General features: G+C 37.2%; 1 protein-coding gene across 1 annotated transcript in view; it reads left to right on the plus strand.

Annotated features, from left to right (window-relative positions):
• Positions 1-71,760: 71,760 nt before the first annotated feature.
• Positions 71,761-72,089, plus strand: part of LOC131076706 (putative anthocyanidin reductase) — a 2,007-nt gene continuing 1,678 nt past the window's right edge. Inside the window, exon 1 of the mRNA XM_058014009.2 lies at positions 71,761-72,068. Within this exon, the coding sequence (XP_057869992.2) occupies positions 71,936-72,068 (133 nt within the window). The 5' untranslated portion in view covers positions 71,761-71,935. The remainder of the gene's footprint in view (positions 72,069-72,089) is intronic.

Consider the following 72,089-nt stretch of genomic DNA (forward strand, 5'->3'; position numbering starts at 1 on the left):
GTATCGTCACCTATTTTTCTTTTTGTTGTCTGTGGATTGTCTCTTAGTAATGCTATGACTTGTCCAAGGATATGAGGACACTGTGAGTCTAGTATGAACTGGGGCATTCCTTGTTTGAGACTGTCTTATCTCCATGCAAACATGTACAATGACTTTTTGGGTCGAACATATGCCTCGATTGTCATAACCTATTTTGCCATAATAAAGCTCAATGATGATAATGCACAAGAAGCTCTTTTCACTTTCTTATCTTCTATCTTCCATCCCTCTTTCTTGATTGACTTCCATCATCCTTCTTGAGTCCGTGTAGCCTGCTATCACATGACTGAGTATAATGAAATACCAAAAAAATTTGCATCTTATGTAGTTGCACCTGCATTACCACACATAAGCATTTCATACATACATATAGATATCACAATTGCATTACATCCTACACACAACACATATTAGCACATTTTATATTTGTATTATCATATTCATCTGCATCATGCATACACATATAAAACATAAAAGAACAAAAATATTGCATTGCATCATATACATATCTGCATCCATATCATAACCATCACATAGAAACCTACATCATGAAACATCTCATCACATAGGTTCACATACATATAGTTTCCATAAAGATGAATCATGAATCATCTCATATATATATAATCATAAGTGTCATGATACAATGATGTCAAAATCATATGGCTACAATCACCCGAAGGTGTCCACATCATCATACAAAATGGTACAAAACTGATACATAGGGAGCCCTCTAAGGCTATGATGAACTCACTCCCTCAGAGCCACCTGGCCTTGATAGAGTCTGAGCCCTGGAAGGACCTACCCCAGGATCATCTCTCATGTCCCCTCTATCTAGTGGTGGTGGAGGACCCATAACCCCACCGCTGGATGCCTGTCTCCTATACCTCCCTCCAGTGGTCATCGTTGTCCACGATGGTCTCCGAAAGCTCCTAGCCCACTGCTCTGGTGGCACGGCTCCATAGTATAGGTCTCTCTAGTAGCCTATCTCCTCCCCGGCTTGCAATACATAAGCATAACCAACTCCTGTGTCCTCTATTGCCTACCTCCCTACCCTCAATGTCATCTCAGCCTCTGTATAGTGCTAAATGGTCTGATCCCACTCCCGCTCTATATCCCTTAGCTGTCTCCTAAGCCTAGCTATCTCTCACTCCAGATCCTGGATCTCATCTGCCCGTCCCTGGTAGATCTCCCTCAACTCCAATAGCTCATCCTGCTCCTCCTCCTCCCCCCCTGAGCCTATGGCTGCCCCTGTACTAGTGGCTATACCTGTGGCTACTCCTATGGCTGCCCCTATGCTGGTGGTTGTACCTATGGCTGCTCCTATGGCTGCCTCTGTCCCTGTCCCTACCCTTGTACCTGTCTGGGACCCTGTGCTGCTGGCACCTGTAATGGCAATCCACCTCGGCCTATCACCACCCAAGCCTGTCTCTCCTCTCCACCCTCTCTCCACAGAGCCACTCTCCTCTCTCTTATCATCACCCACCTCCTTCATTGGCCTCTACCTCTGCCATCTCCGTCATCATCCTCATCCCCTCCACCATCTCCATCTATTAGCTCTCCTGGAACTATCAACCGTGAAAATGGATGCTCTGCCCAATATGCAGTATACTCTGCATCCATCCCTGCATCCTCGATCTCTGGCTACATATCCCAAGGCATGGGCACCATCTCTACCAGCTGCATCATGGCCTGATCATATGATAACAAAGGCCTGAAGTGTGCCTGATCCCTCACTGTCTGAGCATACATCCCAGAACCCCATGGCATCCGCTAGATCCTACCAAACTGCCTGCATACTCTATCTACCAACTGCCTCTCCAATACATAGGGTGTTTTCCCAATCAGATATTTGCTCCTGAAGGTGTATGGTAGCTCTATTATGTCATCCTCCCACTCCTCTCACTCTCGGTATGACCTCCATACCATAGTGTCAATCTCATCAATGATCCTCTGCTAGTGCTCCAACCTGCCAATCTGTGGTTGTGATGTAATCATATCATACAAGTGAACAAAACTGCGTCCATGACCCCTACCCCTGAAATGTATCGGTCATGTCACTGGAAGATGCTCATATGCCCATACCTATAACAATGTCACTCCATAGCCCAATCCTATAGGTCCATGGTAGACGAACTGATGGAGCTCATAGTACAAATGCGCTAGCACGCACGGTCCCTAGGCATATCTGGTTTGTTGTGTCACCAACATCTCCAAGGTGCTCCCCTAACCCACAGCTAACCTTCGTGCCACTCTATCTAGACACAGGAACCCACTAATCACTCCTCCTAGCACCAGTGATAGCGCCAATCCTGTCGCTGTCATGGCGTCCCAGGCGACATGTCCTGCCCTCATCTCCAATCCTAGATCCTAGAACACTCATCTCAGGGCATCCCTATCTCCATCTCAATCATAGGGTATCATCTCTCCACTAATTGGTATCCTCAGAATCCTGTAAACATCCTCCAAGGTGACTATCATCTCACCCATCGACAAATGGAACGTGCATGTCTCAGAGTGCCATCTCTCAGCAAGTGCAGTCAGCAATCCCATGTTCGCCCGAAACTCAGGCACATACAAAATGAATCTTAAACCCATAACCTCAATTGTGGCTCTGTCCTCAAATGTCAGCTCTGGTCGTAACCTCTGAGTCGATGGGAATCTCTCCCATGACTCCAGCATAGGTAGGTACTCCTACAATCAAGCAAATCAATCATGTCAGTCATAGTGAAATTTCCTATTCATCATAAAATGCTGCTTTTTATCTTAAGTGCTTATGATATTCTATCCTAGTGACACTCACTGTTCATCACAAAGTGTTGCGTCTATCCTAGTGACACTCATTGTTCATCATAAAGTGTTGCTATGGATCCTAGTGGTACTCTTTGTTCATCACAAAGTACTATGTGTTTTTGCACTCCCTATTCATCACAAAGTGTTGCTCATATTTGCACTCCCTGTTCATCACAAAGTGCTACTCTTTTTAGTAATCTTTGTTCATCACAAAGTACTATGTCTCAGTACTCACTGTTCATCACAAAATGCCTCGATCTATCCTATCCTAGGGCCTCTTCTTGAGTGTATCCTCTTGAGTAATTTCCTAATTGGCAACGTATGTTCTATCATAGAATTGTCAATCCTAGCCCTATTTGCTATTCTAGTCTTCCCTAGAGGACCTGCTTGAGTGTATCCTCTCAACAACTTATCCAATCGACAACGTATGTTCATCACAGAACTGTCGATTTTCCCTAGAAGACATAAATGCATATTTTGACATAAACGCGCCTTCATGACATAAACGTGCTTACATATTGGATAAACGTGCATGCTCTGCACAGAAGCGCCTGAAATACACAGACGTGCCTATGCTCTGCATAGATGTACCTGCTCTGCACAGACATGCCCACATAGCACAAACATGCTTGCCCAATGCAGACACACTCACATTTGACATAGATGCCTTTTCATTCATAGACGTGTCGGGCACAAACATAGACGCGCCTAGCTAACCTAGACGTGCTTGGCACCAGCACAGACGCGCCTCGGCATTTTTTTGACATTGTTTAACATTACCTAAAGCACATTTATTGCACTACCTAACATGCATTAATGACAACATTTATTGCGATAAAGTACAAGGAGGTTTTGTGGTACTTACCGGCTCTCCTGCATCTGCTGGCCTCTGAAATCGACAAACGCGATTGAATCTGTAAACCAATGCCATCGTTGTTGACTGTTGCTGCTATATTCTCTCTTTGCACTCTGATCTCTTGGATGTGTGGATGACAATGAGGATGTATTCCCCTTGTGGTCTATTTTATAGACTGCCCTAGCCCTAGCCCTCGTTTCCCGAGTCAATCTTCTTTATCCCGTGACTCTGTCACTCTATCCTATCTGGCCAGTCCATTCTACCCTTTCTTTCTTATCGAGAGATTGTCTGCGATCTTTTCAGACATTTCCATCCAATCTCTCGAGGGGGCATATCATTCCCATCTTGGGGCAACTTTGTATCAATTCATCTTATCTTCTTTGAAACAATGCGACAAGCTGCATTGTCTCAAAGAGGGGCAAAATGTAGACACCTAAAATTGTCATGTCTAATTAAATAAATATTGTATTTATTTAATTACTTTAGCCGAATTCTTCTATTAATTAAATCAATCTTTATTTATTTAATTAATTTATTTATCCTCTTCTAGCTTTATTTCTCATATAAATAAATACATTTATTTATTTGAATTATCCTTTTCCTAAATTAAATAAATGTTGTATTTATTTAATTGATCCCACTTCTACTATTAATTAAATAAATCTTTATTTGTTTAATTAATTCATTAACCTTTTCTACCTATGACACATGACATTCATCTCTTACTTCCTACACTACCTACCCTCTAATCATAGCTGACCATTTATCTTTTACACCTCTCAATCTTACCCCTCCATTTCATATAGTGTCTTCAATATAAGGAGATGCTTTCTTCATTATCAACCCCAACTAACTAACGACCTGAATTAGGCACTCGACTACACTATGCTTTTGAACTTTCATGTGCGATCCTACTTGCAACCACATTTCCATTCTTTGTTGAGCTCTTGTGCACATATAAAATCTGAGAGCAAATATATCAAGCAAGATCAATGGAGGTAGGAAAAATGGAGATCCAAACCTTGTTGGACATGTGATGGTATAGTCTTTGTGATTTCATTTGATTTGCATTGTCTTAGGTAATCTTCATATGTTATGGTGGATCTTTGTTGTTGTTAGGCTAGGGTTTTGTAGTTGAATTCATTTAGCCTTTCAATATTGTTGTTATCCATTTTCACCGTATACAAATGTGATGTAAGATCTCTTTGTAGATCATGTATGGTATGGGTTATGGGATTATCTATATCTAAACAGTGTTGTAATTATATGCAGAGGTTTTGGTCAATTATAGGTGATCAAATTGGGTTTGTGGATGAGGTTTAAGGCCTCCAGTATTGAGCTTAACTGAAACTGTACTCAGGCATGAGAGATGCTATACTTGCAATTCAATCTTCATTCTGGATTGTTGTCCGATGTTTTCTGTAGTTAATGAGACTCCATTGTGATGAGAAATGCACTCTAGGTTGTTGGCCTTCCTGCATGTGTAGGCCCCTTATTGTAATATTTATTCATTTGATCAGTGGATAGATATTGTGGGTCTCCAATCCCACCATGGTTTTTCCTCTTTGAGGTTTTCCACGTATAAATTTGTGGTGTTATGATGTTCATCTTTGCGGTTGTATTGTTGCTTATTGTTGTATGCTTTTATGTGTGTGGGGGAAAAAGTGACACTAAGCAAACATGCCCTAATCTCACTTTCAATCACACACTTGTGGAATATGAAAGAGCCTAGAGGTATCACACAATTGGCTACTTCTTTTTGTGGAAGAGAGAGCCACGGGCTACCTATTAGGATTTCTATTCCTTTGTTGTAATTGAAAGATAAAATGATGCAAGTTCAATTCCCAACCCCAAAGTACAAGTATGAACTAATAACAAGATTGCAGAATTGAACTTAAACAATGGAAAGCTGTAAACACAAGGACAAGATAAGAATACAGATGCATACCCGGAGTCAAAATCTGAGTGAAAATGTTTGGGACGGGGGTGTGGGCGCCACTGTCCTGATTTTGCACCTGAAACTGCTCTAGAAACTGCTGTTTTGCAACCTGAAAAGCTATCAAAAATGCTGAAAATTGTTGTCTGACAGAAGGACCAGGGTGCCCCACGCCCCTTTCCTGGTCTTTTTCTCTAAAACTTGGTGTGTTGTTCCATCTCGGTCTGCTTCTTCCGGATCTGCAACTTGCGGCGTCGTCCAAATTCCGAAACCTGCACTTATATCTGAAAAGGTGTGGTGGGCGGCTATATAGGGTTTTGCCTTAGTCAAACCCCCGCTTTGGTGATTTCCACCTCCACGAATAGCCAATTTGTATTGTAAAAGTAGTGTGTGTGCAGACCTTGTGTGTGTGCAAGATCCTAAAATGCAAGTAAGCAAACTAGAGCAACCTAGAAAGTAAACCCTAATTGCTTGCAAATGATAATGTAAATGCTCCAAATCAAGATGTAAAGAGATCTAAAGCATGAATACAAGTGATATAATGAGGCTTATGCAAAGACATGAAAACAACATGAAATCATACCAAACCCCAAGGGAGGGGTACAAGCCAATCTTCAGTCGGTGATCCCCTATTGTTCTTCAATGCCTTCAAAGCCCTAAATGGATGAATGAAATTGATGAATTCTTGATGGATGGATGTTGAATGTTGTTGAAGTCTTCAAAGATCTTCTCTTTCGCTGCATAGAAGGTCCTTGAAACCAAAAATCCGGATGCTTTCTAATGAGGAAAGAGAGCTCTTATGTATGAAACCCTAGGTCTTAATTCCAACTTTTGGCCGACCTAGAGATTGAATATCCCGCCAATTTCTTGGGGTTAAGCTTTATTTTATGATTGGATCGCGCTCCTAAAATTTTGAGAAAAATGTCCGGGACCATGTGCACTCCGGGCGCCATGGTCCCGACAACTTTTCACCAAATTTTCAGGGCCGTCGGATATGATGATTTTAGAGCGAATCCCGAAGTTACAGCTGATTTCGAGATGTTTTGACCCCCAAAATCAAGCCCCCAAGTTCAAAATAGGACCTAATTAGGGTTTTTGATTAAATGATGTATTGAAGGAATAAGATGAAAGGGGCACACTTTAATGAAAGGGCCCAACTTTATGATGTGGGAGATGATAAAATAGGACCTTAGACCTAATTAATTTAATTAATTAAGTGCTAAAGGGGAAATGCAATGCAAAATGCAAAATGCGCCAAGGCAGGTGCTAAACTAGGTGTGAAATTGTACCACCCTAGCAAGTGCATACAATTTATGATGCTACATTTAGCCCCCACTTTAGCGGTCATATGAAAACTACGTGCATATGCAAGCTAAAGTACAGAAAAGTAAACATTATTTGAAAAAGGATATATCCATAAGTATGTCGAATGAAGCCCCCAGCGGTATCTGCAGAACACAGTTAGGAACCGCACCCTACAAAACACACGTTAGATCACAAAATCACCTAATGCTTACTAAGGAAGGTGATGAAAATTCGAGGGTAGCTATATGCCCCCCCTGTTTCGGCTTGCTAATTTTAGTGAGTTGAAACAGGGTATCATGTTTACCACTTCGAATTGTTGAAGAATATTGATGACAAATGCTCACAAGAAGATTTGATATGAGATCAAAAACTAATGGAGAATCATTTGGTAAGAAAGAGGACTAAATCTCAATTCCAACACAACAAAGAGTGTGAGGATTTGAGAGTCCTCTAACACAAGATGAAGGATGTAAATGGAAACAAAATGCAAGGAGAAGAAAAGAAAGGAAAAGAGCATGAATACACACATTGGTGATCCATGAGAAGAATAGTGAGAGAGAAAACATGGACTTCTCGCCCCTAGATCTTGTCTAGGTGATCCATGGGAAAAGGACATGGAAAACTAGCCCCCAGAGTCTGTCTAGGTGATCCATGTAAGGGAGGAGAGTGAGAAAGTCTAGCCTTATGCCGCTAGTTCCACTCAACCTCGTGCATGTGCGTGTAAGGGAGGTTAGAAGCACCTCATAGGAGTCTATGCCCGAGTATGCTACAACCTGTATATGTATAGTACAAAAGCGTGACATCTCGCTCTAAGAGTCTGTGCTCTGGTTCTGAGAATAATCACCTTGCATAAAAGAAAAATGGAGACATCTCGCTCTAAGAGTCTGTGCTCTGGTTCCGAGAATGACCCATTGCTCAAAAAGTGTAATGTTTATGTCATAAGCAAAGTAGAACAAGGATACCTACCTTCATCACAAAAGAAGATACCCCAAAAATGCAACAATGTCATATATCCAAGCAAGAGAGTTTTGCACTCTTTAAGCAAGGATAAGATAGTTGAAAAAGGGATATCTTGTAGTATGTGTAAAGGAGATCCTTAGAGGAAAAGAGATCTTTGTACAAAAGACACCTATCCCCGAGAGGAATTATGTTAGACAAATATAACATCTTCTAGAATAAGACAAAGAAGAGAATAAGAATGCAATACTTCCTTCTTTTGCGAGGTGAAAGTGATTCTTAATGAAGGATGATGCTCTTTTTAACCCAATTGGGAGAGTGAATTCATTATGGATGTATTTTACCAAGTGCAAAAGAGGTTGTAGTCAAGGACTTACACCTCTTGTGAGAGAGAATCCTTGAACAAACAACAGCAAATGCATACAAGGAATAACATCAAGTAATAAAGTTCACACCATCCACGAAATAGGAAAAAGTGGATCCTTAGATAAAAATAAGGAAAGATCATTGCCTCCCAAGGATAAGGACAATGAGAAGGACTTACACAATCTTCTAGGGAGAGATTTAGACATAAGCAAAATGTACTACATACTCACATGAGTTCATGCAAGCAAGACATTAGTGTATGTAAAATGCTCCTCACAAGAAGTGGGTAAGGTAAGAAAGAGAATATACATCTTCTCCCATATCTAGGAAAAGAGGATTCTAAAGAAAAGATGATCAATATTTCCACATTATTACCCCATAGGAACAAGAGATAAAATAGAAAAATTAGGCTATTTTGTTGCTTCAAAAATATGATTGCACTTGAAATTGTACCATCATGAATGACAATGAGCCCCCAGTAAATGAGCTACCAATGTCACATAATGATGAGCAACATAATAGCCATTAATGTTATTTAAAGACATGATAGATTGAATGAGGTATTTGAATATGACATGCTGAATGCTCAACCATAAGTGAGATCAAAAACATGTATAAAATGATAAAAATTGAAGAAGGAAAGTCACAAGACATCTTAGAAGAGGGATGAGTGTAATTTATTAGAGCCTTGTCCCTGGAGGAAAGGACTTTATTATGAATAGGAGATAAAGATTCATAAGTGGATTTAGAAATTTGAGGGGAGTCATAAAGAGATTTGTTCATCGCCAAGATTTCCTTATGAGGGGAATGAGAGTTGATAGAAGTAGAAGAGGATTTAGTTGAAGTGAGATCATCATCACTACTAAATATAGCATTCACATTGAGAGATGGTCTTTTAGATGCTTTGGTGGGCTTAGAAAAATTATATCCAAGTCCAAATGAATATTCATGCATGTTATGTTCTAAAGGAACTTTAATTCCTTGTTCATTTGTGCCACAACCATTTCCACTATAGCCATTATTAGCCAAAATATGAAAACCACGACCATAACGATTAGCCATTTTAGAAAGAAAAGGTGGTTTTTCATACGACAAAGAATCAAATTTTTCAGAATTAGAGGTGTGAGGAGAAGAAGTTTGAGAAGCGGCCACAAAATTATTGCTCATAGGTTCAGGTAAGACTGATTGATCTCTAGTTTCTTCCTTCTTTTTAACTTTAAGCTCTCTAGGAGGAACCCTATACTCACCTACAAAGGTGGGATTGAAATCAAGAGATCCCCAATCGTCTTCTGCGAGAACCTTCTCAGGATCAAAAACCTTTTCATGTGTAGATTCAAGTTGAGAAGAATCTTCTTCAGGAACTTCAGACTCACCCAAAGAATTTTGATTATCAGAGGGTGATGATTCATCCATAGGTATCTTGTTTAACGAGTCATCACTAGAAGAGGAAGGCTTAGAAGAACTCCCTTTGGAAGTAGATGTTTGCAAACAAGCTTGAAAATTAGTATCACCTATCAAGGTATATGTCTTATTATTATAAATAAATTTAACTTGTTTATGCAATGTAGAGGGGATAGCTTGCATACTGTGAATCCAAGGTCTCCCTAATAACAAGTTGTATGTTAGATTTCCCGACATAACATGGATAGGAGTAGGCAAAGTAACAGGTCCCACTGTGATGGGTAAGGTGATAATACCTAATGAAGACTTAGCCACATTATCAAAACCTCGAATGGGACGAGAGTCAGGCTCAATAAGGGATGTATCCACATTCATCTTATGCAATAGATTAATGGTACACACATTAAGGCCAGAACCATTATCTACCAGTGTTCGTCTTATAGCAGTGTCATTTATGATAACCACAATCATCAAGGGATCATATTGATGTTGAATTTCACTAGTAGGCAACTCATCTTGAGTAAACACAATTTGAGCTTTAGGATTCATCACAGAGTTAACCAAAGACACTATATTACTAGATGTATTAGGTGGAGGAACATTCAAATCTTTCAAGGCATCTTGTAACATTCCATGATGAGCGGAAGAAGTTTGGATCAAATCCCAAAGGGATATTTTAGCAGGGGTAGCTTTAAGTTGTTCTATTAGATCATAGTCCTTACTAAGCATTTGTGAAATACGAGGAGCTTGAGGAAGAATAGGTTGGGAAGGAGGAAGTGAAGTTGGGATAACTGGAGGAGGATTAGGTTGCCTATTGTTTCTTGTGTTATAAGTATGAGCAACCGCATTATAACTCTCTCTAGTTAGTTGCTTAGCATACTCATAAGGGCTCTTAGTAGAATAACCTCCTTGCATAGTAATAATAGGTTTCTTAGGAGTGCAAAAAGAATCATTAGCATAACCACCTTGGACCACTAAGATAGGCTTGTTTAAAGGTTGACAATTTTGAGAAGGATAGGCACCTTAGACAGTGAAGAGAGGTTTGTTAAGTGTTTCATTCACACGTATCAAATTAATTGAGGATAGTTTAGAGGAATGAACAAAAGTGTTGGAAGAATTATTGATAGTTTTATCTTGCACTAAAATCTTATCACGGATTAAATCAATTTTAGGAGAGAGACAAGGGGTAGGCATTGATGTTCCAATAGGAAGAGTAATACTAGGAAAGGTCATATCATCCTCTATCATCAAAGGATCTACATGGGGAATAAACTCTCTAGGAGAAGGATCAACATTACTCTCTAAAGTCTCACTTTTGAGATGGAGATCTTTGAAAGAGATGTTAACCATCTTGTTTTGAACTAAGGTTTCCTTATGAGTAGAACCAAGTTGAGGAGAGGGAGATGCTTTATTTTTAGAGGGAGAATGATTGAGATTCAAGGAAGGTGAGAAACTATCAAGGGAGTTTTCAATCTTGATTTCATCCCCTTTAGCTAGGGTTCTCTCATGGGGAAGAGAATAATCTACACGTTCTTCTAATGGTTCATCCCAAATAGGGAAGTGGTTGAAAGGAATGTTTGAAGTATTGTCAGTTTCGGGAGAGGAGATAACATTGTTTATTAATTCCTCATCCTTAGGAGGGAGAGCATCAATAGATGTGTTAGACTCATCCTCTTTCCTCAAAATATGTTCAATATGATCTTTAGGGGAGAGAAAATTAAGGAAATTGCTTATTATTTCATCTTCTTTCTCTAAGGGATGCTTATGGGTAAGACACACTTTAGGAGAAGGGTAAGCATCTATCATTAATTCATCATCTCTAGTGGGAATTTTGTTGGAAAAGGAAATGCCATCACTAGGAAATGTAGGGATAATGTCATCTTCTTGCACAAAAGGATCCTCATGAAGGGAGTGTTTTTTAGGAGGAACATGAACATATGTCTCCAAAGATTCATGCTTAGGAAGGAGATCTTCGAAAGAAGTGTTCATAACCTCTTGTTGCACTAACATGCCCCCATTGGAAGGACCAACTTTAGGAGAAAATAAGTCAATGTCTATCAATACCTTTTCACTTAGAGAGGAATCATGTAGGGAAGGTGAATTAACATTAAGAAAGGTGTTTATGATATCATTCTCTTCCTCTAGGATAGATAAATAAGAAGGGCACATTTTAGGAGAATTGTCAAGATCACTCTTAAAGTCTTCATCCTTAGAGCATGGGAGAGTCTCAAAGGGATTGGTAGAAACTCTTTTAGGCACTAAAATGTTGTTATAGATGGGGGGAGGTTCTTTAGGAGAAGGAAAAATTGAAGCAAAGGAAGCTAACCCATTATCACATCTATGAAATGAATGCATCATGACAACAATTTTCCTCTTTCAAATGATAACACATGCAAAATAGAAGGAAATGTTTAATTTTAACCAATGCAAGCACTTAGAATGTAGATTTAGAAAATGAAATTTATGATTCAAATGAGTTCCTAAATCAGATTTGAAATTAGTTAAGCTATCCACAAGTTCAACTTTGAATTTTAGCAAAACTTTCCTCTAAATTTTTGAATCTTGCAAGAAATTAAAACTTGTAAATGCAAATTTGAATTTGAAATAGCATAAACACTCAAATTTGAAAACATAGATCAGAATTAGAGAAGATTGGAATTCACGTTGGGTTCACCAAAATGTGTGGGGGAAAAAGTGACACTAAGCAAACATGCCCTAATCTCACTTTCAATCACACACTTGTGGAATACGAAAGAGCCTAGAGGTATCACACAATTGGCTACTTCTTTTTGTGGAAGAGAGAGCCACGGGCTACCTATTAGGATTTCTATTCCTTTGTTGTAATTGAAAGATAAAATGATGCAAGTTCAATTCCCAACCCCAAAGTGCAAGTATGAACTAATAACAAGATTGCAGAATTGAACTTAAACAATGGAAAGCTGTAAACACAAGGACAAGATAAGAATGCGAATGCATACCTGGAGTCAAAATCTGAGTGAAAATGTTCGGGACGGGGGCGTGGGCGCCACTGTCCTGATTTTGCACCTAAAACTGCTTTGGAAACTGCTGTTTTGCAACTTGAAAAGCTGTCAAAAATGCTGAAAATTGTTGTCTGATAGAAGGACCAGGGTGCCCAGCGCCCCTGTCCCAGGGACCAGGGTACCCAGCGCCCCTGTCCTGGTAGGACCAGGGTGCCCCACGCCCCTGTCCTGGTCTTTTTCTCTAAAACTTGGTGTGTTGTTCCGTCTCGGTCTGCTTCTTCCGGATCTGCAACTTGCGGCGTCGTCCGAATTCCGAAACCTGCACTTATATCTAAAAAGGTGTGGTGGGCGGCTATATAGGGTTTTGCCTTAGTCAAACCCCCGCTTTGGTGATTTCCACCTCCACGAATAGCCAATTTTTATTGTAAAAGTAGTGTGTGTGCAGACCTTGTGTGTGTGCAAGATCCTAAAATGCAAGTAAGCAAACTAGAGCAACCTAGAAAGTAAACCCTAATTGCTTGCAAATGATAATGTAAATGCTCCAAATCAAGATGTAAAGAGATCTAAAGCATGAATACAAGTGATATAATGAGGCTTATGCAAAGACATGAAAACAACATGAAATCATACCCAACCCCAAGGGAGGGGTACAAGCCAATCTTCAGTCGGTGATCCCCTATTGTTCTTCAATGCCTTCAAAGCCCTAAATGGATGAATGAAATTGATGAATTCTTGATGGATGGATGTTGAATGTTGTTGAAGTCTTCAAAGATCTTCTCTTTCGCTGCATAGAAGGTCCTTGAAACCAAAAATCCGAATGCTTTCTAATGAAGAAAGAGAGCTCTTATGTATGAAACCCTAGGTCTTAATTCCAACTTTTGGCCGACCTAGAGATTGAATATCCTGCCAATTTCTTGGGGTTAAGCTTTATTTTATGATTGGATCGCGCTCCTAAAATTTTGGGAAAAATGTCCGGGACCATGTGCACTCCGGGTGCCATGGTCCTAACAACTTTTCACCAAATTTTCAAGGCCATCAGATATGATGATTTTAGAGCAAATCCCGAAGTTACAGCTGATTTTGAGATGTTTTGACCCCCGAAATCAAGCCCCCAAGTTCAAAATAGGACCTAATTAGGGTTTTTGATTAAATGATGTATTGAAGGAATAAGATGAAAGGGGCACACTTTAATGAAAGGGCCCAACTTTATGATGTGGGAGATGATAAAATAGGACCTTAGACCTAATTAATTTAATTAATTAAGTGCTAAAGGGGAAATGCAATGCAAAATGCGCCAAGGTAGGTGCTAAACTAGGTGTGAAATTGTACCACCCTAGCAACTGCGTACAATTTACGACGCTACATTATGTTTACCAGTTGTTGAGTTGTTGTATTAATAAGGTTAAATTTATCCATTCTGTTAGAACACAAATTCACCCCTCCCCCCTCTCAGTGTTCTTGGATCCCAATGAGGACCACATAAATTAGTGTGCACCAAATCTAAAATATTTTCATAAGAGAATGATTTTCTTTTGAAAGAGGAAGTAGTCATCTTACCCAACTGACACTCCTTACAATCCAGATTGTTTGGTTTGACTAGTTGTGGCATACCTCTATGCATAATTGACTTGCTGACCTTAACCAAATTATCAAAATTTACATGACAAAATATTCTATGCCATAGCCAACTGTCCTCAAATTTTGAAACCAAACAACTATTAACATTAGTGTTTAGATGAAATAAGTTACCTTTTATCTGTTTATCGGTAGCAATTAGTTCTCATTTTCTTCCTAAAATAACGCACACTCCATTCTTGAACTCAAGATGATAGCCTTTATCATTTAGCTGACCAATACTCATCAAGTTATGCCTCAATCCTTCAACCCAATACACATCATCAGCATTACTTTTTCCATTTAAATAAATTTAACCTTTACCTTTTACCAAGCATGGTGTATTGTTGCCAAATCTCACTACTCCACCGTCAAATTCTTCAAGTGAGATGACCTTGTTCTTGTCACTGGTCATGTGGTGTGAGCAACCACTATCAATGACCCACTCATCATTGTTGTCAATATGGGACACTAAATCTTTCTTATCAGAAATATCTTCCTTAACTGCTACAAAAACAATTTCCTCGTTATCTTCATCCTCTGATTCCTCATCGGTAACACCTTCATCTACTGCAACATAACATTGTTTCTTACCTTTTCTCTTAAACTTTTTGAACTTTTCCTTCTGATCACTGTTAGGACAATTAGCAACAATATTTCCTATTTTGTTACATGATAAGCACTTAAGAGGAAGCTTTCCTTTGTACTTATCAGTGCCTCTAGGAAGTTTCTTTGCCAATAAAGCCTCAATTTCCATCAAGTTGTGTTCATCATCCACTTCTTTATTACCATAGCCATGATGACTTGACCTATATTCATGGTTATGATAGACATCCTTTCCTTTTCTTATCGGTGCATTAGATACCGATGCTTTGAAAGAAGATTTTACTTTAGGTACACTATTGTCAAAGATATTCAATTCAAAAGTAGTAAGCTTGCCTATCAATGAATCAACTGTAACTTTATCTTTGCTGGCTGACCTCAATTCTTGGATAGCAGATACTCTAATAGCATAAGCAAGTAGTAAGGTTCTAGGAATTTTACTTACCACTGTGTCTTCTACTATAGTTCCACCAACACTTTTGATTCCTCCAACTACTTCTTTTATTCTTTGTCCGTATCGGGTGATGTTCTCACCTTCTATCATGCTCGTGTCATCAAACTTACCTCTTAGGCTTTCTTCTTTATCTTTTTGCACATGCTCATCTCCACCATAAATCAACTTCAACTTTTCCCAAACTCCATAAGCGGTTTCTAAACCATGAACATCAATGTACTTAGAATCAGAAAGAGTACTTACAATGGCTTCCAATGCTTGAATATTCTCTTGCTGCTCCTTGAGCTGATCTACAATCAAAGTACTGATAGGAGGTGTGTACTGATTAACCACACACTCATAAAATTGTGGCCCCATACCTTTGATGTAGATCTTCATTCTATCGCTCCAGATTTTGTAGTTATCCTTTGTGAACTTAGGACCCTCCTTCTTCGTCATCTTGGATCTTTACCTCAAGTGGTTAAGCTTCTACACAAAGAGGACCTAGTCCTTTGATATCAATTGTTATTATAAGGATCTGGTTATTACTAAGAGGGGGGTGAATCAGTAATAAAACAAATCTGCAACACTTCACAAAACTAGACCGGTAACAACTCAAACAATTATCTAAGTTGATTTAACAAACCATTCCCTCAAGTGTTCATCAATATGCAAACAAAGTAAAGATATCAAATGCACAAATCAACAATGCATCCACCATATGAACACAGATATTTTTGACATGGAAACCCAATTGGGAAAACCACAGTGGGAATTATCACCAACAATATGTAATTACACTCTTTTGGAATGCGCTCGGTTAAAGGCCTAGCTCGATTAAGAGGAGACCCTGTTAGGAGTCACTCAATCAAGGGATTTTGCCTCAACCCTGTTAAGAGATCTACCCTGTTAAGAGTAACCTTGTTAGAGGATTTCAAACTCAATTTAATGAGCCACCCAGTGAAGGGATTTACAATATAAGTCCTTTTAGAATCTACTCGATTAGGGGATTTCAAACTACTGTAACTGTTAGGGAAGAACAGGGCAAATGATCTGATTACAACACTTCCTTGCTTGCTAGTACCGATCCTTTTCAACACAACTCTTCTACACACATGCATACACTTCAAATTGGTTTGGCAATACCTTCTATCAAATCACTGACACAAAATCTCTTCTCCAACTAGCCCTAAATACACTTTTCAGTTAGCGCGGCTAAAAACCCTAATTACATTAACAAGATACAATGACTTTACATTTTGCATAGAAAACTACTCCACTAAAATACATTACAGATCATTACAACAAATTTCTAGATGATTTCCGTTGTTGAATGATCACCACACATTGATTTGATAAGCAATCAAACCCTTGTTTCATTCTTCTAAGCACTTTGTTGTTTCCCAAGAAATCTGATCCTTATGCGCACTCAAATACCTTCTTATCATTACACATAGATTATGACATGTCATCACTAAGTTATGATCATGATAAGATTGACCGCCAAACCTTAAATCATTACTGGTTAAACATCTGATACTAGTATTCATTCTTCTTCATAGAGTTCATAACAGTCAATTACAAATGTGCTTTCTGGTTCACCAAACTTGATGTGATTTTAATCACAGACTCATGCCAATGTTATGAACATATATTCTGAACCACAACACCTGAATCTTCTCCAATCGTCTACACCAGTCGCCTGATCATCGCTCTGTTTCTGCTTACCGGTTGACAACAACTTAGCAGTTTTGTTGTCTAACTAATTCCACTACCGGTTAGACTATACCGATCAGTCTCGATGACCTAGATGGGTAAACAAACATGGTTGCCATCAATGACAACAAATAACTGATCATATCAACTTTACCAGTCATCTTCTCATCTCATCATCATCTCCATTAATTATGCCAACAAGGACTTGATCCATATCTCATTATGCATCATCTCAATGTCACTTTGGGAGCTAAACCAGTTAAACAAAAACTTAGAAAGATGCATCCTCATATTGCTCTTCTTGTCAAAGCAGAATTGAAGAAACTATTGGATGTAGAGTTTATACGACCAGTCGCATATCTAGAATGTGTGTCAACTATTGTGCCTGTATCAAAAACAATCAAAAGTATCAAAGTGTGCACAGATTTCAGGGACCTGAACAAAGCATGCCCAAAGGATGAATTTCCATTTCCAAGTATTGATATTATTGTAGATCTCACAGTAGGACATCAAATTTTCTCTTTAATGGATGGTTTCTTGGGGTATAAACAAATCAAGATAGCCTAGAGGATCAAGAGAAAACAACTTTCACATTCCCTTGGGGTAATTTCTGTTGGAACGTCATTCTATTTGGGCTCAAGAATGAAAGAGCTACTTACCAGCGAGCTATGATGACTATTTTTCATGATATGATGCATACTTTCATGGAAGATTATGTGGATGATATACTGACAAAGTCACATAATGGAAATGGAGTGTCTTCTTCCATAAGGAGTATTGTATGGTGTTATCATATCTTGAGCATTTATTCTACTTCTAGATATATTAAAAATGAGTTCATCTTAACCCAAATACATCTCTTTTGATAAATGTAGTATCCATTATACATCAAATAATTATGTTAATTATTATATGGTAATCCTACCAAGTTTTATAATTGTATACACTCAAAATTGGCTATGAATAATTAAATAAATATTTACTATTTATTTAATGTTAATTTCTCTATTAAATAATTAAATTGAAAAGTTTAATTAATTTAATTCATTTAGTCACTCTTCTAATTCAAACTTATTAAATATTTAAGATTTAATCATGCAATATGCATTCTTCTATAGTCTCCATTAATTAAATAATTCTACAACTATTTAATCTCCTTTTCCAACTTATCTGATCTCCACATAATTCAATCTTACCAACTCAAAATTTTGTGGCTAAACAAATTATTAGTTTTCAATTATTAATAGCCATATTTATCTTCAACTTCCATCTCCTAAATGAAATAATGTGTACGTACACACATTTTTAATTCTTCTATATTTTCTCTAACCTCCCTACATCTTTGGAGGAATTTGAAATCACTTGTCTCAACATCCCTAAATCTTCTCCAACCATCCTATAGTCTCTCAAATCCTCAACTCCAGTCAAGGTGAGCCTTCTGACACTTGGCTTCTTCATCCACCTTTTTCTCCATCCTGCATGTGTAGCAGGAACAGCATCCTCCTTTTTCTCTCACATCCCAACCAATCTCTTCATAGCCATCAATCTTGCAAGATTTAATCTCAACTGGTGATCTCTGGTACATGGATTTTTGCTCATGAAAATCTATAAAAATGGCATTTCCTAATCATTTTTTATAGTTAATAGTCATCTAGGAGTTATCTTGCATTCACACAAGTTTTGAAAATCCAAGCATTTTAGCAATTTACAATGTGCCTTTGGTATTTTAGCATAATAATTTTCATATAGTTTCATATTTAGCTTTGCATAATCATTTAGCTTTTATCAAACAACTAGTTATTAGTCTATTCATCATTGTCATCTTGGAAGCAACCATAGTGCATGTCTGAAAGCGAAACATATGCAACCAAGTTCAAATAGTGATAGGACACAATGAGACAACAAGATAGAGGTATAAGCTTTCAAGTTTTGTACTCCTTTATTTGTTTCATTGGTCAAATTTGGAGTTTTCCTATAGCTTTTATCTTTATTTTTGTTTAAAACTAACAAGTTGCAAGTATACTCTGAAGTGAAATTCCAAGTTGACACAATAATAACTATGATTTGACCAAAGGTGATGATTAAACCCTAAGTTTTGAAGGTTCACCTATATCTTCCAAATGATTATGAATTTTATATTTTTTGTTACTAAATTTGGAGGATAATATAAGGGACCTATAGTCCAAAAAGAACATTTTTATCAAAAAATTATTTTGTAGAGTATTATTAATTTATTTTTTACATAAATTGATTGTCTAGGTTGCAAATGATGTAATTTTTTCAAATATTTTTACATTTCTATAATCTCATGAAAATCCATTAGGGACCTATTAGTTGCATTTTTGAAATTGAGGTTGAGTACATTATCAATTGATTGGGTTGCTAATATATTGTAGAAAGATACATTCAATGAAAATTTTTAACTTTTAAACCCTAGTCTTAATTGATATTCTTAAATTTGATGGAAGTGAAGATACACTATAATTTAAGACTAGTCTTAGTTTGGTTTTTAAAAATAATGTAAGAGAATATATAATTGAAAAATAAGTTATATTCTATTCATGAATCTTGATGCTAGTAAATTTTATAGGCCATTGCGTAAAATTTTTTCTTTGGACGAATTAGAACGAGCATTCTAGATATATGGGCACTAAAAAAGAAAATGAAAGAAGTGGAATGTGAAGAAAAAAGAGACAAAGAATGAAAAAAAGATTAAAAAAAAGGAGGAGAGTGAAAGAAAGTATGAATGATATATGTAAATTTATTTTAATTTTAATGAACAAAGATTCAATCGTTCAATTTAAAGAAAGTATTCAAAAGTTAAAATATATTATTTCTCAAATGTAACTTAATCAATATAGATCGAATCTCCATAAAAATCACTCTCTAATAATAATAATCAAAATTGTTTAGTGTTCAGTATTCATGCCCAAAACTTCTAACATATTAATACATAACATGAAATCAAACATTCCTTCTGCAAGACTTGTTAAAAAAAAGTGTGTTGTTCCCGCCGACGGTATGCCCCAGTCTGATGTTCCCACCTGATCCCCTAGTGGTGTTCCCATTGATGGTATGCCCCAATCTATCGTCGATGCTTCAGTTCCATCCTGGGCGATTGTGGCTGATGCGAGCCTTCACATCAACTTTGTTCTATAGGTTCCATCTATAATTTTTTGCAAAGGGGGTCGAAGGGGGTTTATCCCCTTCTCGTGTGTGACCTCTATTAATGTGAATAAGGACTCATAACGGGAAATAGAGAACAATGTGAAGGTTTTTATGGAGCATGGTATAATCTGTAGATTCAATGGTATTTGGCCCAGCCTCCTGGAGCTACACAAATGGATCTCTCATCACTGAGATCCACTCATTTCTGGTACTATTAACATATACCTTATGGATAAAGGTTTCTCTGTTGCTAAATTTGAGAATGCTAAGGATAAAAGAAAAATTCTATGTGAAAGTTTTTTCTATGGGAAAGATAAAATGTCGCTTTTTGCCAAACCCTGGCACTCTGATTTTAACCCCCTTTCTGAGAAGTTCAACAAAATTCCAGTTCGAGTTCGGCTTCCTTATCTTCCTCTCCATTTGTGAGTTGAATCTCTCTTCGAGGAAATTGGTGATGCTATTGGGAGTTTCAACTTGGTGGATAATGAATCATTTGAGATTTATCACACTGCTTTCGCTCACATTTTGGTGGAGCTAGATGTGTCTAAGGGACTACCAACTGAGATTGTCATTAATTCCTCTTTTGGTAGCTACGTCCAAACTTTGGATTATGAAGGTGCTCCTTTTAGGTGTCGTAAATGCTTTAAAATGGCTCATGTGGTTGGGAATTGTGGGCTTGAGAGGAAAAATCATGCAGCTTCATGGTGGTCAGGGGTCTCTTACCAGCATTACATGGTTAAGAAATCTTTGGATTCTTCTGAGGCTGAAGTTTCGACTATAGCTAAATCAGATTCATTAACGACAAAGAATGATTCTTCGACTGCCACTAAGGATGATTCTGAGATTAATAATGTTGGGATACATGATGTTGTTGTCTCTTCTGCTGAAAATGGTCTGTTGTCTCTTACCCCGCCAATTGCTTCACCGTGTGTTGTTACCTCTGATAGAATTATAAAGCACTGAGAGGGGGGGGGTGAATCAATGACAACAAAAACAATATCATTTTAAACACAAACTGATAAAGATAGTTAACCAATTTACTTAATACTATGCATGCAATCCTAAATGATATTAAAGCATCCATAATAAGTAAAACATGCACCATAACACAAGAGTTTATACATGGAAAACCCAACTGGGAAAAAGCATGGTGAGATGGGACTCACAAGTTAACTATTTGCAGTAATAGGTAACTGATTGGTTAAGGTCTGCAAAGTGCGCTTCTAGGAGTGAAACCTATTAAAGATCCCAAAGCTCTATTAGGAGCTATACTCTGTTAAAGGTAGCACCCTATTAGGAGTAACCTCGGTAGAGGATTTCAAACCCAAACTAATGGATCACCTAGTTACAGGATTTGTACAATGAAGCTTGTTAAAGCTTACCCAGTTAGGGGATTTGACTATTGTAGTGATTAGAAAACAATCAGTGGTGTGATCTAGAAGTAGCACATCTTGCTTGAATATATCCTCTTCTTCTCACTCAAAACTGCATCACCGACATACTCTGCAATGCCTTCAGTAAATCGCAACAACTTAACACTTCTATCTTGCATCTTAAAAATAGTTCATCACAATGTCATTATATAGACATTAGATTTCAAGTTGGCTCAGGGATCATGTCACAATTTCCTAGGTGCAATGTATCTAGATAATCTAACATAACACATCACCGATTGTCACCAAATCTGTCGGTTAGGGATAACTCATCACGACCGGTGATAACTCATCACACAATCAGTAAAACCAATTGGAACATCGATATTGGTTAAGAGTTAACCTCTTCCAACTCATAGACTGGTTATCCTCCATTTGATTCCTTATTGATCTCCAATGAATCTCCAAGCTGGTGTCATGCCATTTCTACATATACTGGTTAGACACCTTCAAAACTGATTGGATTTCCCTATACATATAATACCGGTATTGCAATACAAAGACTTAGGAGTAGTACCGGTTTGACTTAACTAAGATGACTATGAAAATGTGAACATATGTGTGTATACATGCTCCATCAATGACAACACATGAAGTCATCTATTACAATCATCATCAAGCCAACAATCTCCCCCTTCGGCATTGATGACAACACTTAGAAAATTTTACAAGTTTACAACTAAGTGTGGTTACAAAAATTGTACAAACATATATCTACTCCCCCTTAACAATATATACAAAATTTTCACAACACATACATATTTCTACTCCCCCTTTGACAATAATGCCAAATTGAAAAGTAAAATACATATATATTATATCAAAATTTGCATCTAAAACTACACGTACAAAAATATAAGAGTTTTTCAAGGAGTGTTCACTGCAATTTTCAAGAAAATGTCATTGAAAACAATCTTCATCTGAGTAAAATCATTATCCCATGTTTCCAATAATGTTTCAGTGATCTCAATGGTTGTCATAACTTGTGCAGTGAATTCTTACATTGTATCCACTGTGCTCATCTCTGGAGTCGCCAAAACCGCTTTTGCATCCTTGTATGCCTGTTGTAAGATGTCCACTTTAGGTCTCAACTGGTTCTTGAGTTCCTTCAAGTATCAAAGTCTCTTAGCCTGTTCACAATCATAAATATCTAACCGATGTTGCAAATCATCAACTGATTTGCCAAATGGTAAGGCTGAATCCTATAAAGGTATGTAAGCAATACATATCCTTTCCAGTTCCTGTTCTATCTCTTCTCGCCTTTTCTTCAGATCAGGATAGAAAAATGAAACGTTAGATGTATAGGCTAGTATCCTTCCTCCAGTTTCAATAGAAGTCTTCAAAAGATCTTTATTCAAAGATAAAGCAATCTTCCATGTATTAATATCTTTCACTATTTGCTCTCCTCTCTTCCTTTTGTAATTATTCTCAGCTAAAGTCTCTAAAGCTTCTTCAAGGGACTTCAGTTGGTCAAAAGTATTAACAACCAACTGGCCAAGTTTGCCGATAGGGGTTGACAAATTCCCAGTGTCAGTCTCTAGTAGAAGACTTGACAGAATCTCAACAACAATTTGAATTGTTTCTGCTTCTTTTTTCTGTTCTTTCAATCTTTTCTTTTGAGCTCTAGATTGCATCATAGAAGAAATCTCCATGAGACTCATGTTATCTACATCTATAGGGCCTTTGATTCCTATTGAGTCATCCTCATCATCAATTTTCTTCTTTACCTTTGCTTTTTCCTTTTCTCCTATTTTCTCTGCTATATTCTCCTTTGTTTTCTCTTTCATTTCCTCCTTTTTATGTTCAGTTTCCTTCACTTCAACCTTTTTCTCTAGTTTCTCTTTCTCTATTTCTGCCATTGTTTGTTTCTGATGCTCTGCAAAAAAGGATTAGAAAATCTGTTTGATGGCAACACACACAAGAGCACAAGAAACAAACGTTAGTGTTAGCAACAAAAGATTATCCTAAACAGGCATATCAAGAGAGATATTAAGCATGAAATAGAAAGCATATAAACATAGAATAAAATAGCTAATCAAGATGCTCATAGTTGCTCCTCCCTTGTTCCTCTCCTCTCCAAATCCCAAATGAGTGTAGCTCTCAGCTTTTAGCACTAACCATGGATGCCATATGGAGATTCAAGATAGTTGAATATGATAAGCAAATACTATGCAAGAGTAGATAGTGATGCTATGAAAAAGCTCTATGCTAATGCCAGTATAACAACAATACTCTAATGCTTCTTTTTTTTGCTTGAGGAGAAGGGTTCTATTTATAGAAGAAATGGGGAAATGAAGGGTTAAGATTGAGTGGTTTAATCAAGGGCCAAGTTTGAAAGTTGGGGATCCATGTGCACAATTGGCACCAATAAAATGGTGACAACTGTCAACATAGGATTGGGTTGAGAGAAGAGGTTGGAGGCATTAAAGGCCTAAGAAGACCTCATGGTTATCTAGAGGCTAAGGGTCAAGTCCAAATTAAGATTACCCACTGAATTAAGAGTTAATCCAAGGATAAACCTTTGTGCAAATGTTTAAGAGATAATCATGGTCAAAGCATTAATGGCCTGATGAGACCTTTGGGTTGGGTAGAAGTTGAGTCAAAACAAATGTTTTAACCATGTGGGAGGGTTTGAGGTAACCATTAATGGTTATTGGAGACTTTGGGGATTAAGTGGTTGAAGGTTGAAAGCCTTCAATGGTTATCAAAGACTTTGAGCCATTTAGTGGTTGAAGGTTGAAAGCCTTTAATGGTTATCAAAGACTTTGAGGGTTTGAGAAGTGACTTCCCTTTTGCTTAAGAATGTGACAAAGTTTAGAAAAGGGGTTAGGTTATTTAGAAGTGATTAGAAAATTCTAGAAGGGGTTTAGGCATGCAAGTGGATTTTGTAGGAAAATGCAAGTGGGAGAAATTCTGGTATTTTCAATTAAAATAAAATCATTTATTTCAATTAAATGGTGTAATTTGCATTTGGATAAATATTCAAATAAATATTAATTTATTTAAATGAGAAAAATGAAGATAAAGCATTAAAATGCTTGAAGACTTTGAGGGAAACCATTAAAGGCTTGAAGACTTTAAGGAAAACCATTAAAGTCTTAAGAAGGCTATAGAAGGAAGCCATCAAGTTTGAAGACTTTAAAGCCATCAAGTTTGAATACTTTAAGGGAAACCATTAAAGGTTTCAAGTGGGTGAGGATAAATAGGATTTTAAATAAATAATTTATTTAAAATAGTTGTGCAACTTGCTTTCGTAGGAAAATACAAGTGGGTGGAGGATAAAGGTGATTTAAATAAATTATTTATTTAAAATAATTGTGCAACTTGCTTTTGTAGGAAAATGCAAGTGGGTAGAGGATAAAGGTGATTTAAATAAATGTTTTATTTAAAATAATTGTGCAACTTGCATTTGTAGGAAAATACAAGTGGGGGGAGGATAAAGGTGATTTAAATAAATGTTAATTTATTTAAATGTGAGAGGTGGGATTTTGGGGGATTTAAATAAATATTAATTTATTTAAATGTGAGAGAATATTTAATTAAATAAATATGATTTATTTATTTAATTAATGGTCTGAATTTGGTTAAGTGAATTAAATCAAATAAATTGAATAATTTATTTAATTAATAGGAGAAGAGGGTTAAGATGAATTAATTAAATATTAATTTAATTAATTATTAATTGATGGTTAAATAATCAAATAAATACTAAGTATTCATTTAATTAAGTGGACAAATTTATGTGACTACATTTGCCCCTCTTTGAGACGGTGCAGTTTATCGCGTCGTTTCAAAGAAAGAAAAATAGGTGTGAAGAAATGCCCCATAAAATGTAAATTTAATGGGTGGTATGCCCCCTCGAGAGATGGGCCGAATTTTTTTTTGAAAAATCGGGCAATCTCTCGAAAAAGAATGAAAAGTGGAGGGGATGTAGAATAGAAGAAATTAGAACTAATGATGAAAGAATGGGAGAAAATGGAGTGAATGTGAAGAAACAACAAGCCAGCGAGTACCCTGAGGTCATGCAAGAGATACATAGCAGATGTAGTGTGGGGTTTGGATTGATGCTATGCAATTGATCAAAATTGGTTGGACAATCTAGTGCAATCAGTTTAATTGCCCCGGTCAAGTCAAAGCATGACAGTTGATGTCAGTTGGTCGCTTGGACATGATAAAGTCTGAGTAAGTGAATCAAAGTGACCTGATGTGACTTAGACAATTGATGTAATTGCCCGATGAAGTCAAGGTATATGAAGCAAAATACTCGTTGAGACGTAGACAATTGATGTAATTGTTTGTTGGATTGTGTTTGATTGGTTGATCAATTGATAGTGTGTGCGTGTGATGGATGGTTGTCGGGAATCATGGCAGCCCCATTGAGACTAGGTCATTATGATAAATGCCTGATGTAGTCTAGGATTACCATAATCGATTACCTGTTGAGACCTGAAGATACTTGATTAGAGTATCTGTTGATAGTCTAGGTGTGTGTGAGTCGATGTACCGATGCAGATAGAGTAACTTTCTTGACTTATTGGATGACTTATGATAGGAAACACAATCCCTCCTATTTAGAGATGGATGGTGATGAACATGGCTTGATTAGGTTGATTGGGACACGATGTAGGGTATGTGATGCTGATTATTGAGATGGGGAGGGTGGGGGGGGTTCAATGTTAAATAGAAGAAATGGAGGACCTATTACATTCCTATGGAAGAAGAGGAAAATAGAGTATCCATTGTCATTACTATGTATGAATGATATGCAGCTATTTATGAATGTATGGATGGATGGAATGCAACAGAATGCAATATATACAAATGAGATGGAATGATGATCCATGGTGCTTTATTTTTCATCATTGAGCTTTAAAATGTTGTAAGAAAATACAAGCAACTTGACATAAAGATTCAAGATGACCAGAGTATTTCTTACATGGATTTTGATATAGCAAGTTAATACAAGCAACTTGATATAATGGATCAAGTTGACCTGAGTATTGCTTGCGGAACAGACAAGGATTATCGCCTTTCATGCATGACTTGGATCGTCCTCCTTGATCTTAGGCTGATCATATCCTGAGACAAGTGCATACCGTAATAAGAGATAAAACCTTTATCCAGTTTGGATGAGGTAGGAGGAACCAAAGAAAGAGCATTGTACCTACAAACAAATAGTTTATACATAAAGAATAAAGAATATGGATCCTTGGTAATGGTTCATGCTCATATGGTCGAGGTATACATTGTAGTCAGCAAGCCGTAGTGATCTATGATTGTATTTTTGCCTATGATCACATAGCTTAGTGAACTTCCCATGTAGACACCATTAGTACATGCCCCAGAACTTCATCGGAAATAATGCGCAAATGATACAAAACAATGCTGCAAGATCCTGATACAGATAAACAAACGATTGTACTCACAGATCAACCAAGTATTTGATAGCTTAACATAATTTTCTTGTCAAAGAAAACGTCACTTTTGTCTTTGTTTTGGTAAGGAAGGATCCATCCTTGTTGAAGACAGTTTGATTGTTGATGTTGATTGTGTGGTTGATTGGTAAATGGTCATTGTGTGAGTAGTTTGTCAATGTTTATTTTGGTATCTGCATGGATGGGTATGTACAAGGTGTTGCCATGTTTTTGTGTGATTTTTCAATGGTTTTGTCGATGTTTTTGGATTTTGAATTGTTTTGAATGTTTTTGGTATTTTTGCGAGATATTTTTGAATGTTTTTGGATTTTTGATGATTGTTTGAATGAAGAACTTAATGAATCATAAGACAATGTAGAATCCACTTCCATCAATAGGTTAAAGGCATTGCCCCCAGTTTTAGACATGACTATGAAAAAGCGGGATGCAAGATGTATGGAGTACTATCATAATTGCAGAGGAATAACAAGCCATGTTTTTTGGATGGATGGATGTATGTATGAAGTAGATGTGATCGCAACAAGTTTGAAAGACAATGGAGCCATAGCCTTTATGAGTGGCGCCTGTTTGCCAGGTTTTCACCACCGTACTTACCCAAGGTGCCACCGGAGTGGTTGTTCACCATTTGGATGCATGATTTTTCTTTACTTTTTGAATGTTTTTGTATTTTCTTCAGGACATTTTTTTTTTGAAATGTTTTTGGTATTTTCTGGTATGTAGGGGAGCCTGATGCTCTATACACCTTAGGTATAAAACCGTTTTAGGTGCATGCTGTTGATTGGATCTGCAAGCGGTTCTCCTTCTGATGTAGCCAATTGATATGACCCGGACCCGAACACAGCAGTGACAACATATGGGCCCAGCCAGTTTGATTCAAACTTGCCCTGATGTTCTTTGTTTGGTTGGTTGTGAGGATTCTCTCGTAGAACAAGATCACCTAACTCAAATGTACGAGGTCTAACTTGGTGATTGTAGCTTCTGCTCATGCGCTGCTGATAGGCTTTGAGATGGTTGTATGCAGCTTGTCGCTTCTCATCAAGTAACTCTAAGTCCTGAAGACGTGAGACTCTGTAAGCTTCATCATCAATGAGATTGTGCAAGGAAACACATAGTGACGGTATCTCGACCTCAATAGGCAAGATAGCTTCTGCACCATAGACCAATGAATAAGGAGTTGCACCTGTAGGGGTTCGAATGCTAGTTCGATATGTCCATAGCGCTGGATTTAGTTGAACATGCCAGTCACGGCCGGCATCATTGACTATCTTCTTTAGGATCCTCAATATGTTTTTATTGGATGCTTCGGCCTGACCATTGCCTTGTGGGTAATAGGGAGTGGAAAAGCGGTGTTGGATATGAAATTTCTCACAAAGTTCGCGGACATCCTAATTTTTGAAAGGAAGACCGTTATCTATGATGATGGACATGGGCACACCATACCGGTAGATGATGTAGTTGAGGATGAATGAGGCCATCTGCTTGTCGATGACTTGGGTAAGTGGAACAGCTTCGATCCACTTTGTGAAATATTCAATGGTGGTAATAATGAATTTATGGCCATTAGATGAAGATGGATGAATCTTACCCACAAGGTCAAGGCCCCATTGACAGAAAGGCCATGGTGTCGTGATTGGTTGCAGTTCCTGAGCTGGTGCATGTATCAAGTCGCCATGAACTTGACATTTCTTGCATTTTCTGACAAAGTAGTAGGAATCCTTTTCCATAGATGGCCAATAATATCCAACTCGCAGGAGTTTCTTGGCGAGTGATGGAACACTTGAATGAGTCTCGCAAATTCCTTCATGTACCTCTTCCAAAGCCTTTGTTATCTCACCTTGTTCCAGACATTGAAGGACAGTACCATCAAGACCGCGTCGGTATAGGGTTTCGGTAATAATGGTATATCGAGCAGTTTGGCGAATGAAGGTTTTACGTTGGTTATTTGATTGGTTGGGAGGAAGGGTGTGATCGCGGAGATAGGTGTAGAACTCACCGTACCATGGGGATTTAGGACCGATAAGGCAACATATCATCTCAGATTCAGAGATATCATAAGCAGGGATCCAAAGCTGTTCGACCAAAAACTCATAACGTGTTGAATTCTGTGGAAGATCTAGGAGAGATGCGATGGTAGCCATAGCGTCAGCAGCTTGATTCCGATCTCTTGGTATCTGCTCAAAAGTGATAGTAGTAAATGATGTCTTTAGAGTGTCCACCATTTGCTTATATGGCATGAGTTTATCATCTTTGGTCTGATATTCATCAGTTGCTTGTCGAATGACTAGTTGGGAATCGCCATATACTTGCAGTTCTTGTAATTTCCATTGGATGGCTAACCTAAGTCCTGTGATCAAGGCCTCATACTCTACTATGTTGTTTGTGCATGGAAATGTGAGCCTGTAAGACTTCAGGATGCTATCACCTTGAGGTGTGATAAACAGAATGCCTGCCCCTGAGCCATGCCTAGTGTATGAACCATCAAAATATAGTTTCCATGGTTGTGTTGTTGTGATCATGAATATCTCTTCATCTAGAAAATTGGAAATGAGAGGATGATCACCTATGAGTGGTGCATCGGCCAACTGATCTGCAATGACCTGCCCTTTGATAGCTTTACGGTCCACGTACTCAATGTCAAATTCACTTAGAATCATCACCCATTTGGCCAAGCGACCTGTCAATGCTGCTTTGCTGAGTAAATACTTGAGTGGGTCAATCTTTGCAATGAGTTGTACCTTGTGTGTTAACAGATAGTGCCTCAATTTAGTGGCTGCTAAGATCACTGCTAGGCAAGCTCGCTCAATAGGTGTGTAATTGAGTTCATAGCCAACCAGTGTGTGAGAGATGTAGTATACAACACACTCTTTGCCTTCTGCATTATGTTGTGCCAGTAGTACACCCAATGTTGTACTTGTTGCTGAGATATAAAGTAAAAATGGTCTACTTGGATCTGGTGGCATTAGCAATGGTGGATTCATGAGATAGTCTTTAAGCGTCTAAAATGCTTGTTGGCATCGGGCATCCCACTGAAAGCGGATGTTCTTGTGTAGCAGATGTGTAAATGGGTGACACTTATCAGCCAGTTGTGCAATGAATCTTCGGATGGATTGAAGTCGCCCTTGTAATGTCCTTAGCTGACTGATATTATTTGGTGGTGGCATGTCCATGATTGCTTTTACCTTTGCTGGATCGACCTCAATGCCTTTGCTTGAGACAATGTATCCTAGAAGCTTCCTGGAGGTCACTCCAAAGACACATTTCTTTGGGTTGAGTCGAACATGGTGTTGTTCTAGTCTATCAAAGATTTTATCTAAGATGTGGAGATGTCCTTTTCTGGTGAGTGATTTTGCTAGTAAGTCATCCACATAATCTTCCATCATGGTATGCATCATGTCATGGAATATGGTGGTCATTGCTCTCTGATAGGTTGCTCCTGCATTCTTGAGACCAAAAGGCATTACATTCCAGCAATATGTGCCCCATGGACAGGTGAAGGTTGTCTTATGTTGATCTTCTGGTGCGATCTTTATCTGATTGTATCCTGAAAAGCCATCCATGAGTGAAAGCATGGCATGTCCTGCTGTCAAATCCACTATGATGTCGATATTTGGAAGGGGGAAGTCATCCTTAGGACATGCCTTATTCAGATCTCTGAAGTTAGTACAAATGCGGATGCCCCCTTTTGGTTTGCCAATAGGCACAATATTGGAGATCCATTCTGCATAATCAATTGGTCTAATGAAACCAACATCTAGGAGTTTCTTGAGTTCTATTTTGACTAGCACTGCAATCTGGGGATGCATCTTACGAAGCTTCTGCTTGACAGGTTTGGCTCCTTCTGCGACGGTGAGGTGATGCATGACTAAATTAGGATCAAGCCCAGGCATGTCTGCATATGACCATGCAAAGCTGATCTGATGCTTCTGGAAGAACTCTATAAATTTAGGTTGTTCCTCTGGAGTGAGAAGAGATGCCAGATGTATGATATGAGGATTTTCAGGAGTCCCCACATTGTATTCTTTGGTTTCCTCGATGAGAATCGTTGATCGTTCCTGTTGTGTACTATCAGGGAGAATGTCAAACCCTTCATCCTCAGGCACCTCAGAGAGGTTTTCACCATTGGATACACTCTTTCTTTTTACTTTTGTCGGATCAAACAGTGCCACAGTGTGGTTTTCACTGGAAGATCCATGTTTTATTGTTATATTTTTGCAGCTGAAAGGTTTGGCATCTGCCCCAAAGTATGTTGCACTATTTAGTTCTATGGCGAATCCAGCTTTGTGATCCCCACTTGGTAGGTTATCCCTTAATTCCAAAAATTCAATGATGGCCTCATCGTTTTGGAAGAAGTCAAGACATGGGGGATTTGGTTGGTTCCATTCGATGAGTTCAGGGTGGATAATGGGCATTACTTCATCGATTAGGTTAAGTGAGTTAGATGTATCAGTGAGGGTTAAGACATTATGGTGAAGGTCATTAATGGTACTCTCCCTGTCAGAATCAGGTGTAGGATGAAACGTAGGGTTTGTGGAAGACGTTTCTAGCTTAGGAACCCAAGTGGTCTTTATCTGTGCTTCTCCGTAAACAGGGATATCTTTGCGTGGTGGAGGTGGTGATGTGTCTTCCTCATCTGAAGTGTTAAGCTATACAGAATCAAATTCCCACTCATGTGAGTCAGTCTTTGAATCACTTTCCAGCATCCGATTACTATACCATACTGGGATGTCCTTTGAGTTAAATACCGCAGGTGTGATTGGTTGATGTACCTTTGTAATGATCGGTGTTGCAAGGTGATTGAGGGGGATCAAGGAATCTGTTATAGGGAGTATTGGTAATATTGATTCCGTTGCTTCTGCTGGGACTGCTGGTGTTATAGATGTTGTTGTGGGTGCTGATACAGTTACTGCTACTAATGGTGCGACTGATGAGATGACGAGTTTGTTTGATGGGATGAGTGGCATTGGTGATAGTTGTGTTGGGGTTTTGAGCCTCAGTGGGGCTGTTGGGATGGTGCTTGAGGGTGCTTTGATTATGAAAGGTGCCCGCTTTGCAATAGGTGGACAAAATGGTTTGTTGGGTTTTCCTTTGAACTTGAGTTTAGGAAAGATCTCTTTTTCAAAGCCGAGGCCTGTATTACCTTTGGGCTTGAATTCCGGCAGCAGGGGTTCATGTCGTCCTTGTTTGCAATATCCCAAAGCACTTTGACCATCATACCCCATTCTTTGCATAATGAGGAGACCTTTACCATACTGTTCTATAGGAAGTGTAACTCGTGGTTTATCAGTGGTGATGGGATCTTTATAGATCCATTCCGCCAGGTCCTCATCTTCTGTTTCTTCCTCTTGACTCTTTCCAAGAACGAAAGGTGTCAAAGCACATGCTGGTATGTTTAGTGGTTGCTGGAGTACCTGCTGTGGTTTACCATGAGTTCTAGGAGAAGTGGGCATTTGTCCCACACAAAAGAGTTGACTCAAGTTGTATTCCCCAGGACCTTCCTCTGCTATCTTCATCTTAAGCTTTTCTTGCTTGGGTATAATGGTGTTTGAATGGGCAAGAGAGGCGGGACTTATATATGATGTGGAGGAAATGGCTTCTCTATTATTAGGAACGGTAATCTCTGGTTGATGGTTGATATTATGGCAATATGCAAAGGGATTTGCGTCACCCAGAATTGTGATCTCTACACCGTTATGTGGGAACTTGATACATTGATGGTAGGTAGATGGAACGGCTTGCATGGCATGTATCCAAGGTCTTCCTAACAATAGATTGTATGGCAGAGGAAGGTCCAGAACCTGACAAATGATGTGCTTTACCATGGGGCCCACTCGGATTGGTAGTACCACAGCTCCTTTGGATGAATGCTCCACATCGTCATAGGCTTTGATTGTGATCTTCTGACGAGGATCCACTGATTCTACCGCATAGCCCAATGCTGTGACCAACTGTAGTGTACAAATGTTCAGGCCTGCTCCATTATCTATCAAGACTCACTTGATCCTATGTTGGTTAATAAATCCTTCGATGTGGAGTGAGGCATTATGAGGTTGCTGGAAGGAAGAGTTGTCACTTTCGGAAAAAGTGAGACAAGGTGAGGACTTTAGATTTCCAACCATGGCTTGAAATTGGTCTGTATTCAGATTTGCAAGGACTGACACCTCTTGGAGTGCTTGATCCAAGATAGTTTTATGAGATGGCGATAGACACAAAAGCTCTAAAATGGATATAAGCGCAGGGGTTTTGTCTAATTGTTCCACAAGATTGTTGTTGGGAAAAATGGTGTCTCAACCTTGCATTTATGAGATGTTACTATTTATAGTAAGTTTTCATTTGAGCACGAAATGGTGTGAAACTCTCCCTGAAGCTTCTGGTTGGCTAGATAAGCATTCCGGTAAAGTTGCGTCGCAAGGTCACAGCTAGTTTTGAAGATATTAAAGTTTTCATCTTGGAGGGGTGCGATAAAATGTTTAAACTTAATTTTGGGGGATTTAGAGGCTCCGAAATGCCCTAAAAAGTGGCCATAACTGGTGCATCTGGTTATGAGGTGATAGAGCACTTCGCGAGCTTTCCGACGCTTCAAACGGTTCGTCAATCGGACACCCGGTTCTCAAGTTATGGCCTTCGGAAGTTTGTACTCCTGAAATAGGAAAAATAATTTGTATCGGATACATAAATGAGCTGTAAAAGGGAGCGACACATGTTGATGTGTGCTTTAACATGTCATAGGGCATCTAGAAGGGAGATAAGGTCGGCTACACCTTATTGGGTGGTTTTAGCCCATGGTTTTGTAATACCGTTTGACGGTTTCTTGTATTGTATCTCCTATTTATGAGGTGTGAGAGATAGAGGTTGAGTGTAAGAGTCCTATGGCTATTGAGTTGCCTCTGAATCTCTGATTAATGGTACTCCTATGAAGAGCTTGCTCTGCAAGTATGTTGTAATCTATTTTTGATTGCTGAATAAAATATTGAGCTGCTTTTGGAGGGTGGGGTTTTTCTCCCGAAAGGGTTTTCCCCACGTAAATCATTGTGTTGTGGTATGATTGCTATTATATCTATTTCTATTTTCTATAACTGTTGTAACGATCTGAAAAAGTTTTGCATTACCCTCCTCTCAAGGTTAGTGTAGGAAGTTGTTTCTGCTACTTAACTTCCTTACAATTGTACTGCTTTGGGATGGAGGTGGTGCCTTGTGGAGCTGCCTTTATGGTGACCTTACCACGACATGTAACAACATTGCAATTTGAGTTGGGATTTTTGAAGGTTATGGTTGCAACTTGTTCACTGGCGTCATACAGATGATTTACAGTGTAATTATACGCAACCTGTGTATAATCTGTGGTATCAGTGCCTCGCCTGGAAGTGGAAGGCCTTTGATCTTGTGATGGAAGTGGATTTTTGAACATCAGATAATCATTATTTGTTGTTTTTCAGTCATGTCCTTCAATTTCAATTTCTCCTCGATCAATAAGATCCTGAATGAGATCTTTCAATCGGTGGCAATTACTTGTCTTGTGCCCTCTTCCTTGATGGAATTCACAGTGTTCAGTATCTCTCCACCATGCTGGTTTGACCTGAGGCTCATAGTTTGATAGTTTAGGTAGAGTGACCAAATTTTGAGAAATGAGTTGTCGCAATACTATTTCAATGGGTTCCCCTAAGGGAGTGTATGTTTGTTTCTATTTTTGCTGACAAGGTCTAGGTTCATCGTGAGATGTGATGTGACCTTGATTAGAAGGAACATTTGTGTTGTTTTGAGGTGGAGGATTCTGTCCTGCAAACCGAACCACAGGTTGTGCATTTTGTATAGTCCTAGCATCCACAACCCCATCATTGACGATATTCTTGTTTTTATTCCAGAAGCTTGGTTTATCACTATTGAAGCGTGGGCGAGGACCATCTTTTGGTTCATTAAAGATTTTGATGAGTCCTTTCTTGATAAGTGCCCTTTCACATTTCAAACCCTTGGTGATCATATCATTAAAAGAATCTATGTCTTTGGCATCCAGGTGAAATTCCATTTCTTCGTTTAAGTTGGAAATGAATATTTCCACTAGTTCTCGTTCAGGTAACTGAAGAGAACGTCTGCTAGACATTTGATGCCATCATTGCAGGAATACTGAGAATTGTTCACCTAGTTTTTGTTTGGTGTTGCACAGATCAGCCGTGGTGATGTCGCGTTCAATGTTATGAGAGTAATGAGCGAGGAATTTTTGGATAAGTTCCTCAAATGTTCTAATGCCACCTGGTAGTCGAGAAAACCATGATGTGGTTGTTCCTCCCAAGCTTTGGGGAAAAAGGTGCATTAGGTATGTGTCTTCATATGCTACTTCGAGACAAGCGGAATGAAATTCTCGGACATGATCGCGGGGATCCCCCTTTCCTCTATATTTTTAAAATTTGGGTGTTTCGAATCCTCGTGGAAATGGTGGCATGTAAAGATTCCTATCAAAAGGATAGGGACAGATGTCATTGAGTGAGAATTGGTTAGTCTTGACACCACTATGAACTGTTGGGCGAGATTCTCGACTTGTTGCCGCAACATCTCCATTTCATTTGGAGGAGGAGGTGGTGGGTTACCTCGAGGAATGTTATATCTGATGGGATCTCTACCTCTTTCCTCTTCATGGTGACTTTGTCTTTCTGATGCTTGTCTTAATTGGGCAAGATCAAAGTCAGAGGGGAGTTTTGCTCCTTCTTGAGCGAGTCTTAAGAAGTGAGCATCCGCATTGCTCCTAAGTATTTCGTCAAAAAGTCTGTTAAAGAGAGGGTTATGCTGAGCCCTTTCTATTGTTGCAGGAGTGGGAGTACTTGGGTTTTCGTCATCTGCATTTCCTCCAAGTGCTTCTTGAAATTCATTGAGATTTTCCTCTTCTTCTTCTTCCCTTTCTATTTCTCATTGCCTGGACTGTGATCGGGTTTGGGCCATTTTGTTTGTAAGCTTTTGTTGAAGTTGTGTGAAAATAATGATGAGTTTTTGATGAAATGAAAGGTTGATGGTTGGTGAATTGTGTTGCACGTGGATCTCTAGCACTTTTAAGGTGGATGTAACCAAAATTCCTTCTTTGAATTGCTTGTTTGTTTGATAAGTTTTGATGTGATAAGGTGTAGAGAAATTTGAGATGTGTTACAGATTTAACTACCTAGTAATGAGAGGATTCACTTATGAACTAGTTTTAACCTGCATAGATGTGTCTCTTAGGATGAGCTTATTCTAGATGTAGAAACAATCTAAAAAGTGATGTGATGTGTTTGATTTCAAGCAATATCTAAAAGAGAACTTGGGACAAGAACCTCTTAATGTTTTGAGAGTTGGGACGGATTGATGATGAAGTGATGATGTATGAGTGAGATGATGGATGAAAATGTTTTCAACTTCAATAAAAACTTTGTGTTATAAATGGGACAAACTCTATCTCTTCCCTTTCGGGTGTTGGTGGTATTTCTCGAGCTGTGTTGTATGTGATACAGACGTGTGGGAAGAAGTTGGGATTAATCTTTCCTCCTTGGTTTTTGTGATAACTCAGAGCTCTATATTGCATAAAAGCTCTGCAGTTCAATGATTCGGAATCAAATTCGTTTGTTTTGCCTTGAAGATAGAGACACATGTGACGCAAGAAACCTCTATGGGAGACAAAGATTTGTCTATTGATATAGAAGAATTTCCTTCGTTTGATCAAAGCCTTTGAGCTTAATTGTCTTCTTTTCAAGTTGATATTTTGATGACGCTTCTTCTTTCGCAAGATGTGAAGAATGGTCATAAAATTTTTGACTCTTTTGTTGTTTGCACTTTGTTTTTGATGTTTTTGGTTGTTTTTGAAAGATGTTTGGTTGGATGAATACTTTGTTTTTGGGATTGATTTTCTGATTTAATGTTTCTTTGACAAGAAAACAAAGCAAGCACACAAACACCAAAATGTTGCCTCAAAGGCACAAATGAGTATGGGTCTAGATCAACCCAATCTTTGGACTTGTATATGACCCTTCCTTTAGATGTATTTTAAGGTGTATTTCCAAAGCCTGAAGTCGGCTCAATTTGCACTTGGTCTTTAAAACGAACACATTTCAAACACTTTTTATCCCTAAGGTCAATTGGCCAGTTGTGATAAATTTAGCCCACATCTTGATATTTCTTCGACTTTGGTACTACATACCTTATGAATCCCGCTATGGCGGGTAAGGATGTGATATACTAAGTCTTGCACGAGTATAACAAATAGATGATCCCTATGATGGGGGAGTCACCACTTTTATCAAGCCACGAGTGACTTTTCAAAAAGCTATGTTTCTACTCAAGGAAATATGTATGGTGAGTATCTTGGGAGCAAAACCATCTATGCTCTTGCACTAAATTATATCGCAAATATCTTCAATCAATAGAATGGGTGGGCTACTACTAAAAGGTGTTTAGTCATGTTCGATGTTTTTGGACATAAGTTCATTCTGCAGTGACTCACTTAAGAGCCTTGTAACTGGTGGTGGGGCCCATTTGTCCTTTTGGCCAGTTACACTGTAGGAACAGCTATACCCAAGGCTACAGCTTTCGCTCTCACCTGATTTCTATAGCGGCTCGAAGGATTTACCGCTCGAGGTCGTTCCCAAGAGTATCGATCCCTTGGCAGGCCTCTCTTAAAAAGATAAAATTTTGAGTGTTACTAACACTTTTCTCTTGCACCTAGGACCACGAAAGCCAAGGGAGAGGATAGTGTGTGTTAGAGGTAGGACCACTCGACTGACTTTTTGCACAAGTGTACCAAGTACGAAAGACACTTGTTCTTTTTAATCCACCATTACAAATGTGATCTAACTATTTGGAGATGTTGCTCCAACAGCCATGGTGTTCTTTTTAACTTCAAAGGCAATGTGTTTTGTAACCTAGAATTCGGAAATCCTGGTCAACTTAAAGAAAAACACATTTGCTTGAAGTAAAATTTGTTTTTGCAAAAATCAAAACAAGTGGATTGTTCTTTTTATTTGCCCAAAAATTGAAGTGTGGCTTGTGATTTTTAAGTTTGATGTAAGAAAGAAAATTTGTTTTGTTGATTTTAAGCACCAAAACAAAATGTATCCCTAACTTGCAATGAAAACAAAATTTTGAAGTTTGTTGTTTTTTTTTTACTTTGCAATAAAGAAAGATGAATTTTCTTTTTAAGCACCAAAAACAAGTTTGAGGTTCATTTTATGCACTCTAAAATAAAATATGAGGTTTATTTTAACTTGTGCAAGAAGGAAAAATGGATTCTTTTTAACCAACTTTTGTTGAAAGAAAGTAAAAAAGAAACTTTTAAAGCATTTAAACTAACTCCTTCCCCTGCACAAAAAGATTAGAACCTGCATAAAAGACAATTAGTTAGAAAAATCCGCATGTTTTGGTGGGCTTCTACAAGCCTAATTTTTATTTTTTTTGGTTACAAGGTGATTTGTACAACGTTCTGTTACAATAGCGCTAGTCTGTGTTTGAACAGAGGTGCTATTTAACACAAACGCACTAAAAGAAAGGGAAAGATAGAGAAGGGAAAAGCGCTGAAACAAGGTGAATAGCACCAAAACAATGTCAAACGCGCCAAAACAATGTCAAAAGTACAACCTGTGTGACATTTTCAACATTCAAACATGTTATTGGTTAAAAAAAAAAAAGTTGATCTTTGTGGTGTTTGGATTCACGTCAGGTTCACCAAATGATGCTCTACAAAAAAGGATTAGAAAATCTGTTTGATGGCAACACACACAAGAGCACAAGAAACAAACGTTAGTGTTAGCAACAAAAGATTATCCTAAACAGGCATATCAAGAGAGATATTAAGCATGAAATAGAAAGCATATAAACATAGAATAAAATAGCTAATCAAGATGCTCATAGTTGCTCCTCCCTTGTTCCTCTCCTCTCCAAGTCCCAAATGAGTGTAGCTCTCAGCTTTTAGCACTAACCATGGATGCCATATGGAGATTCAAGATAGTTGAATATGATAAGCAAATACTATGCAAGAGTAGATAGTGATGCTATGAAAAAGCTCTATGCTAATGCCAGTATAACAACAATACTCTAATGCTTCTTTTTTTTGCTTGAGGAGAAGGGTTCTATTTATAGAAGAAATGGGGAAATGAAGGGTTAAGATTGAGTGGTTTAATCAAGGGCCAAGTTTGAAAGTTGGGGATCCATGTGCACAATTGGCACCAATAAAATGGTGACAACTGTCAACATAGGATTGGGTTGAGAGAAGAGGTTGGAGGCATTAAAGGCCTGAGAAGACCTCATGGTTATCTAGAGGCTACGGGTCAAGTCCAAATTAAGATTACCCACTGAATTAAGAGTTAATCCAAGGATAAACCTTTGTGCAAATGTTTAAGAGATAATCATGGTCAAAGCATTAATGGCCTGATGAGACCTTTGGGTTGGGTAGAGGTTGAGTCAAAACAAATGTTTTAACCATGTGGGAGGGTTTGAGGTAACCATTAATGGTTATTGGAGACTTTGGGGATTAAGTGGTTGAAGGTTGAAAGCCTTCAATGGTTATCAAAGACTTTGAGCCATTTAGTGGTTGAAGGTTGAAAGCCTTTAATGGTTATCAAAGACTTTGAGGGTTTGAGAAGTGACTTCCCTTTTGCTTAGGAATGTGACAAAGTTTAGAGAAGGGGTTAGGTTATTTAGAAGTGATTAGAAAATTCTAGAAGGGGTTTAGGCATGCAAGTGGATTTTGTAGGAAAATGCAAGTGGGAGAAATTCTGGTATTTTCAATTAAAATAAAATCATTTATTTCAATTAAATGGTGTAATTTGCATTTGGATAAATATTCAAATAAATATTAATTTATTTAAATGAGAAAATGAAGATAAAGCATTAAAATGCTTGAAGACTTTGAGGGAAACCATTAAAGGCTTGAAGACTTTAAGGAAAACCATTAAAGTATTAAGAAGACTATAGAAGGAAGCCATCAAGTTTGAAGACTTTAAAGCCATCAAGTTTGAATACTTTAAGGGAAACCATTAAAGGTTTCAAGTGGGTGAGGATAAATAGGATTTTAAATAAATAATTTATTTAAAATAGTTGTGCAACTTGCTTTTGTAGGAAAATACAAGTGGGTGGAGGATAAAGGTGATTTAAATAAATTATTTATTTAAAATAATTGTGCAACTTGCTTTTGTAGGAAAATGCAAGTGGGTAGAGGATAAAGGTGATTTAAATAAATGTTTTATTTAAAATAATTGTGCAACTTGCATTTGTAGGAAAATACAAGTGGGGGGAGGATAAAGGTGATTTAAATAAATGTTAATTTATTTAAATGTGAGAGGTGGGATTTTGGGGGATTTAAATAAATATTAATTTATTTAAATGTGAGAGAATATTTAATTAAATAAATATGATTTATTTATTTAATTAATGGTCTGAATTTGGTTAAGTGAATTAAATCAAATAAATTGAATAATTTATTTAATTAATAGGAGAAGAGGGTTAAGATGAATTAATTAAATATTAATTTAATTAATTATTAATTGATGGTTAAATAATCAAATAAATACTAAGTATTCATTTAATTAAGTGGACAAATTTATGTGACTACAGTTTCTAATGTGTATCTGTTGTAACCAGTGGTAGTTGATTTTCCACTTGGTGTTCTTTTTCTGGTGGCGGTTGAATATCCACACTATGTTCAATGACTAATGTTTCAATTGGTTCCTGTGTAACAATAATGATTGGTTCTTGTAAAGGTTCCATAACTGGTTCAATGATATTACTAGTTGTATCAATAGTGTCCTAGATTTCATCAATATCATCTACAAAGATAACCGGTAGAGAAGTAGTGTCATCCTTATTCTTAATAGGATAGACAATATCTGGTGCAATAATTTCTTCTTCATCTAGCTCTGATTGAGTTCTAGTCTCTATTTGATCAGTTTTATGAGACTTCATTTGCTCATGCATCCTTCAAATATTTCTATCTATCTGGTGAGTATCAACTTCAACAGATTGAACCTTTCCACTCAATAACTTAAATCTTCTTGCCTTAGAATGAAACTGTCCTTTAAAATTATCAAGCAATGCTAACAATTCATTTTTAGGTAACTCAGGAAAAATATTGAATGAAAACTCTATCAATAATTTCTTGATCTTGTTCTACAACCATTTTCCACTTGTTTACAAGAATATAATACAAAGAATCAAAAATATCCTTTTCAATATCCTGAGGCAACCGATTGTATTGACACAAGTGGTTGATTACCTCTTGAACAATTTGTTGCTTTTGATCATCATCAAATGAATCAAAACACTCTTTCACATTACCAAACCTATTCCTCCCTAATGTTTTTATTATTCTCTCAAAATAAGTCATAGGCTTGTAAGTTAAAATAATAATAGAAATACTTTACTTTGAAGTGTCTGCTACTAGTTTGGCTTTCTTACCAGTTGCTTTTATCTTCTTTGGTTCCTCTTAAGTGTTGATATCCTCAGATTTTGCTTGAAGAATGATTTTCTTACCTCTCTTCTTCATTGCACTTTGATTCTTAGCATATATTTGGGTGTTGGTTCCTTTTTGGCTTGAACACTTCTTGTCACCCTTGTACCGGTAGAGACTGAAGGTGCTTGCTCAACTTTATTCTTCTTCTCTTTGGTACTACTAGGTTGAGCAGGTTCATTATTTCCTGGCAAGTCTCCAGTCTTTTCTTCTTCTTATCCTTGGGAGATGCCAAAAGGTTGTTGGCATAACCGATTAATAAGTCATAGTTGACTTCATAACTCATTTCTTCCATCTCATCTTCCCTGGGTTCTACAGCCTCCATAAGACAAAAGTTTGTGGTAACTGTGAAACAAATGTCTTTTGCAAAGTGTTTCACCACATCTTCAGGTAGCCTTAACCTCATGCTCATCTTCTTTTGGAATTCATTAAAATATATGTTCATAGCAATTGGAAATGTGTTCTTACAACCTTAATGTTGTTCTTGATTTGAGTTGTTACCAGTATGTCTTTTGACCATTGAATGTCACCAATTCTCGGTAGGAAGTTCTGGAAATATAAGAATAGACCAATCAAAGTTGACCATATTTGAACTTTTGACTACTATCTTTCTTAATTTATTGCAGGTTCAACATCAATTGGCTCCTTATTGCCTTGCATAAGTCATAATCTACATTCTCAGCAATCATCCTGTAAGTTGCATGCACAACAGCAAATGGCACACTGTTCATCCTGCTGGAATAAAATATCCTATAACCAATTACCATAGTTGTAAGTCTAACTGCTAGGTCTTTAATGTTGTTGACCAAAAACACATGACCATCAGAGGTGGTCTGAGTTAGTGCAATCATAGTCTCTTTTGAAATTTTCCTCAGCTTTGGAACTTCAGCGGTTTGCCAAAAACTAGTCACTACATGAATTGCTTCCTTCGTAATTGTATGCGACCTCTCAAGATACATATTCTCTCCATGCATACGACTAAGGATTATCCTAACATGCTCTTTTTTAAAATCTTCAAGAAAATATGCTGCATTGTGAAAACCCTTTTCATAAACCCTAATGTACTCTAGTTTGATTTTTCTGCTTTTATCACACAAAGATTTGAGTTGAGAATAAATTGATAGCGATCCTAAATCCTCAATTTTACAATCAATGTAACTGGATAAATCACCTTTGATCATAACACCATCAATAACTTGAGACAATGCATTGTATGATACTATTTTGTCTAATTCTATAGACTCCATAGGTTTAGTAGTAATCATAAGTCTCTCTGCTTGCTTAGATGATGATGTCATTCTGGATAAACTCGATTTGAGAGAGATTAACAATAGAATACCTTAATCCCTTCGCACTGGAAAGGTTCCCAATTGATCTCTCAAATGTACACCCATTCCGCCTTCTTTAATCTTTGAATTTGATTCAATCTTTCGATCCGCAACACAAATCCGTTCACAATCAACTAGCAATTCTCTTTTCAACTCTGCAAGTGCTCAAAAAATCTCCTTCGAATGTAATTAGGGTAGAAATAACTTGGTGAAACTTTCTTTTATAAACTTACCCATTGCATTAATTACTCAACTGATAGGGTAACAAACCCTAATATACTGCTTAACAAAGCTCACTTATACCGATAGGTATATAACTGGTTGATAATGTTTTGAAAACTGATAGACAATGATATCATGAATTCCACAAAACAACTCAAAATGCAAAACTCTCTTACCACACATTCTTCAAGGGGTCCGGAAGTAGATTTACTGTTATGCTCCCCTTAGGCCTATTTGAAAGGCTTAGCTCACCGGTGTAGGATTTTCCATACTAGGTGAAGGGTTAGATTCTTCTGCAGGCTTGTCCTCACTCTTTTTCTTCCAGATTATGTTCATCTCCTCTCTGGTTTCATCAACGTCGACCTTATGCTTACCTTTCTGATCTTTAGAGTGGTTAATCAGTTTTTTCTTCCTGGTTCTACACAACTTTGCCATGTGTCCCAGTTTGTGACAATTATAGCAAGCCATCCCAAATGATCTCCAAGATCCTGCATTACCTCTTCCAATTTTCCTTCTACAATTCATAGCCACATGACCATAATTATTGCAAATGGTGCAAATCACATTAGTTACCTTTTCCATTTTATATAGACTAAACTGGTTGACATAGGGTTTTTGCCAGTTCATGTTTCCCTGATTCTCATAGGTTCTTCTCTAGTCACCATTAGGTCTTGGATTCATGTGGGGTGTCGGATTGTTTTCTCCATAATTGCATTCAACTGATCCATGTCCATATATGTTTCATGTAAAACAATGACCTTCAAATCTTCTAGACACATACCTAGCATTAGCATTATAACCTGTATTCTCATTAGGTCTTCTTCTACACACATTAGCAGTATGTCTAGGTTTGTGACAGATAAAGCAAACAAGTTTAAAATATTTCTTACCGGTAGGCTTGTTAGCCTTAGGAGCAGTTTTACCTTTGTGAACATTGCTCTTGATACCAGAAGATTCTCCTTTCTCAGATGTATTGAAACCTAGTCCAGATGTGTCACCTTTCATCCTCTAATATTGGATCTTCTCATTCAGCATAGAAGAACTCTTATTGAATTTTTCAAGCTTCCAATTAGCCTCAGTGAGCTCTCTGGTAAGATCTTCATTGTGTTTTGTCAGAGTATCTCTTAGACATGTAGCCATTTCAAGATCTAGCAGCAGTGCTTCTTTCTCTTCCTTCTCCTCATGCCAATGTTTATGCAAGGTTGCATTCTCCTATTTGATCTTAGAAATATCATGATCTCTCTCTCTAATTAGGTCTTCATCTGTCCTTATTTCTTCAAGCTCTTGGATCATGCGGATTGTTAGGGCTTCTAACTCTCTCCTTAGATTTAGCTTTTCACCATTCATTTTTTCAACTTCTTCAGCCAATGCATCAATGTTAGCCTCATCTGAAGAACTATTATCAGGTATATCTAATAGTTTCTCAGTCAGCTCTCTCCTTTTAACTTGTGAAGCTTTAAATCTAACCCTTAGGGTTTCAAGCTCTTCCTTGGTTGCATCAAACACTCTAGCCATCTCTAAATAACCCATATCCCCCATGGTGGCTTTAGTGTTTCCTTCCAAGTGATTAAGCCTTAATGAAATTTGGCTTTGATACCAATTGATAGACTTATAAAGCACTAAAAGGGGAGGGTGAATCAGTGACAACAAAAACAATATCACTTTAAACACAGATCGGTAAAGACAATTAACCAGTTTACTTAATACTATGCATGTAATCCAAAATGATATTAAAACATCCACAACAAGTAAAACTTCCACCATAACACAAAGAGTTTATACATGGAAAACCCAACTGGGAAAAACCACGGTGAGATGAGACTCACAAGTTAACTATCTGCAGTAATAGGTAACTGACCAGTTAAGGTCTACAAAGTGCTCTGCTAGGAGCGAATCCTATTAAAGATCTCAAAGTTGTGTTAGGAGCTATACTATATTAAAGGTAGTACCCTATTAGGAGTAACCTCGGTAGAGGATTTCAAACCCAAACTAATGGATCACCTGGTTAAAGGATTTGTACAATGAAGCTTGTTAGAGCTTACCTGGTTAGGGGATTTGACTGTTGTAGTGATTAGAAAACAACAGGTGGTGTGATCTAGAAGTAGCACATCTTGCTTGAATAGATCCTCTTCTGCTCACTCAAAACTGCATAATCGGCATACTCTGCAATGCTTTCAGTAAATCGCAACAACTTAACACTTCTATCTCGCATCTTAAAAATAGTTCATCACAATGTCATTATATAGACATTAGATTTCATGTCGGCTCGGGAATCACATCACAATTTCCTAGGTGCAATGCATCTAGACAATCTAACATAACACATCATAGATTTCCACCAAATCTGTCGGTTAGGGATAACTCATCACGATCGGTGATAACTCATCACACAATCAGTGAAACCGGTTGGAACACCAATATCGGTTAAGAGTTAACCTCTTCCAACTCATAGATTGATTGTCCTTCATTTGCTTCCTTGTTGATCTCCACTGAATCTCCAAGCTGGTGACATGCCATTTCTACATATACCAGTTAGACACCTTCAAAACCGATTGGATTTCCCTATACATATAATACCAGTTTTGCAATACAAAGACTTAGGAGTAGTACTGGTTTGACTTAACTAAGATGACTATGACAATGTGAACATATGTGTGTGTATACATGTGCCATCAATGACAACACACGAAATCATCTATTACAATCATCGTCAAGGCAACAACCTATTTTCCCCCACATGTTGATTATGATCCTGTACCATGATGATTGTTGCTCTCTACTATTGCTACTTCTCCCGAACCGGATAGATCGGTGTTGGGCTCTTCGGATTGGGTTGTTGCGATAGCTAATGTTGAAGAGGGTTGGATTACTATTAAGTGCAAGAATTCAAAGGTGTCCAAGCCTTCTTTTGATATGACTCTTCATTCCCACAAAACCAGTTGTAAATCTTGAGGGCCCTTGTAGTGGGTTGTTTGGGCTAGTTTTTCCGGCCCTGTCTTAGGATGGCTTTCCTATTGTCTTGAGGGGTAGACCCTATTTTTTGGTTGTGGCTCTCTCATCTTTGTTGAGCAGTCAAGTTCTATCCTGTGTTTGATTTGTAAAGGGTTTCGGGTCCCTTCAAAACATGTTTTTCATTTAATCAAAAACTTAATCAATATGAAACTACTCAAAACATTATAAATAAAAAAAATTAAATAAGAATATCCAAAAAAAATTAAGATTTGAAACTCCCCTTTCCTACACAAATGTCAATTATGTAATATTCATGACAACCTATTTATTATTTTTTATTTGATTAGGGGAAGAGCACCAGTAGCCATCATAGCGAACTTTGCGCACCTACAGATCCTAAACAGTAAATCGGATTTCAATTTTTTTTTTGGGTTGTCTTCGTATGTGACTTAACTGCTTAAAGCTATTGATCTGGCTTTTGGGTAGTAACAATCTGATCTCTATGGGTCGTTATGCGTCGAAAGGTCAAAAAGTGGTCATTTCAAAGTGATGACCGATACTTCAGCTCTTTTGCACCAATACCCACACATTAAAACACCAATACATGTTTATTTTATGCCTAATAAATAATATATTTATCATATATTTACAACACAAAAAAACATTTTTAAAATATGTAATGAATATTAAAAAAATATGTTTGAATATAATAGTTTTTAATGGGTAGTCAAATATTTCGTTGACCACCCATGACCACCTTCCTGCGTACCGCTCACGACCCCACATGGCACAAATTACCGCTACCTACATTGCCCTAAAAATTTAGGTAAAACAAGTTTGCAGGGTAGTTTCTCGTCTATTTTTTCCTCTCAGTCGTGGTTTCTCCCCCCCATCGCCGACGCTTCGTCTCTACAATGCCTCGGCTCCGTCTCTACAATACCTCCTTTCGGTTCTTGGTAACAGTCGTTGCTCTTCCTTCATGCGTTATCGATGTCCAATGATGGTTTAGCTCCTTCGTAGCTGCATTATGCTTTGTCTATTGATGATTTCTTTCTATGTGGGTTAGGGTTTCATTTCAATGGTATTTTACAATTTAATACTGTTGAAATCCTCACAGAGTATGGTTAGGGTTTCACTATTTATGATTTCATATTATGGGTGTATTGTTAAATTGTGTCTCTCTATTTATAATGCTAATATAATTACAGAGAGTGCAAAAAAATTGATTATTGTTTATAATTATTCGAAACCCCTTTATTATTTATCATTTTTTTTATGGGTGGCTTGTTAAATGGCGTCTCTCTGTTTATAATGCCAAAATAATTATAGAGAATGCAAAAAAAATTGATTGTTCATAATTATTCGAAACCCCTTCTTTATTTATCATTTTATTTTATGGGTGGTTGTTAAATGGTGTTTCTCTGTTTATAATGCCAAAATAATTACAGAGAATGCCAAAAAAATGATTATTATTCATAATTATTTGAAACCCCTTCTTTATTTATCATTTTATTTTATGGGTGGGTTGTTAAATGGTTCTCTTTGTTTATAATGCCAAAATAATTACAAAGAATGCAAAAATAAATGATTATTGTTCATAATTATTCGAAACCCCTTCATTATTTGTCATTTTATTTTATAGGTGTGTTGTTCAATGGTATCTCTCTGTTTATATTGCCAAAATAATTACAGAGAGTGCAAAAAAAATTGATTATTGTTGATAATTATTCGAAACCCCTATATTATTTATCATTTTTTTTATAGGTGGGCTGTTAAATGGTGTCTCTCTGTTTATAATTCCAAAATAATTACAGAGAATCCAAAAAAATGATTATTATTCATGATTATTCGATGTTTAATTTCAATGCTCTATTACAGTTTAATAATGTTGAAATCCTTACAGTATAATAATGTCGAAATCCTCACAAAGAATAGCAAAAAAAAATGATTATCTATTTGTTTTATTTGAAACCCCTTCATTATTTATCATTTCAATTTATGGGTGCACTGTTAAATGGTGTCTCTGTTTATAATGCCAAAATAATTACAGAGAATGCAAAAAAAATTGATTATTGTTCATAATTATTCGAAACATCTTCATTATTTATCATTACAATAATGTGTATGTCTGAACTAGCTATAAGGTTGTTGTCCTCGTGTGTGTGTGTGTGTTATTGCTGACATATAACAATCTTCTCACATACACGTTATGGGCCACTTGCCACGAGTTACCGCCAACTACATTTCCCTAAAAACTTTGGGAAATGAAGATTTTTTGAGGCATTTTCATTATTTGCTTTGCCTTCAATTTGTTAATATACTCACTATAAATAATATTATTAGGCATACACTATATTACTTCCAATAAATTTCATATGAGAAATACAACAACATCATTCAATTATTATTCATTTGAGAAATGAATCTGCATCTTAATATAATATCAGGAATATCTAGTATTTAACCACATCACAGTTACATCTTTCGCTCCTGCATCTTGTGCTTTTAGTTTCTTTCCTTGATATATAATGTCTCAAGTTTTGTACCTATATGGTTATTGTCCACACACACACACACATATATACAACACCATTTTATTTTATTCAAAGATGTTCAATGATGGATTTGTACTCATTGGTACCTACAGAAATTGATTTATTTTTTCATCATTTATCTCAATGGTATTGAGAGTTTCATTTCAATGATCTGTCTCTGTACATATATTTATACAGGAACACACGGTAGCATTTTTATTTTGTTGAAAGATCTTCAATGATGGAATTGTTCAGTATCTAATAGAATATCGGCAATATCTAGTTTTCAATCACATCATAGTTACATATTTTACTCCTGAATCTCATGCTTTTAGTTTGTCTCCTTGTTATATACAGTTTCAAGTTATGTGCCTATATGGTTATCGTCCATATATATGTATACACATACATATATATACATACATATACATATATGTATATGTATATATATACATGTGTACATGTATATACATATACATGTATATGTGTATATATATATATATACATGTGTACATGTATATACATATACATGTATATGTATGTGTATATATATACATGTATATATATTCATGTATATGTATATATATATACATGTATATGTATATATATATATATACATGTATATATATATATATATATATATATATATATATATATATATATGTATGTATGTATATGTATACATGAAGAAACACACACAATAGCATAATATGTTCTATAATGATGGTTGTTTCGAATTCTGTGGCTATATGGTTATTGTCTATATAAATGTGTAAATGTATATGGACAACAACCATATAGCCACAGAACTTGTTGTAATCAACAACATATTCCTTATTCAAGGGTGCTCATTCAGATTGGTACACACTGAATAACTAAATTCCTTCTGTAGTCAATGTTAAATGTTATAAATATTTTAATTTAAATTATATTGTTTTCAATAAACCAACATTTCTTTCAATATAGTCACTGTAAATAATATTAACATCCATATTGGATGTCCAATGATGGTCTATGCTCCTTTGTAGCTCCATTATGCTTTGTATATTGATGATGTCTGTGTATGCGATTTATAGTTTCATTTCAATGCTCTCTTACAATTTAATGTGCCTATATGGTTATTGTCCATACACACACACACATACATATATGGTTATTGTCCACACACACACACACATATACATATGTGTGTGTGTGTAGATACACACAATAACATTTTTTTTGTTCAAAGGTTTTCAATGATGGATTTGTACTCATTGGTACATGCAGAAATGGATTTTCTTTTTAATCATTATAGTGTGAACTTGACTCCACTTTCTTTGCTTCATTATAGTGTGAACTTGAGGGTTTATAGTGTGAAATTGACTCCAAATCATTTGCTTCATTATAGTGTGAACTTGAATCCAAAGCATTTGCTTCATTATAGTGTGAACTTGACATTATAGTGTGAACTTGATTCAAGTTTCTTTGCTTCATTATGGTGTCAACTTGAGGGCTTATAGTGTCAACTTGACTCCACATTATTTGTTTCATTATATTGTGAAATTGACTCATTATATTGTTTCCACATACATATATATAGTGTGAACTTGACTCATTATAGTGTGAACAATTCAAAGCATAGAAGAAAACTAAATAATTCGGAGCAATGGAGGACTGCATATTTAATATGACATGACCAAATGTTTCCCGCAAAAATTCAAATTTGAAAATAGATAGATACCACAATCGAATGCATTGCACATTCGAATTATATTATAAGACATAATTTTCCATGTCACTTTCATTACAATCCAATTCATTGCATATTTCTGAGTTCTGCAAATTCCCTTTCCACATTCCTTATGTAACTATTTGTTTGCAATATGTATGTATGTTATACATTTGCATATGCATATGTATGTATATGTGCATATGTGCAATTCTATGTACATGTGCATATGTATGTAGGTGGATATGTATATGTATGTACTTATGCATTTGAATATGTATGTATGAATGTGTAAGGATTTTATGCATGTTGTCAAATGTTAAAGATGGTCAAAAATTTGTTCTGCACTTAATAATGTATGGATGATTTGTTGTGGCAATGTTACGCTACCCTCAATTATTACTATTTTTTGCAGACGTGCTAGAGCATCAAGGGAAGAACCATACTTGTGGAAGATCATCATATCAATGTAAATGTGTTTATTAACACACTTCAATTCTTTGGAGATTATGCCTTTAATGCTTACATTTTATATTAATTTGTGTAGATATCTTAGGTAGTTATGCATTTCTTATTAAATGTGTTTCTTAACAAACTTTAGTTTGTTTTGCATTTTGTTGTGATTGTTATGGCAAACAATTACAAACACAATAAGGAGTCACTATGTCTAAGACAACAAGCCTTCCTCTTAGGTAAAGTCAATATGACTTTACTTTGGAAATGATCTAGTAGACAATGCAATTTGTGATTTGTTTATGTTTCAATTTGTGAATTGTTTATGTTTAAATTTCTAAATTGTTTATGTTTCAATTTGTTTAAATTCCCCACTTAGTTCATATGGCTGCAAGAAACACACTTTGTTCACATTAGAAAAAAATATAGTAGAAAATGCATTTTGTGAATTATTTATCTTTCAATCTTCTCTTTGTGGGACTTTACTTTGGAAATGATCTAGTAGACAATGCAATTTCTGATTTGTTTATTTTTCAATTTGTAAATTGTTTATGTTTCAATTTTTGAATTGTTTATGTTTCAATTTGCTTAAATTCCTCACTTAGTTCATATGGTTGCAAGAAACACACTTAGTTCACATTAGAAAAATTCCCAGTAGAAAATGCATTTTTTTAATTGTTTATCTTTCAATCTTCTCTTTGTGGGACTTTACTTTGGCAATGATCTATTAGACAATGCAATTTCTGATTTGTTTATGTTTTAATCATCTCTTTTTGGGACTTTAATTTGTTTCAATTTCAAAATTTATATATACATACATACATACATATATACATTATTGATCAAAAGGAAGTGCCCCATTTGTAAAAAAATCAAACAAAGAATTGTTTTATAGTGCCTTAAAAGATATTTTGGTAGATACTGCCAACAAGGAAAACTTGGCAGCTAACAAGATATCTTGTAAGGCACTAGAAAATAGTTCTTTGTCTAGTGCCTTTTACAAATAGGACACTTCCTTTTATCATTTCATTGGATATATGATGACTGCAATTTGAACACTTATAAGTGTTCAAATTTCTTACTATCAAAAGAGGACATATCAATGGCATCTGATTATTTAGATGCCACTGATATGTCCTCTTTTGATAGTGAGAAATTTGAACACTTATGTGGTCTCTTTTGATAGTGAGAAATTTGAACACTTATGTGGCCTCTTTTGATAGTGAGAAATATATGAGGTCAGTTCAACTGATATATGAGAAATATCACATCAGAAAGAAAAAGAAAAAAAAAACATATGAAATTTTTAACAACACCATCAATTCATTGGAATATCCATCTGAGATATCTTAAAAACAACAGAGTTCAGAAAACATTACAAAATATGGCAGTATGTCATTCTATAATCACATCACAGTTATATCAAAACTCAAAATATTCTCTTTGGAGGGCTCACAAAATATAATTGATCACATACTCTATCAATTATCCATATGGGTATTAAATGGAGGAGGTGTCACAAATCCAACCCCAACAGACTATGACCTACTAGGTTCTAGCCCGGCAGCGATGTTTTCTTGGCTGGGAGGGGTTTGTAAGCAACTTTCTATTTGAGAAAGCAATGCCTGGTTAACTCCTGAAGAAAATTGCATGGTGTCTAAGGATCCAGGTGCAGTCCCAACTTGCATAGTATTAATAGCTACAAAGGTTGGGGACGAGAGGTTCATCATTTCCATGAGAATTGGGTGTTAGATGGGTAGAGATTCTGCGACTATGGCCACATCTTTCATCCTCTTTGCACACTTGGCTTCCTTTTCATCTTTCATCCTCACCTTCTCAAGCTTTTCTTTTGCATCTTTCTTTGCCTTCTCTTGTCTTTAAATGAACTTCTTTTGGGAATCCTGCAATTTTTTGGCATGTTTTTCTACCCTCATAGTCTCTATTTCTTTCGCTTCTTCTCCACATTGTTCCTTCCTCTGTCTCATATGTTCTTTCTTTCATTCTACCAATTCCTCATCTCTTTTCCTTTCAGCCTCTTTATCTTTTTCCCTTTGAATGTACTTATCAAATATCAAGATTTGTGACTAGCTACTAAGACATAAAACCCGTGGTGCAAGGCACCTAACACTCCAAGCATGCAATTTTGTTTTCTTCTAAGTTTTGTGTGTTGTCTTTTATGATGTAATAATGGACCAACCATTTGGGACTCAGTAGAGCCATGGTTGAGTTGTCCAAGTTTTTGATTGTGTCATTTGTGTTCAAGATGCTATCAACCTAGGAAGTTGTAATGCTAAGGTTGATCACAGGAGTAGTACTCTAGATCATTGTCAACATGTAATAGGGGTCTATTTTTTTTTGTTTATGACTTATAGGATGCTTGAGGGCCTTTACGAGCCTTTAAATGCACTTGAATGCAAAGTTGCATCTCAAGTGTCAAAAAGATGTAAAAGTTGTTGAGCAACATTTTGTAACTTTTTGCAAAAGTTGCATTTTTTATGATTGGCGTTGCAAATCTGGTTGAACCAGCTAAACCATCAGCATATAAGAAAAAATATACTTCATTGTACAGGTTGGAGAATCTAGAATGTAAGAACAAGTTTTGTGTTTTTAAGAAATCTTTCCTTTTCACCATTTTTGACAGTTTTTTCCTTATTTTCATTGCATTGTACGGTCTAGTACGGACTTGTCAGAGAAATCTCATTGCAGGGAATGAGTGATTGTTGAGTGTACTTTCTAACAAGGTAGATTAGTAATTTGTTTTGTGTTTGGTTGCAGAGATCTCATTCATTCTTTGTAACTAGGTGTAAAACCCTTGCAAAGTAGGGTTTAAGAGCAAAATGGTTCTAACCTAAGCATCCATTGATGGAACCTATTGAAATCAAGTGGAATGCTAGGCTAGGGTCTGTACATATAATTAGAGTATGTTTTGTTGTCTTGTAGGCCTTTGTGGAGGAGCTACAATGAAGCCCTAGGGTCACCACTAGGAGTTAGTGAGTTAGGACTATATGCAGGAAAAGCGGGTCGATAGAACTCAAAATGCGAAAAACGGAGCTCTAGGGATCCTTGCTCACACACCCACAAGACTTCTTGGTGCAAGCTATGGAGTTATGAAGCATAACTCAGCTTCCCAAGGATGGTTCCATGGTTCTCTATCTTGCACGGTCCCTCAAACCACTATTTTTGCTCTCAGATCATTGAGCAAAATGGTTTAGGGATGGCAAATGCAAGAACGAGGGATGCTTTTGTTGGTTTTAATATGAGATGAATCCTAAGCTATGAATTATTCTAGAAATGCAATAAACTAACTATAAGATGACAAGGTTAGTAAACAAACTATCCTAGCATACTGTATTAGTTCAATGATTTAAGCTATATGATAAAGAAAGTATTCTAAACATGCATATTTAGACTAATTCCTAGTTAAAAGAGAGGCTAAATGATGAGCATAAATGATATATGAAAGCTAGAATGTATTTGAGCATAAGTATGATACTACAAACTTGGATGGATATCCCAAAATGGAGGAATGAGAGCTCTATTTATAGCAAAAATAGGGCAATGGATGGCCAGGATTGAAAGGTTTAATCAAGGGTTGAGTTTGAAAGTTGGGAATCCATGTTTGCAATTTGCACCAATAAAATGGTGACAAATGTCAACATAGGGTTGGGTTGAGAGAAGGGGTTGGAGGCATTAAATGCCTGAGAAGACCTTATGGTTATCTAGAGGGTAAGGGTCAAGCTTAAGTTAAGATTACCCATTGGATTAAGAGTTAATCCAAGGATAAACTCTTGTGCAAATGATTAAGGGATAACCATAGTCAAAGCAATAAATGCTTGAAGAGACCCTTGGGTTGGATGAAGGTTAAGTTAGGCAAAAAGTCTCTAACCATGTAAGAGGGTTGAATTAACCATTAATGGTTTGGGAGACTTTGAAAAATTAAGTGGTTGAAGACTTGAAGCCTTTAATGGTTATCAAAGACTTTAAGGGTTTGAGAAGTGACTTCCCTTTGTTTAGGGATGTGACAAAGTTTAGAAGATGGGTTAGGTTAATTTAGAAGTGATTAGAAGGGTCTAGAAGAAATTAGAAGGGGTTTTAGGAAGAAAGTGGGAGATGTAGGAAAATGCAAGTGGATGGAGGGATAATAGGATTTAATTGAAATAAAGTTAATTTAATTCAATTTGGTTGCAATTTGGGGAGATTAAATAAATTAGATTTATTCAATTTAGGATAACTATTTAATTAAATTTGAATTTAATTAAAAGTGGATAGGGGAGATTTAATTGAATAAAATGATTTATTCATTAAATGGGTATAGTGAATTTAATTGAGTAATTTACTTAATTAAATAGAGGAATGTGGATAATTTAATCAAATAGAGAAATGAACATAAAATATACATTTAGGAATATGGTCATTTTTATACGTCTACAAGGACAACAGAAGATGTGCAAATTATGAGTACATGTGGATTCATGGAAGAGAAGTGGACCCATGGTTGGAAAGCCCTCTGATTTCCCTTAAATAATCCTCAATTTATTTGAGCAGATGTTTTGACTAGTGAAGGGTTTTAAAGCCATCTTTCCAACTCACCCGGGGAGGCTTAAACCCTTGAAAATAGTGCAATATTGGAAACCCCATGTGTACAGATAACCCAGATGCAATTCTCCAATATTGTTTGTAAATCTGAAAAGGGTACTTGAATCTACAATTTTTTTGTGGCCTTGTGTGGATATTTTTTAAACCAATTCCTTAAAACCATCAAGGGAGGGCTAATTGAATTAGGCCTATTTGAGCCCGGTGGAAACAAAGAGAGGTTAGGAAACCTTAGTGATGGGTTTGAATATTCCCAAACCCATCAAAGACATCAAAGACATAATGTAAATGCTTTCTAAACACCAAGAACTAATTAGTGTATTGTGATCCTTTGCAGAGGTGCTTGGAGCCCTAGGAGTGGAGTTGGAGATTGAGGTGGAACCCTCAATAGGCAGTTAGTTGTCAAAGCTCAAGTGGCTATACCTTGGAGGAAAGCCAAAATGGATTAGACCTTGGAGGTATAGATAGAAAAACCCCTACCAAGTGACATTGGATGGGCTTGAGGAGTTAAGAGGGTTGAGTAGGCAAGTAAACCAAGAAGGTGATTGGAACAAGCTCCAAGACTCTCTGCATCAGAGTGGTGTCAGAGCCACCCTTTGAAAGATTTGGTGTATGTCAGACTGTGAAGATTCAGAAGCAAGGTCAATGCCTCCAAAGGCTATGACTCCAGAAGCCATCTGGTAGATGGTGGTAGAGATGATAGAAGGATTGAAGGATGCAGAAGGAAGTAAAGGAAGCAGAAATGTTAAGAAGGAGAAGAGGAAGGTTAAGACAGAATGGGGAGATGAGATAGATGAAGAAGTGGAAGATGGAGAGGAACAAGTAGCAGTAGCAATGCCTTAAGACCAAAAGCTATTCTTGGATGCAGTCAAATCCATCTCCAAGGATAATTTGGATGGATTACCCACCTATGGAGGAAATCTCAATGGAGAAAAGTTGCTAGATTGGATAGAAGCATTAAATAATCATTTTGATTATAAGTAGGTAGTAGAGGAGAAAAGAGTCAATGTGGCCAAGTCAAGATTGAGAGGATCAACATTAGTTTGGTGGAATATGATGCAAGAAGAAAGGATACAAGAAGGTAAGAAGAAGATAACTTCATGGGAGTGTATGAAGATAAGACTTACGACTCAATTCCTACCAGGAGATTATGAAGTTCAAATCCACAAGAGACTACAAAATTTGAAATAAAGGGAGTTAGATGTCAATGCATACACTGCGGAATTCCACAAACTCAGTTTGAGGGCTAGGAAGCATGAGAATGAAGTGGAGAAATTGGCAAGATACATGAATGGCCTTAGGCAAAACATACAAGATGAAATCAGCATCCTCACACCAGAAACTGTTCATAAGTGTTTTCAGTTAATTAAGGGCAGAGGAGAAGATCAAGAGGAGAAGTGAGCAAAATCAAAAACATGGAGGTGGTAAAAACTTCAGAGGTAGAGGAACCTTTGGTAGAGGGCAGAATGCTCCAAGAAATGAAGAGCAACAAAACCAAGAAGGATGTGGGGACTCACAAAGAGGAACATTTAGAGGATCCTTTAGAGGAAGAAGCAATTTTAGGGGCAGGTTTGGAAGCTCGGGAAGAGGAAATACAGTCTTCACCAGTAGGTGCTATCACTGCAATCAAGTTGGACATACCATGAGTAGGTGCCCGAAAAAAGCCTCAAGTTCAACAATCTCATACATGGGTGAAAAAAGGACTCAATTAGTGCAAGAGGAGGACACTCAGAGTGAGACCTCTCCAATCAGCAAGGCAGGGCCAGTGACAGATGTAGAAAACTTAATGATGAGAAGAACAATGCTCAAGATACCCCAAGCTCAAGAGCCACCACAGAGGAAAAGTTTGTTTAGGACCACTTGTAAGTCACATGGGAAAATTTGTAAGGTGATTGTGGATTCAGGTTCCAATGAGAACATTGTCTTAGTTGAAATGGTGGATAAACTCAAACTAAAAAGATTGCCTCACCTCACTCCTTACAAGGTATCATGGCTCAACTAGGGTGAACATGTCTTAATTGATGAACAAGCATGGGTGGAATTTTAAATTGGTGAGTATAAAGACAAACTACTATGTGATATATTGTCCATGGATGCTTGCCATTTGCTGTTGGGTCCTCCATGGCAATATGATGTGAGAGCCAGTCATGATCGAGAAAAGAACAACTATCTCATCACCAAGAATGACAAGAAATATCAGATGGACCCATTACCTGATCCAAAAGAGGAAAAGAAAGTAGGATCAACTATGATGCTAATGAGAAGTGTTACTGCATCATTTATTCCTCATGATAAGAGTGAGTCATCCTTTAAGATTTTTAGTTGGAGTCCTAATATTTCTTGTGATACCTTGGTTCAAGTCCTTAGTATGCCTATAAATCATTTTTCAATCATAAAAGTCAAGTTTAGATAATTGGTTGAACTCTGTGAACATGTTGAACCATTTTGAACTAAGTTCAATAGGTTCATTTAGGTTCCATAGGTTCCTAGATATTCAGGGAGGTTTTTCATACTAACATTTTCTCTAAGTGTCTTGCAGCGGCTCTCTAAAAGTTTCTTGTTCAGTGATATGTTACTTTATCTCTCTCCGGGTTTTGAACTCATTGAACTAAGTTCAAGAGGTTCAAACATGTTCAACATGTTCAATATAGCACAAGTGGTCAGCAGCTTGATATTATTTGTTTTCTCGGCAAAATTCTCCTTGAGCGCGGCATACATCTTGAACTACTTGAACGCCCATGAAGTCTGTTCAGTATGTTCATATGTGTTCAAAGTTGGTGGGTCCCATGGGTTTTAATGATTTGATGGTGCATTCATTGCCAAATATGAGGAGGTAGAACCATGTCTTAAGTGACGTCAATCCTTGGTTTTTCGAAGTAAGTAATCATTTCGGGAACTGGCAATTACTTCAAAAACACTGCCATGCATTCAATGCATGCGTGCGATGTCTAATCTACAAATTCAACACACTCGGACTGAAAAATTAGAATTATTGCATTCAATGTTTCCGTATCATTGCCTTCACTAATAAGGTATGAAGGATTGTTATTGCTCCGCATTTGTTCCTCGTTGCTGTGTCTTTGTTTTTCCTGGATAGGAGTCTTGTTTGCTACTAGTCGTCATCTAGTTGTTCAACTGTGAAGGTGAGTCTTTTTCTTGTCCTCTCCAGTGGTTTTTGCTTGCATTTTCTCTCTTACAGAAAGTTTTTCTGTAACCGATTTAGGCTTATTGTTCAAAATTATGAAGTCCACACTACATTTGTTTGGGAACATTTTTAGCCTGGCATCCACTGAACCCATAGTTAGTGATACTGACCTAAAAGGGGAAAACCTTGAGGTGTTGAAAGAGAGGGTGTTCAAGGGAATTGAAAAGTCTTTTGGTGTGGATATTTTGAGTAGCGGTCTCGTAGAAGCCGCAACTTTTCCCCCAGTCATTCCTTGCCCAGAATTGATTCGGGAATGTATTGCTAAATACGACCCAGTGTTTGAAACCATTAGGAGAGACAATGGTGAAACCCTTCTTGCCATAAATCGTGAAGTAATTTCCTAAATCTTCAAGATACCTGATTACCAGTTCTCCAACTTTTCTCCTGCTCAATCAATCACTGAGTTCAACGCAGATAGAACTGGGTACCATAACAATGTAGCAAAATTTTGGTTGAAGGTTCCTCAAAGAGGTGGTTCCAGGTTACCCAAGAATCCTAATAAGAATCACATGTTGCCTCACATTCATGACGTAATGCTTTTGTTGCACCGAGCCAGAGGATCCATTGAAGCTTATAGCTTCGACGACTGGATTTATTGCTATGTGCAGCTGGTTTTAGAAGGGAAGCAATATTTGGATTGGGCTGAATTGATTGCTGATTCAATGAGAGAACAACTGAGTTTGGCTAAATAGTTCAAACAACACTTCTTTATGTCTTCATATCTCCTGTATTGTTTGGCTTGTGTTAAGGAGTTGGTTGGAATACCGAAATAGCTCACTGAGGAGGATGTTCCCGTATATGAGTTCTATCCCCTGTTGCTGAAGGATAAAGCTTTACAGGATTTCAGAAGGGTGCACAATGCTTTTCTGGGTGATTTGTGTCATGAATTGAAGAATATGAAAGCCAAAAGAATCTCTGAAGATGCATAGACTTTGATAAAGAGGTTTGTTAGTTTTAATATCTAGTTTCCACGCTTCTGTTACATATGGGTAGGCAGCTTTGAAGAGGAGCCCTTCAAGCTTCCCCACTTCTATTCAGATTGCTTTGTTCTAGTGGAGATATGTAGGAAACTAACCTCTGTAATAAAAAAGGCACAGCCCAAGGACAAATGGGAAGGTCATTTTCCCATCCAATTGGGCGTGTTGTCCTGCAATTCAATGTCTAACACTTTGAGTATAGGAGCAGAACTCAAGAATTTCAAATTTTCCCTATATCCTGAAAGCAAAGGTTTTGATAATAAGGGATTTTCCCAAAGTCTTGGACTGATGCCATACCTTCCCATGCCACAGTTAGAGGATTTCTGGGAAGATTGTACAGATGAACTTGAAGTATTCAAAAGGGGAAACATGAGATTGGTGTTAGAACAAGTTGTTTCATTACAGATAAAGCTGGATACTAAGGGGGTTGAAGAGGATCATCTAGAGCTATTTGAACCAGGGTACTTAGCCCGTGCAGAAGTTGAGATGCCTCCAATTAACTGGGATGAGGAAGAGCAAAATGATATATAATTAAGGACCAAAGGAGTTTTGGAAAGGACCGTGGCTTGGGTGGTCAATAAGAAAGCAATGAAATCAGGCGTTAAGACTAATTCTATGAGAAGTAATAAGGATCCTCTACCTTCACCAAAGCGTCTTTCTAACAATGCTTCTATGTCTGTTCGTGCAGGTAAGGATAACAAGTCACCCCAGCTTAGACATATGTCTAATTCAACTTTGGATTTTTGTACTCCTCGGCATACTCAGTCCCGAATTGCTGCTCAAAGAAAGATGGATCAGGCAAAGGATGCAGGGGTGAAAGATACCATTCTTGATGCCCAGATATTTGAAATTGAAGACTTGGACGACAATGTTGCTAGTGCCCTAGATTCTCATACGATGACTGTGGCTATGACACCACCTTCCACGATGATCGAAGGAACCACTGGTTCCAGTGCAACTCCTAAGTGGTTGACCACCTCGGTGAACAAAAAATGGAGTTTTCTTCCTGTGACTATTCCAATTCAGGAAATGGTCGTTAAATACACAGAGAAGAATCCAAAGCTGAAAAGGTTCAAGACTATCGCTCGCCTAGACAATGATGAGGGAACTGGAAAATGGGTTGCTAAAATCGCCTCGTATAAACCCAAGGATGAAAATAAGGAGGCTAGCCCCAATGATTTCAAGATCACAAAGGTGGAATTGGGAAACATGAGTAGAGACACAGACAATCATTTCTTCCAGGTATCGGCAAAGAAAATGCTCACTAGGTCAGAGAAGGATGGGCGAGAAAAGAGAGAACTCAAGCGACACATAAACGTTCTGGCCCAGTTCATCGATAGTATTGGTTGCCTTGGGGCACTCCCAATATCTCATGCTACAGAGAACTTTGACCCGACTTCGTCGGAAAATAAAAAGCTAATGAACCAAGTTCAATAGGCCAAGAGTATTGCTGAAGCTATAGAGAAATGGATTGAGGGAATAATCAAGGACGGCGAGAAGTACATCACCGACTCCCAGAGGCTATGCGATGAAATACAGGGCCTTATTACTAAAGTTCAAAATCAACTTGTGTCATGGGAGAAGGAGGAGCACAAATGACAAAATGTCTTGCCTTTGTTTGCCAAAATAGAAGAATATGGAGTTACCAGGTTTTTGACAGAACACTCAATCAAGCTGGTGGCAGATGAATGTCAGCTTTTTGTGCTGAAGAAAACCATAATGTGGCAAGTGCTTACCTTCAAGTCTATGATCACTGATGCAAAGACCTCTGTTTACGAACTCCCTGATCTCCAGTGCAACATAGTTAATGATAACAAGGTGGTTAGCCCTGACCATGACTGGCAGTTGGGAATTTGTGGGTTGAGCACACAAGATGCAATCATGTCTTTCCGAGCGAACATGGAGAAGATCAAGGCCAAGGGTAATTTCACTCCGGAAGATATAACTAGGGTGGCTAGGATTGAGTCTATGACTTTCATTGGAAATGATCAACTGCCAAAACATTCCAAAAAGATGGTGAAGCACCAATGGAATAAGGAGGCGGCGAAGGCGAAGCTCAACACGATGAAAGTTCCAAACCAATCCATTGTTCAAAAACTTACAACCGCTCATGACGCCCGCGAAAGCGGAGAGGATGATGATGATGGAAAAGTGGCATAATGCACTGATTTAGGCCCGGCTTCCTTTATTCTTGTAATTTCTCATGGTTATGCAAAGACTTCGGGACATTTGTCCCAAAATACTTCTTGTTGGTTTCATAACTGTTTACGGGGGAGGTCGAGTTTTCAGGGAGACCTCCCTTGTTCTAAAACTATAAATTAAGGGAAAATAGATAGTATGGGGGTTAGATTTGGTGACCAATTTTTGGTTTTTCCCTCTGTTTTATGTATTTTCTATTTTGAAGAAGGAAGAATCAGACTGCTAAATCTGGAATGGAAACAGTTTATGCATGTATTTTTGTGCCTTTGTTGCATAAAAATATATATATATATAGAATGATCATACTATTCTTGGGAGAAGGAAAATCTGTGTGTTTTGAATCTGCGTAGATACATGTCTTTGTATATGTTTATCTAATCAAATAACAGTAAGGATCTTTCCATTACAAAAAATTATTACTCTTCTGATATTCCTTCCTTTGAGTGTTTTACTTCTAGAAAAGATTCATGTTTGGGGACGGATTTAGTTTCTTAAATCCATTCATTCTTTATTAAACCTATGGAAATGGTGTACTGAACTTTATTTTAGTTGTTGTAATCTCATATATTAAAAAGATAAGAAAGATTGCTTTCTTCTTTTTAGGTAACATGTGTGAAATATCAGCCTCTCATCCAAGAATGAAGTAGGTAGCCTTACATGCTTTCGGGTTAAAAGCTACTATTCAAAATTAAATAGTTTAAAGCATTCCTTGAAAAATTGAGATAGGGAGCTGTACCTATGAAAAATTTAGAGGGAAGTGATTTATACAACACTTACCCAACTGTTTAGTGAAACACTTGTCCTTAACATAAGGCGTCAGAGTTCAAAATTGAATCATTTTAAAAAGGGGCAAATCTGTTCACTAACAAGAGGTAAAGAGTTTCTTAAAGTATTAAAGCAAGAAGGTCATCGGGGCCATGCTATATTGTTGAAGCCTAAAGATGAAGCTAAGGTAGATCCAATGAGCGAAGTGCCTCAAGAGGTGCAAGGGCTACTAAAGCAATATACAGAAGTTATAGGAGATGATATGCCTGATTCCTTGCCTCAAATGAGAGATGTAAATCTTCAAATAGACTTGATACCAGGGGCAAATCTACCTAACAAAGCTACTTATAAAATGACACCTAGTCAAAATGAAGAGATTGCCAAACAAGTGCAAGAACTCTTAGACAAAGGATTTATTAAAAAGAGATTGAGTTCATGTGTTGTTCCTACTATATTAGTGCCTAAAAAAGGAGGAAAATGGAGGATGTGCACTGACTCAAGAGCAATCAATAAGATCACTATAAGGTACCAGTTTCCCATGCCAAGGACTGAGGACCTATTGGACAATTTAGTTGGAGCAAGCTACTTTACAAAAGTAGACTTGAAGTCTGGTTATCATCAGATAAGAATCAGACTTGGTGATGAATGGAAGACAACCTTTAGAACCAATGCAGACCTATATGAGTGGTTGGTGATGACATTTGGTCTCACCAATGCACCTAGTACCTTCCAATGGCTCATGAATGAAGTCTTCGTTGAATTTATTGGTAGATTTGTTATTGTGTATCTTGATGATATTTTGATCTTCAGCAGGTCCAAGGAGGAACACCTTAAGCATGTGGAGATGGTCTTGAAGAAGTTGAAGGAGGCTCAACTCAAAATTAACCTTAAAAAAGTGAGTTCTTGAAAACAGAGCTAGTTTACCTTGGTTTTGTTATTTCTCAAGGATGTTTAAAGATGGATCCAAGTAAGGTAGAAGCAATACTTAATTGGCCTATACCTAGGGGAATAAGTGATGTTGGGAGTTTTCATGGAATGACATCTTTTTATAGGAAGTTCGTGAGAAACTTTAGCCATGTTTGTGCTCCTATACTCAACACCATCAAAGGAGGGATTAAATGTCATTTTAAATGGACAGAGGATGCCAATAAGGGATTTGAATTGTTGAAGGCTAAGATAGAAGAGCTGCCAACCCTTAGATTTTTTTATTTCAATTAGTTGTTTACAATAGAATGTGATGCTAGCCAAAGGGCAATAGGGGCAGTTTTAAGCCAAGAGGGTCACCCTATAGCCTTCTTCTCAGAGAAGTTAAATGAAGCTAAGAAAAGGTACTCCACATATGACTTGGAGTTGTATGCAATGGTACAAGCATTGAAGAAGTGGCATCATTACTTGCTGCCCAAAGAGTTTGTAGTTTTCACAGACAACCATGCCCTTAGTTTCCTTAATGGGCAAGAGAAGTTGAACCAAAGACACTTAAAGTGGGTTGAATACCTACAATCCTATACCTTCACTATTAAGCACAAAAAGGGCATAACAATTAAGGTAGTTGATGCATTAAGCAAGAGATTCATGACTATGCAGAAGATACAATTGCAAAGTGTGGGTTAGAGAGAGTTAAAAGACCTCTACAAGGATGATAAGGATTTTGTAGAGATATATAGTGTTTGTTCTGATTTCTCTAACACCTCTCATGTATCTTATTCAAAATATATGATACAAGAGGGTTTTTTGTTCAAAGGACATCTTCTTTGTATACCCCAATGCTCTATGAGACAAAATATTATCCAAGAAAAGCACCAAGGAGGTCTCAGAGGTCATTTTGGCATAGATAAGACTTTGGAGCATATTGGTAGGTTTTACTATTGGCCCAAGTTGCAATCAGAAGTGAGAAGGGATGTAGAGAAATGTACAATTTTCCAAAGAGCAAAAGGATCATCAAGTAATGCAAGTCTATATCAACCCTTGGTCATACCTCAGAGGCCTTGGGAATGTTTGAGCATGGATTTTGTGTTAGGCTTGCCAAGAACTCCAAGGGGATTTGATAGTGTGTATGTGGTGGTAGACAGATTTAGTAAGATGACACATTTTATACCTTGCAAGAGAACCAATGATGCCACCTACATTGCAGGCCTCTTCCTCAAGGAGATAGTCAGAGTTCATGGTCTTCCAATTAGCATAGTTAGTGATAGAGATGTGAAATGTTTAAGCCACTTTTGGAGGAAACTTTGGAGAAAGTTGGGCACTAAATTATCCTTTTCATCTGGCTATCATCCTCAGTCAGATGGTTAGACATAGGTAGTCAACAGATCATTGGGTAACTTGTTAAGATGCCTTACTAAACAACATGGGTAGACTTGGGATTTAGTACTCGGTCAGGCATAATATGCATACAACATGACTCAGTGAACTGAAGCATAGGTAAAAGTCCCCTTTGAGATAGTGTATGGATTCCATCCTAGGGGAATAATAGAGCTCAGAGATCTCAGTTCTAAGGCACCTAAGAATGCACGAGGTGAGAATTTTGCAGAAGGCATCAAAGAAGTGCATGATAAGGTAAGCCAGACCTTACAACAAAAGTTCGAGTAGTATAAGGTGAATGCTGATAAAACAAGAAGGAATGTGCAATTTAAAGTTGGAGACTTAGTGCTAGCATACCTAAGGAAGGAGAGACTTCCAGAAAGGTAGCCTACTAAGCTAATGATGAAGAAGATTAGACCTCTCAAGGTGGTGCACAAATATGGGCAGAATGCATATGAAGTTGAACTCCCTCCCACCTTGGGTATTTATCTTATCTTTAATGTATGTGATCTCTATCCATACAAGGGAGAGTCACCAACAAGTCAGTTGGACATATCATCATAGGTTAACGAAGATTGGGTGAGGGATTTGCCACCTAGCCAACCGGTCAAGTTGGAAAGTATCTTGGACACCAAGGTAGTAAAGAAAACAAGGAAAGAAGTCTACAAGCATTATCTTGTCAAGTGGGAAGGGTTACCTGATTCAGATGCTATGTGGATGTCAGAATTAGATATACTTCAGCATGGAGTGGAGATTGAAGACCTCTTAACTCAAGGGACTTGAGTTCTTTGTCCCAGGGGAGTATGGTGCAGGGCACCTAACACTCGAAGCATACAATTTTATTTTCTTCTAAGTTTTGTGTGTTGTCTTTTAAGATGTAATAATGGACCAAACATTTGGGACTCAGTAGATTCATGGTTGAGTTGTCCAAGTTTTTTATTGTGTCATTTGTGTTCAGGATGCTATCAGCCTAGGAAGTTGTAATGCTAAGAATGATCACAGGAGTAGTACTCTGGATCATTGTCAACATGTAATAGGGGTCTATTGCTTTGTGTTTAGGAATTATAGGATTCTTGAGGACCTTTAGAAGTCTTGAAATGCACTTGAATGCAAAGTTGCATCTCAAGTGTCAAAAAGATGTAAAAGTTAGTGAGCAACATGTTGCAACTTTTTGTAAAAGTTGCATTTTTTATGATTGGCATTGCAAATTTGGTTGAAAGAAATAAACCATAATCATATAAGCCAAAATATACTTCATTGTATGGGTTGGACAATCTGGAATGCAAGAACAAGTTTTGTGTTTTCAAGAAATCTTGTCTTTTCACCGTTTTAGACAATTTTTTCCTTATTTTCATTGCATTGTACGGTCCAGTACGGACTTGTCAGAGAAATATAATTGTAGGGAATGAGTGATTGTTGAGTGTACTTTCCAGCAAAGTATATTATTAGGTTTTTTTGCATTTGGTTGCAGAGATCTCATTCATTCTCTGTAACTAGGTGTAAAACCCTTGCAAAGTAGGGTTTAAGAGCAAAATGGCTCTAACCTGAGCATCCATTGATGACACCTTTTGAAATCAAGTGAAATGATAGGTTAGGGTCTGTAAATATGATTAGATTAGGTTTTTTTGTCTTGCAGGCCTTTGTGGAGGAGCTACAATGAAGCCCTAGGGTCACCACTAGGAGTTGGTGAGCTAGGACAGAAGATGTGCAAATTCTAAGCACATGTGGATTGGTGGAAGAGAAATGGACCCATGGTTGGAAAGCCCTTTGAGTTCCCTCAAATAATCCTCAATTTATTTGAGTAGATTTTTTTATTGGTGAAGGGTTTTAAAGCCATCTTTCCAAGTCACTCAGGGAGGCTTAAACCCCTGAAAATAGTGCAGTATTGGAAACCCCATGTGTACAAATAACCCAGATGCAATTTTCCAATATTGTTTGTAACTCTGAAAAGGGTACTCAAATCTAAAAAAAATTTATGGCCTTGTGTGGAAAGTTTTTAAACCAAGTCCTTAAAACCGCCAAGGGAGGGCTAATTGAATTAGGCCTATTTGAGCCCAGTGGAGACAAAGAGAGGTTAGGAAACCTTAGAGATGGGTTTGAAGATGCCCAAACCCCTCAAAGACATAAAATACATAATGTAAATGCATTATGAACACCAAGAACTAAGTAGTGTATTGTGATCCTTTGCAGAGGTGCTTGGAGCCTTAGGAGTGGAGTTGGAGATTGAGGTGGAACCCTCAATAGGTAGTTAATTGTCAAAGCTCAAGTGGCTATACCTTGGAGGCAATCCAAAATGGATTAGACCTTGGAGGTCTAGATAGCAAAACCCCTACCAAGTGCCATTGGATGGGCTTGAGGAGTTAAGAGGGTTGAGTAGACATGTAAACCAAGAAGGTGATTGGAACAAGCTCCAAGACTCTCTGCATCAACCCCTTTCCTACCTCCATGTGAAGATTGATTCATTCTCTGCACAGGAAGTCTTAAGAATCTGGTGATTTGCCTTGGCACTTACTTCCCATCCTCTTGTGTACATGGCACAAACTGAGGTTCGTCTTCACTTATATGTGAATTTCGTCTTCACAATCGGCACCATCTTGTTGCTCCCAGTTGAATGCATTGGTGAGGTAATGTATCACATCTGCTAGATCAATTTCTGGTAGACTTGGCATGGAAAGGGTTGCATCATCATAGTTGGCTACTTTTTGGGTCCAGTCTGGTATGACAGCTTGTGTTGGCAAAAACATGTCTGCTGATGTACTTTCCAAACCCTCATTTGGCTGGTTGGTTTGTGGGGGTAGACCTGGTTCGGTAGTTTGTGGTGTCAAATGTGTACCCTCAACCGTTGCTTGTGCTCCGCTATGGTGTTCTACAAAATCTTGAATGTCTTCCTCATTAAAACCAGCCAACTGCAAGCAAGCTTCCGCAACCATATACTCTAGTTCTTCATCCCTTGAAGTGGCATCATGTTCTATTCCAACAGTTGGCTGTATATCAACTGCAACCTCAAATGCCTCACTTGGCATCATACCATTCTGCAATGCAGATCAGTTAAGTGGCCAAATCTCTGTCCTATGGAAGCCACTGATTATATTATCTAGTGTCAATGCTTGGGCAAAGGCCTTGCTCGCAAGAGTTGCCAACTCTTCCCTTCCAATTTCAATTTGTGAGTACTTCGACATCCATATACCCCTCTTTAGTTTGAAATAATTCTTGAAAGGTGAGATTACAGAAACATTAAGTGGTTGCAGTTTGTGGCTTGTATGAGCATGAAGGGTTACCAAATCTATACCTATCTGCCTTGCTTCTTCAATTGTCTTGAAGGCTACATGGCTGCCATGACATCGAAGATCAGTAGGGCCCTACGTGAGGGTGAAACTCCACCAGGGACTGAGCGTGCAAAATATTCCAACCAATTTAAGAACAACTCCTTTGTCATCTATGCATGTTCTTGGACTGCCATGCATGCTCCTGGCTCGCAGTTTGCAATGTAGTTTCAGATATGCCTCTTAGATTTGAACAAATAAAATCCAGGAATGTTGAAACCACATGCACTAACACATGCCAAAATAGTAATCCACTCTCTACTCTTGGAAATTAGGTGCAGTACACACCTCTGGCCCAATTTGGCTATTACTCTCATTCCACAATTCCTCCTAGCTTGCACACTAATCTCATCACAATTCCAAATCTAATTGCTACCATAGTGATTGAGGTTGTACATTACCTCCAAGTTGTCATAGAAAGATGCAACAATACAAGGTCGAAGCATAATAGCCCTATCGGAGTCCACTCCTTTTGTTGTTCTCATCGTTAGATCAGGGTGCCTTCGTCTAAAACCTGCCCACCATGACCTCCCTGACATCCCATTTTTGAATGGATTAGGCCTATTCTCGGTAATTTGGGCAATGGTTGATTGAAGTTGACTAATTTGGAGACCATGACCAATTTCATCCATGTCTTTGCACCATTGGATAACTTCATCCTCCTCCTCTGCTGATAAAATGGTGTGTGGACCCCTCACAGTTGTGGTTGTGGCTCCCATCAGCCATGCTCTCAAAGAGGCAATGGGGCTACCATACTTGATTGGTGTGCTTCTAAGAGACATGTGCTTGTCTTCTATGCATGATATTGCTTCTTTCATGTCAAATATGTTCCATTTTGGTTTGGGAACCTTTGAGGCCACTTGTACTTGTGGTGTTTCTGGAATAGGATTACAAGCTGCAGTAGAATGGTCATGTATAGCAGTAGTTTCCACATTAGTTGCATTGTTAGGTGAATGGTCATCTACAACATGAGTCACTAGGTCTTCATTTTGGACAAAACTATCTTCATCAGGGAAGTTCACCCCACAAGTGACTCTAACTGTTTGACGTTTAACACATCTGTTTCCCTTTCTACCTAGTGACATTATGTTCAGTGAACCTACAACGATAAGGTACCAATGATAAAATGCAACTATGTGTGCCTATAAAAATAAATATACAGAGACAAATCATTGAAATGAAACCCTCAATGCCATTGAGATAAATGATGAAAAACAAATCAATTTCTGTAGGTACCAATGAGTACAATCCATCATTGAACATCTTTGAACAAAATAAAATGGTATTGTGTCTTTATTTCTGTATGCCTGATAATATAGACAATAACCATATAGTCAAAGAACTCAAAACAACCATGCAGGAGTAAAGTATGTAACTGATGTGACTGAAAATTGGATATTGTTGATATTCTATTAGATAGTGAACAATTACATCATTGAACATGTTTCAACAAAATAAAATGGTGTTGTGTGTGTATATATATATACACACACACATAGGTACAGAACTTGAAACATTATATAACAAGGAGGGAAACTAGAAGCACGAGATGCATGAATGAAAAATGTAATTGTGATGTGATTAAAGACTGGATATTGTTGATATAGTATTAAGATGCATATTCATTTCTCAAATGACTAATAATTGAATAATGTTGTTGTATTTCTCATATGAAATTTATTGGAAGTAATATATTGTGTGCCTGATAATATTATTTACAGTGAGTATATTAACAAATTGAAGGCAAAGCAAACAATGAAAATGCCTCAAAAAATCTTCATTTCCCAAAGTTTTCAGGGCAATGTAGTTGGCGGTAATTCATGCCAAGTGGCCCATAATGTGTATGTGAGAAGGTTGTTATATGTCGACAATAACACACACACACATATATATACAACCTTATAGCCAGTATATAGTCACTTTAAGTAATAGTATCAGGCATACACATTATTGCAATGATAAATAATGAAGGGGTTTCGAATAATTATGAACAATAATCAATTTTTTTTGCATTCTCTGTAGTTATTTTGGCATTATAAATAGAGAGACGTCATTTAACAGCACACCCATAAAATGAAATGTTAAATAATGAAGGGGTTTCGAATAAAACAAATAGGTAATCATTATTTTTTGCCATTCTCTGTGAGGATTTCAACATTATTAAACTGTAACAGAGCATTGAAATGAAACCTATATCGCAAAATGAAGCAAATAAAGTGGAGTCAAGTTCACAATATAATGAAGCAAAGAAATTGGAGTAAAGTTCACACTATTAATGAACAATAACCATATAGGCACATTAAACTGTAAGAGAGCATTGAAATGAAGCTATAAACCGCATACAAAGAAATCATCAATAGACAAAGCATAATGCAGCTACAAAGGAGCTAAACCATCATTGGACATCCAACATGGTTGTTAATATTATTTATAGTGACTATATTGAAAGAAATGATGGTTTATTGAAAACAATATAATTTCAATTGAAAGTTTATAGAATTTAACGTTGATTGCAGAGGGAATTTAGTTATTTTGTGTGTAGCAACTTGAATGTGTGCCCTTGAATAAGGAATGTGCAGAGGGTATTTGCAGAGCTCGGGAATATGCAATGAATTGGATTGTAATGAAAGTCACACGGAAAATTTTGTCTTATAGTAAAATTCGAATGTGCAATGCATTCAATTGTGGTAACTAGCTATTTTCAAATTTGAATTATGTGGGAAACAGTTGGTCATGTCATATTAAATATGTAGTCCTCCATTGCTTCGAATTGTTCAGTTTTCTTCTATGCTTTGAATGAAACTTGGTTTTTTTAATTTGATTTTATGCAAATTCTTGGTTACTTGAGAGCCTTACACCAGTTGTTGCAAATGCAGGTACCAAATGCAAATCCATTTAATGCATGAAGTTGTGAAGTGATATTTGGAAGAATGTACACTTGAGTGTCTAAGAAGTCTAAAGTTGATTGTTTTTATGTCATGTAATGCACCAATAGCTCTGTATATGTAATTGTAATTGGAGTACATTTGTACTTTTTAGCCACTTGCATAAAGTGGCAAATGTAAACATTGAGTTTTTAAAAAAATAAAAATGTTTATTATTTGTGCAAGTCGTTTTGTATTAAAATAGGAAATGTAACAATAGTTGTTTATTTTTTTAACTTTTTTGTTGTTAACTACTAATTCATTTGTGAACAATGTATTGGTGTTAAAAAAAATATTTACTGGTATTTTTATATTTATGTACTAATAAAAAAAATTTAATGTTTTGGGGGTTCAACATGACAATAAGGTGACGCTTAGTGGAACTATGTTATCTATTGGTACTCTTCCCCTACATACCTAATATGCGAAATCTAAGTTTAGATTTCTTACCAGGTCAAATCTTTTAAATAGGGGGTTAAGAAGGGTACTAGTTTTTCCACTCTCTTCATCAGTTTCGAGGGAATCTTTAAAGAGGACAAAATCTAAATAATAAAATAGAGTGCCTAAGCCTGAGTGTGAAAATGAGATGATTTATAAAATAGATAAAAAAAGATGGGTAGACGTCTCGCAGATAGACTTTGTATGCATTAGATGCCATCTTTGTGGCTTACGCCAAAACTACCATTTAAGACTTTTGTCGTACGCGCACGTTTTTCAAACGAAGTTAGTGGGTAATGGGTAGCCCCGCCTTATAATATTCTCAAAAAATAGAAATTTTTACATTGCAAGATAAAGACGACAATAGATCCTCTGCCCTCTCCTGCACCTTCTCATTAAACTGTAAATACAGCTCAGATATAATAAGAATCCACTGCAATAACTGCACTGCCGTGCTAAATTCCTTCTATCCTTAAGACGCCCGTGAAATTATAAACAAGAAATCCTTACAACACCAACGGGATGAATATGGATAAAGAAGAGGTTAAGAGGGAAACAGTGTGTGTAACTGGAGCGGCAGGATTCATCGGATCCTGCCTTGTCAAAAATCTGCTGCAAAAGGGTTATGTAGTTCACGCTACACTAAGAGATCCTGGTAACTGTATGCTAACTCCCC

Source organism: Cryptomeria japonica, chromosome 10 (genome assembly GCF_030272615.1).
Source record: "Cryptomeria japonica chromosome 10, Sugi_1.0, whole genome shotgun sequence".
Classification (NCBI taxonomy): domain Eukaryota; kingdom Viridiplantae; phylum Streptophyta; class Pinopsida; order Cupressales; family Cupressaceae; genus Cryptomeria; species Cryptomeria japonica.